The 72,089-nt window shown below is 35.4% G+C and overlaps 1 pseudogene; it reads right to left on the bottom strand.

The window, feature by feature from the left end:
• Positions 1-43,201: 43,201 nt before the first annotated feature.
• Positions 43,202-45,987, bottom strand: LOC112406976 (ubiquitin carboxyl-terminal hydrolase 44-like; annotated as a pseudogene).
• Positions 45,988-72,089: the final 26,102 nt, after the last annotated feature.

Genomic DNA, 72,089 nt, shown 5'->3' with positions numbered 1-72,089 from the left:
AAAGAAAATTATAGGTCAATATCACCGATCATAGATTTTAAAACCTTCAGCAATGTATTAGCAAACAAAATCAAACAATACTTTAAAAGGATTATACACCATGATAAAGTAGGATTTGTCCAAGGGATACAAGGATTTTTCAATATCTGTAAATCAATCAGTGTGATTACACCACATTAACAAACTGAACAGGATAAGCCATATGATCATATCAATTGATGCAGAAAAAGCTTTTGACAGAGTTCAACATCCAGTTATAATAAAAACTCTCCAGAAAGTGGTTATAGAGGGAACATACCTCAACTTAGTTAAGACCATGTATGATAAGCTCACTGCTAATATCATACTCAAGAGTTAAAAGCTGACAGCATTACCTCTAATATCAGGGAGAAGAGAGGGATGTCAATTCTTTCCACTTTTACTCAAAATAATACTAGAAGTACTAGCTACAACAATCAGACAAGAAATGGGGGAAAGAAAAGGATTGAATTTAGAAAGAAAGTAGTAAAACTGTCAGTGCTCTCAAATGACATAATACTCTACATAGAAAATCATAAAGATCTCATGAAAAAAATTTCTGGTGCTCCCTAATGAATCCAGTAAAGTTGCAGGATAAAAAATTAATATATAGAAATGTGTTGTATTTCTATACACTAAGAATAAAGTAACAGCAAGAGAAAGTAAGTAAACAATACACTTTACCATTTTATCAGGAAAAAATACACAGAATAAACCTACATAAGGAGGTAAAAGACCCGTACTCAGAAAACTATAAGACACTGAGTAAAGAAATTGAAGAAGACACAAAACAGATGGAAAAGTATACTGTGTTCCTGAATTGTAGTTTTGATTTGAATTTCTCTGATAATTAGTAATGTTGAACATATTTTCATGTTAATATGACCATATTACTTAAGGCAATCTGCAGAGTCAATGCAATCCCTATCTAAATACCAATAGCATTTTTCACAAAACTATGACAAATAATTTTAAAATTTATATGGAAACACAAAAAGACCCAAATAGTCAAACACCTTGAGAAGAACACCAAAGCTGGACGTATCATGCTCCCTGACTTCAGACTCTACTACAAAGCTAGAGCAACCAAAACAATATGGTACTGGAACAACAAAAGACACATAGATCAATGGAACAGACTGCAGAGCCCAGAAATAAGCCCAGACACCTATGTAGATCAATTAATGTATGACAAATGAGGCAAGAATATACAATGGAGAAAAGATAGTCTCTTCAGCAATTGGTGCTGGTAAAATGAGACAGCTACATGTAAAAGAATGACATTTGAAAATTTTCTAACACCATATACAAAAACAAACTCAAAATGGATTAAAGACCTAAATGTAAGCCCAGAAGCCATAAAAGCCTTAGATGAAAAGATATGCAGAATGCTCTTTGATGTAAATCTTAGCAATAATTTTTGGATATTTCTTCTGTGGCAAAGGAATCAAAATCAAAATAAACAAATGGGACCTATTTAAACTTAAAATCTTTTGCACAGCAAAGGAAGCCATGGACAAAATGAAAAAACAACCTACCGAATGGGAGAAAATAATTGCAAATGGTATGACTGATAAGAGGTTAATATCCAAAATATATAAACAACTCATACAACTCAACATCAAAAGTCATAATCCAATTAAAAATGGGCAGAAGACCTGAATAGACATTTTTCTAAAGAAGACATACAGATGGCCAACAGGCACATGAAAAGATGCTCAAAATTGTTAATTATCAGACGAATGTAAATCAGAACCACAATGAAATATCACCTCACACCTATCAGAATAGCTATCATCAAAAAGACCACAAACAATAAATGTTGGCAAGGATGTGGAGAAAAAAGAACCCTTTTACACTGTCAGTGGGAATAAAATTTGCGCAGCCACTGTGGAAAACAGTATGGAGGTTTCTCAAAAAACTGATAATAAAGCCACCATATAATTCAATGATTCCATTCCTGGGTATGTATTTGAAGAAAATGAAACATTAATTTGAAAGGATATATGAACCCCAGTGTTTATAACAGCATTGTTTACAATAGCCAAGATATAGAAGAGTCTATTAACATATATATGGATAAAGATATGGATACACACACATACACACACATGCAATGGAATACTACTCAGCCATAGAAAAAATTCAAATTTTTCCATTTGCAACAACATGGATGGACTTGGAGTGTATTATGTTTAGTGAAATAAGTTAGACAGAGACACATAATGTATGATATCACTTATATGTATAATTAAAAAAAATAAAATTAATGAATACTGCAAAAGAGAAACAAGCTTACAAATATACAGAACAAACTTGTGGCTACCAGTTAGGGAGGGAAGGATGGGTGACAAGATAGAGGTAAGGGATTAAGAGGTACAAACTACTACATATAAAATAAATAATGTACAAATATGTATGCTACAGCACAGGGAACATAGCCAGTATTTTATAGTAACTATCAGTGGAATATAACCTTTAAAATCTGTGAATCACTATGCTGTGCTTCTGAAACTTATATAGTATTGTTAGTCAACTATACCTCATAGATAAAAGGGAAAAAAGTATTGATATAAAGTTATTAATAGAATTTTATTATGAATTAAAAAGAATCCTAACTCTATTATATTCTGATATTGTTTGCTTATACTTGCTCAAATTTTTTTCTTTTATTAACATCTTTATTGGAGTGTAATTGCTTTACAATGTTGTGTTAGTTTCTGCTGTATAACAAAGTGAATTAGCTATATGTATGTGTGTGTATATATATATATATATATATATATATATATATATATATATTGGTGGTCACAAAGCACGGAACTGATCTCCCTGTGCTATGCAGCTGCTTCCCACTAGCTATTTATTTTACATTTGGTAGTGTATATATGTCAATTGCTACTATCTCACTTTTTCTTGATTGCTATTTACAGCTTTTAGTTTTAGTGTTCGTCTACATTGAGTCTCAGTTTGTTCATTTGCTTCTACTTTCATTACATATTGATTTTATCTTTACATTTTTTTATCTTTACATTTTTTCACCTTAGGTTTATTTTTTTTCCTGTTCTTATGTGAAGTATCTAGTGTATTTTCTTTCAATTTTTTCCTTTTTCCTAATGTATTTATTTAAACTCAAAATGTTCCTCTAAGTTATATATTTATTGTCTCCCACAATTTTACTATATACATAGTTCTCTTGAAAACAGGAAAAAAATATACAACTCATGGTCTTTTTCTCCAGTGGTTTCTAAGAAGATAGTGTAACCAGTACATCAAGTAGAATGCAGCACATTCATAAAATGCAGCAGAAAACATCTTTTTTTTTTTCTCCAAAGCCCTTTTAAACACACTCTCTATGAATAGAGATTGCCATGATTTTTCTGACAATATTTTGAGAAAAATTTTTCTTATTATAGTCCAAAAAATTCAGTTCGGTAAATAATGTATACATCTTTGTGTTCTAATAAACAAATCTAGATTTTTTCAGGATAAGTGAGGGTCTTGGCAAGAAAAGGTTGACACTATGAAACAAGGTAATTGAAGAGACTTAAATGAAGAAATTGTTTACAAAGTTATGGACAGAATTGAGGTAAATCTTCAAATTATTGCAACCTACAGGTTTAGCAACTGTTGTCATAACTACCCCTAGGACTTAATGGGCAATGAGAGGGAGTAATAGTAAGTATAATATGAGACCTCTAGCCGACGAGAGAGCATCCTAATAGAATCTTTGTCTTCTGTTACAGGATCAAAACCCTGCCAATCTTTGACCAACAGGGAGGGGTCCAGAGGAATAAATATGCTGACCTCTTTCTTCTTCTGCTCTGTGATCTCAATAAGGTGCCTCCCATTTAATGATACCAACACAAATCTAGAGGTAAGGGAGGCTGATCAATCCAGTCCAGGTGAAATTACATTGGAGAATGGATCTATAGATGCAAACAGATATGATCTAGCATACTCTATTTAAAATTGTATTTGCTTTCATCTCCTAGCTTAGGCTGGCTGTAGGAGAAAATCTTAATGTAGAAAATGAGAGAAAGGTCAGCATTTTCTATTTCTTTTCAGTTGTACATCTAACCTAGTCTCCACAGCTATGCTAAATACATTTTCCATTCCTTTTGCCCAAGGTATATGTGTATATGTGTCAGAGGGAAAGAGCTAAGGAAAGAAAAGTGGAGTAGGAAAGGCTTTCTTGGCTTCTACTGCCATGGGTTGGTGTTGAAATTCTCTACTTAAGAAGATATTTTATTTTGACTCATTTATGGGTGCTTTGTGGTTCTTTGGAACTCTTCCATCACTGGGACCTCTCAAGCTACAGTTCTCCCTACTCAGGCAGTTCCTTTTGTGGTCTACTCCAGGGACTGTCTCCTATTTCAGCCTCTATGTATACAGCTGTAGCATCTTTCTCCTTGGTCTTCATACCCCTTTACATTAGCTTCTGGAAGAAGAACTCTTTTTCATATGGCCCATATATGGTTCATAGGATATGCAAACCTTAGACATGCTCTTCGTGGTAATGCAGTTACATCCAAACCATTGTTCTCTACTGCTATGGAACATTTTAGCCAAGTCTCTTGCACTTTGACTTCTCAAGAATGAGTTATACACTAGTTGAATGTGTCCCTCAAGCTCTAAAACACTGGCATTGAGCTATCTAAGTTTCCTCTTGAAGTTGTTTCACTGGCCTTGATGTAAGGAGAAAATTGCTCCTTCTCCACTTCCCCATGGGAGATGGTGGGACTCTGTACTTCTAATTCCCAACTTTATCAATTATTCTCTCCAAATTATTTTACAGACTAAGATTTGGAATTGAGTGAAGGGTTGCAAACCACCTGATTTGTAACCACCTCCTTTGTAAGTCAGGCTTAATTGGCTGAGCTACTTGCTTTGGAACGTAAGATAGGTTATTTGCCACTTATTGTCTTAGTGCCTCATCCATAACTAAAACAGCAAGTCCCATTATAATGTCTTATAAGCATAGCATGTCATGTAAGAGACCTACTGCCACTGTCTACCTCTAACCTTATCTTTTAATATACTCCCACTTGTACAATTTGTTTAATTCACACTCATCTAATGCAATTTCTGGAATGTGCTCTGTTCTCTCAGGCCTAAATGAATTTTTATATGTTGTTTCCTCCTCTTAGATCACCAGTGTTTCCGCTTTTTCTTCAAATCACCCTGTCTACCCTAACTGAAGCTACGTGGTCACATTTTTTTTTCCTCTAGTAGCCATTCAGATGTTCCTTTTCATAGGATGCCTCTTTTATAACCTTCAGTCTGATGTAGTCATGAATAGTCTACGCTCTCACAGTAATTTATTTTACTCTATTGTAACTTTTAAAAATTTGGATTGAAATTATTGGTTTTCTTATGGGGTCTGCATCACTATATTTTGTGTCCTGCCAGGTTAGTAAAAGAATCTACTTATTACTGAATCTCAGAGGTCTAACAGAGTCCATGAACTACAATAAATGTTTAATAAATTCATTCCTTGAATGACTGAATGAGCTGGAATAGTCATAACAATGACTTAAAACATATTATGACAAAACATATATGTGAGCATAAATAAATATATGTATAAAGAATACAATGGTTGAGAAATATATATGAAGAAACTAATATAAACGTGAGAATGGATAAAAGTTAAGGAAAGTATTTTAGTCATGTGATCTTGGTGATTCATTTTTGCTCTATTTCCATATTTCTAAAATAAGAATTTTGAAGTACATTGCTGGCTTTCAAATAGTCTTGCTTTTCAAATTTTATTTAACTTTAAAATACTATTTATATTTTTATTTTCCATGGAACACTTTCTTCAAACTAAACCATATTAAGAAGCCTAATAAGAGGATTGATCTTTAACAGTCATTTGAAAACTCAAGTTTGTAGTTTGAGTGGTTATGTTTTGTAATATATGTTTGACATTCATACAGCAATATACAGGGAAAGAATGAAGAGCTTCTCTATTTAAAGTTGAGAGGGAGAATATGGTGAAGCCTCTAGCACAGTGGTCCCCAACATTTTTGGCACCAGGAACTGGTTTCGTGAAAGACAATTTTTCCACGGACTGGGGAGGGGAGATGGTTTTGGGATGATTCAAGTGCATTACATTTATTGTGCACTTTATTTCTATTATTATTATATCATAATATATAATGAAATAATTATACAACCCACCATATGGCAGAATCAGTGGGAACCCTGAGCTTGTTTTCCTGCAGTTAGATGGTCCCATATGGGGGTGATGGGAGACAGTGACATGTGAAGTGTGTTGCTTACGTCCAGTCTACTCCATAATCACGTTTTGGTTGCTGTCACTGCAGAAAACCCTGCTTCACAAAAAAATAGAATTTTGGAAATGGAAGCAGGCTTTTCAGTGCTTTTGTGACAAACTCAGGATGTTTAGCCTTGACTTTAGTCCAGAACAGATGGAGATTTGAAGTTGTCTCAAACATACTTTTTAAGATCACCGTCATTTGTGATCTCAAGCAGTTGATCCTCTTCTAGCACAGACAAAGTCAATTCACCTGGCTTATTCACAAATGGGTCGCGGACCCATACCTTCCCAGTTTGGGGGTCTTGTGTGGTTGGGAAGTAATGCTCAAGCTCTTTTGAAAGCTGAGATAGGTGATCATGCACCAGCTGGGAGAAGGAAGGTCCTGGCTCAGTCTCTTTCAAAATCTCTGCTATGTTTTAAACATGTCAAAATTCCCAATGTTCACTCGTTGCTCTCATAATTCCAGTTTGGCTTTGAATGCAGCCATTTTGCTGACTTAAACACAGTTGTCGTTCTCCCTTGAAGTGACAGATTGAGTTCATTGAGCAGGTTGAATATGTCACACAAGTAAGCAAATTTTACGACCCATTCTGTGTCACTGAAATGAGCTGCCAGTGGTGACTGTTTTTCTAAAAGAAATCTCTGGAGCGGCTCTCATAACTCAAAAGCTCTGGCCAGTGAGCTACCCTTAGAAAGCCATCTCACTTCTGTGTATAAGAGAAGATGTGTGTGCTCTGCACCCATGTCCTCACAGAGTTGCATGAACAGACGTGAGTTAAGGTCATGTACTTTTATGTGATTGATAATTTTTATCACACCCTGAAAAACGTTGTTAAGTTCAGGTGACATTTTTTGGCTAGCCAGCATTTCTCTATGGATGACACAGTGCATAGAATCACATTCAGAAGTGACCTTTTTGACTCGAATAGTGAAACCAGAAAGCCGTACAGTCATGACAGCTGCTCCGTCCGTGCATATAACAACACAAAATGACCAATTCAGTTTTCCTTATTTGTAATCATTCAAAGCCTTGAAAATTCTGCAGCTGTGGTGCTGATTGGCAACAAAAGTGCACATAACATATCCTCATGCACATCCTCCTTATAAATATATTGCACAAAAACAAGCATTTTTGCCTTGTCGTCAACTTCAGTAGACTCGTCAACCTGGATTGCACACCATGGTGACTCATTAATCCTCTCTAACAATTTGCCTCAATATCCTCTGCTGTTTCATCAATTCGTCTAGTTATGGTGCTAGCTGAAAGAGAAACATGTGCCACCTTTTGAACTGCATCCTCCCCTAAAAGTTCACAACAAACGTCCTTAGCAGCAGGCAGGATCAACTCTTCAACAATAGTAAAGGGCTTCTTAGCTTTAGCAATGTGGTTAGCCAATAAGAATGATGCTCTCAGTGCAGACACATTTGATGAAGTGGTGGCTTTCAATAATTGCTTCTGTTCTTCTTGTTCATGTTTTTTCTTTTTTTTTTCTTTTGAAAAACTCCAAAGGCTTGTCTTTTAAAGCAGGGTGCTTTGTCTCCATGTGGCAAAGCAGTTTTAAAGGTTTCATGGCTTCATTGGATAGCCGCTCACTACATATTATACAAAGTGGGCTTGGAGAATGTGAATCACTTGTTGCAATGAACCCGTAATTTAAGTAGGACCCTTGGCACTGTCTTTTATTATTTTTTTATTTTTTTTAATTAATTAATTTATTTATATTTATTTTTGGCTGTGTTGGGTCCTCGTTTCTGTGTGAGGGCTTTCTCTAGTTGTGGCAAGCAGGGGCCACTCTTCATCGTGGTGCGCGGACTTTTCACTGTCGCAGCCTCTCTTATTGCGGGGCACAGGCTCCAGACGTGCAGGCTCAGTAGTTGTGGCTCACGGGCTTAGTTGCTCTGCAGCATGTGGGATCTTCCCAGACCAGGGCTCGAACCCGTGTTCCCTGCATTGGCAGGCATATTCTCAACCACTGTGCCACGAGGGAAACCCAGCATTGTCTTTTAAGTGCAGCTTTCTTTTTGTTGTCAGTCTTAGAGTCTTCAGCTGTCTCATCATTGGGTCTTTCCCCCTTTTCAAAGAAGCTCTCCAGTGATGGTTTTTTTTTACTCATTTTGGCTGGGGTTAGCTTGTGGGCTTACCAAAACTGTGACTGATGCAAGTGCACAATGCCGGAAATAGGTGCGGATGAAAATGGTAAATAAAATAATGAGCAGGCGATGAGCAGACTAAAATAAGTGTTGGAGTCTAACTTAAAACCTGTCACTAGATGCAGCTGTACAATTAAAGTACATCAACTCACTTGCTACTATAAAGCCTACCACCAGATGCAGCTTAATTGTCACTTGCCACTCACTGATAGGGTTTTGATATGTCTGCAAGCAATTGATTTATTATGGTCTCTGTGCCATCAAACCTCTCTGCTAATGATAATCTGTATTTGCAGCTGCTCCCCAGTGCTAGCATCACTGCCTTGACTTCACCTCAGATAATCAGGCATTAGATTCTCATAAGGAGCACACAACCTAGATCCCTCACATATGCAGTTCACAGTAGGGTTTGCACTCCTATGAGAATCTAATGCTGCCACTGATATGACAGGTGGAGCTCAGACGGTAATGCTAGTGATGATGGGGAGTGGCTGTAAATACAGATGAAGCTTCGCTCACTCATCTGCCACTCACCTCCTGTTGTGCGGCCCGATTCCTAACAGGCCACAGACCAGTACCATTCTGTGGCCCAGGGGTTGGGGACCCCTACTCTAGGATACTCCTAACTTTTGAGAATTATCTGAAGAATTGTGTAATTTCACCATAAAATTCTTAAATCTTCTGATTCCACCAGGGAAGAAGTGATTATTTTTTATTTTTCTTTTTTAGTATAAAAGTAAACATTTATTTAATATGATAAAAAAACTTATAGCAAATCAATTTTTATAAAAAGTGACAAGTAGGGCTTCCATGGTGGCGCAGTGGTTGGGAGTCCGCCTGCCAATGCAGGGGACACGAGTTCAGGCCCTGGTCTGGGAAGATCCCACATGCTGCAGAGCAACTATGCCCGTGTGCCAAAACGACTGAGCCTGTGCTCTGGAGCCCGCGAGTCACAACTACTGAAGCCCGTGCTCCTAGAGCCCATGCTCCACAACAAGAGAAGCCACCACCATGAGAAGCCCGCGCACCGCAACTAGAGAAAGCCCACTCACAGCAACAAAGACCTAACGCAGCCAAAAATAAATGAATAAATAAATAAATTTTAAAAAAAAGTGACAAGTAATTATATGCAATAAAATATAATATTACCCCAAAAGTGGTCTGATCTTTGTCTTTGGTTACTAGAAAGTGATCTAGGTTCTGTAATGCCTGATAGGAAAGTAATTTTTTTTTTTTTTTTTTTTTTTTTTTTTGCTTGGGGACTTTGGCCACCAGTCTATCAATGTAATTTATGATGGGGACTTTGGGCTGCTGACTAAAAACCTTTCCCCATATTGATATATATGTGAAATATGTACAATGTGATCTCTAAGAGTCATTTGAAAATTTGAGTTTTGAATTTAAGACAGTAGTCATGGCTGATAATATATGTTTGACAATCATGCAATTATACACAGAGGTTACAACTGAAGAAACAAGACTGAGAGAGACTAACTCAGGTAAGGAGCATAAAGTAAGGATAGCAAACATAGAATCCTGAGAAGTGCTTAAGTATTAGTTAAACAAGCAGGCAGAAATCCAGATTAACTTAGTGAAAATTCAGGTGTCACTACTTAAAATATGTATGTATTTGGCCACACTATTTAACCTCTGTGTAACTCAGTTTCCATATCAGTTTATTGGCATAATATTAGAAGCATTCTCATAGGACACTTAGTAAATGATCAGTACAGTTTAATTGTTATCAGTATCACTATTATTACTATTATCATTCAAAGAGAAGAAAAAGTTAATTAATTAGAAGCTCTAGCTTTGTCCATAGGTGAACTTCAGAAGTTAACTTCACTATTCTCTCAAAGTAAACATATGGTATTTGTCTTTCTCTTTCTGACTTACTTCACTCTCTATGACAGATTCTAGGTCCATCCACCTCACTACAAATAACTCAGTTTCATTTCTTTTTATGGCTGAATAATATTCCATTGTATATATGTGCCACATCTTCTTTATCCATTCATCTGTCAATGGACACTTAGGTTGTTTCCATGTCCTGGCTATTATAAATAGTGCTGCAACGAACATTGTGGTACATGACTCTTTTTGAATTATGGTTTTCTCAGGGTATATGTCCAGTAGTGTTATTGCTGGGTCATATGATAATTCTAATTTTAGTTTTTTAAGGAACGTCCATACTGTTCTGCATAGTGGCTGTATCAATTTAAATTCCCACCTGAATGTTATAAGGCTTATTTAAGTATAAGATTATGGTTGTGGGAGCTTCTGTAATCATTATTTGATATTAACAGCTTTTCTTGATATCAGGGATAATTTATTCTCAACATTTTGATTGCATTCATGACCACAAATATTAAAAGAAAAAGAGCTTGTATCTAATTCACTGATGGCTGGAGTTGACTATAATCCCCCATCAAATGTGCATTCTATCAGTCCTCTTCCTCCTTCGAGTTTCTTCTTCAAACAATAGCTCCACCTGGTTCCCTACAATCTCCACAGGCATCATGTGCTGGAGGTGTCCAAGTAGTAGAACTCTGGTCCAAGAGGTTGGGAATTTTCTCCTAGAGGACTGACAGTACTATAATCCTGCTGCAGGTGGGAATATCTGACCCAGACCAACTATGTTCCCTGAGTTCTTATTGTCAGATTCCCTCTGTCCTCTCTTCTAGTCCAGTGAGTTTTCAGTCTACAATAGTGTGTTTACTCATCATATATTTTTCCAATTATATTATTTAGGAAATGAATTTTAAACCATGAGTCCTTCAGTATTTCATCTTTTGAAAATCACTGCCGTGAACTGTTGAAAATTAAAAACCTATTTTACCAAACTCTCTGTAATAAATGGGATCTTTCTGTTCCCTTTGTATTTCTCCTTCAATATCTCTCTCCTGAGAATCTGGAGATTGAATGCACTAGTTGCCTGAGCTGCATGAATGGCCACTGGTATAAGTAAATTACATGGGGAGAAAGAGAAAAATGAACTCACAGTTAGTATTTAAAATTTATATTCTGACTCATTTTACCTCTAAATGGCTTCTTTATCCTCCACCAAGGAGAATGGTTTTCAAAGTCCTCCTCAAAAATACAGATAATATTTTAGAATTATTTTTCTATTGTCTTCACACAGTGTTAGGAATTAAATAGTTGCTCAAAAATATTTTTAAGTTTCTTTATGTTGGCATAGGTCCAGAACTTCACTATGGTCTTTAATGAAAACCTTAATTTTATTAATTCATTCAATATTCCACAGATATTTATTGAGATATTTCTATGTTCCAGCCACTGATAAGTTCTAGGGATGAAAACACAGAAACATAAATGTCACACTGTTGTGCCCTTAAAAAGATAACAGTCTAGTAATGAAGATAGCCAAGGAAACAGAAAATAACAGCAGCTATATAAACTCGACAAGAGCTGTCATTATTTTGTTTCACTAATGTGTCCCCAACACCTAACATAGTATCTGCTATAGAGAAGTTGTTCCATAAACTTTTATTGACTATTTTGTGGATAAGTACTATAAAAGAGCAACAGTTCTCACTAATGAGTTGTGATTAGGTTTGAGGTTATTGCACAAATAAAATGTAACCAGTTACTGCTAAACTATCAATATTTGCAAAATGTTTTATTTTTTAATGATAGAGTTTAGGTTTATTGGTAATATAATTCTCACTCATTTATATTTCAAAGTGCTTAGAAAGGCTGGGGTAGTATAAATTCTGTTAAGTAAGACTGTCTTTGAATCCTGCTTCTAATTCTTATTAAAAATGTGATTTTAGCTAAGTTACCTATTTTCTCTGAGTTTTACATTCTTCATCTGTAAAATAGGGATAATAATAGTCCTACTTCATAGATGTGTTGCATGGATTAAATGCTGAATATACACAAAGTGCTCAGAACAGCCCTAACGTGTAGTGCTATATAAACATGAACTGTTCTTATTACCATATAAGTTTTTTTTTCTGCAAGTGAGAAACAAAGATGGTGGAGTCCAGACTAGCTTGTTGACAGTTGCATATTATTCTGGGCATGGGCCCATAAGAATGTTTGTGCTATGAGAACTGCCTTTTGATCATAGCAGAAAAACAGATGAGAACAACAATGACAGAATAGGTACAGGATATCTTGAGAGCCTGTAGGAGCAGTATCTCAGGCCTGCATATTCTCAATAGCTGAGGAGTATAAATTACACAGGCTAATTTATTTATTTTAGGACAGTTATCTCTTAGTCATTAGGCTTGCTGGCTGATTTCTAGTGTCTTCACCCAACAGCCTTTCTTTTCGTCTGAGTTAAGATAATCTATTGTAATGTCCGAGTTAAAATAATATATTCCCTAGAAAGAAGTTAGATACTTAGAGGTTATTTTTTTTCTTCACTCTCCTAGTTCTTTTATCCTGTGCTCTTAAGGCAGTTCTGACGATGTCATTCTTCAGCCTAGGAAGTGAATTTTTTAAACTTAAAAATCCTGATAAAATATTTTTAAAATCTTACATTCCTTCCAACTCTTTACAGTTTTGTCACTTGGAGGCATGCCGATATTATGCATTACTATAGAGACATTTTTTCCTCCTGTTATCTAGGTATAACCGATGCAGGAACCAAAAGAAAAGGCCCACCTGAACAATGATGGAAGGAAAGAGAATTGCTATCTTCTAGTCATCAGCCAGTGATTCGTTTTTATGGTTAAGCTAACCGCAATCTGTCTGGCTTCAAGTCTTATTGACATTCCTCCTTGTACTGTGGATCAGCGAATTTCCTGGCTCCTGCTGAAGAGCTTTGTTAACTTGTGCAAGACTAAGTTTGAATATTCAAGATGCTATAAGTCTGTTTCCAGAAATTTACAGGCAGTTGTAACTGAAAAACTTTCATAACAGGTAATGTCGGGTGCTTCATATTTACTATTCATATAAATTTCACCTAAGCAGACATTGACTTTATTTCAATAACCTGATCTCTTTACAAAATATTCTAAATAAGCAAAAATAAATATTAACAATGTTTTGTTGGTTTGTTTCTTTTACAAGTTTGTATAGCATATTAAAAGAAGATGTCCCATAATCCATAACCTGGAAAGATATGTTATTATTTTTCTAGATCTCAGAAATATGAATATTAAGATTAGTTCTTCATGTCTGGTTTTCTATGCAACACTCTCACTTAGACATTTCTATCATTTATAAAAATCCGCTGCAAGCAGGAGTGCACACACATACACACACATACACATAAACAAGCTCTTCACATTATTTCCAGCTGTTCTGGAGCTAGTAGAGTTTTACTCTTAGAAAATGTGTTCAATAAAAAAGTAATATTTTACTATCTAAAGCTTGCCTAAATGTCTTCTCGTGATGTCTGCTATGTTCCTTTCTATATTTAGGTCTGTGCTTTGTCTGTGCTTGAATCTAATTCTGTTTTCATCTTTATTTTTAAGAATGTTTAAAAATAGAGGTTAAATAAAAGAGAGACAATTTGCAGCTTCAGTACAGTAAGAGCATTGAGGTTCTTAGTACATCAATCAGTAGTCAATCACTATAGGGTCGTAATAGGGACCACAAGGTGATTTCACATACGTTCTTTCTTACTTTCAAAGTTGGTTTCTCAAATTTCCATATTATCACAAAGGTATTTTTTCTCCAAGTGAATACATATTATATGTCTATATGTTTAGATTGTTAGATAACTTCTGTGTATGTGTATATATATATATATATATATATATATATATATAATCTGTAAAACATGGAAATTAACATCCACTGAGGTACATTTTTAGCAACACAGAACATAGATGATTGACAGAACAAAGCATATGGAAATGAAGAAGAATAAAACACACATTTATATCTAAGAAAAAAAATATTTGCCTGAAGGGAAAATATTAATTAGTTTGTCTACATGCAAGATAAAAGTCTGGAAGACATATCCATCAAAAGGCAGCAGAATAAACAGCAAAATGGAAATTATTTGTAAATTGACAGTAAACTTGGCAAACATTAAGGAGGTAAACAAGTTATTTGGCATGCAAAGCACTTTGAAATCACAGCCTCTGTCAGGAGGCATCTGTGCATAGATTCACTTATTTGACAGAAATTAACATTTCACAGAAATCTTTGTTGCATGCTAAAGATTTCTTCACCCTCCTTAATTATTTTAATTGCTGCTTCAGAATGTTCCATATAAACACTCAAAAGATGTTAAAAATGTACAAAGTTCAATCTAATTTCATCAATAATATACAGTTACTGCACTCTGGAATTAACTAAAATACGTACCAAAAGGCAAGTTGTTTAAGTAAATGTACCAGGCTTATTTTTCTGGGATGAAACGTAAGAGCCACATAACTCAAATAAAGATCCTTTATAGTACTAGGAAAACTAAAATTGCTTTTTAAGGAAAAGAAAATACCTCACCCACTTTTATCTATCCTAAAAAGAATTCAAAACACCCAAGGGTCCAAAAGTTTACAGACTAAAATATTTTTCACTAACTTCAAAATTTTATAACTATTCAAACAATCTAATAAATGTGATATAGTGTAAATAGTATTATCACAGGTATTCAGAAGTCCTATCTCTGACACTTACCAGTTGTCAGTTAATTTCTCTGGTTCTCAGTATCTTCATCAATAAAGAGTTAGAGATTGAATCAATCTTTTCTGAAGTCTCTTCTAATCTTCAATTTAGAGGTTATGGGTTATTTGAAATTTTAATATTAATTCTCAAAATATCTTATGTTTGATTCAAATGAAAATTGTCTCAATCAAAAGTAATATTCCTTTCTTTTCTAAATTTATTTATTCTTTATGAGAGATATTTGTGAACAAAAGTCCAAGGGTCTTTCAAATTCAGGGAATTTTTACCTTTTAGAAAACTGGAGCTCAATGGACTTGAACTTAAGTGTTATATTTAAAATAGTTCACTATTATGTTCCAGACCCTTTGTTAAGTACTTCATTTTTATTATCTCAGTTTTCTCACTTGATTATTAAAACAGCATATGAAATAAGAGGGCAGTCTGGTAGTAGAATCAGAATCAAAACCAAGTTCCTTGATTCAAAGTCTATAGTGTCTCCACACTACTATATTCATAAATTAAGTAGGCAGTTGCCTGTTTAAAGTATATTTCAAGGGAATCTCCTGACCTGCTATTATACATTAGATACATTCCTATGTCTTAATAACACAGAATCTCCTTCTAAGAGATTCCTATTACCAGCCACAAAAATTAACTAACAAAATGATCCCTGAGTGCTTGTTTATAGCAAATATTTAAGTTCTCAGCAGCAAAATCAATCAATTAGTTGTTTTTCATAAAGCTAGATATAATTTGTTGGAAGTATTCTTCATTATTCTAAATTATTCTTCCTATTATTTTGGTGTTAAAGGATATTTCTCTTATGAAATAATGGTCAGTGTGGAAGATAATATACTCTATGTAGTCTGGCAGAAGCAGTTTGGCATGATAGTTGAAAAGTGGAGCTTTGGCTTCAATCTATCTTGGTTGTAAGACACTCATTTCACTTCTAATTCTACAACCTTGTGCAAGTGATTAAACCTCTCTAAAACTTACTTTTCTCAACTCTACAACTTAGCTAATAATGGTATCCATTTCATAAGACTATTGTGATAATAATTTGAGTTAATGCCTATGTAGTGCCTTGTACAAGTTAATGGTATGAAAAATATTAGCAGTTACTTGTATGGTAGAATGTGATTATATATGTGTGAGTATGTGCACACACAAGTGTGCATGTAGGTTTTTAAAAATATCTTTACCTGTTAAAATAATGTACTTTAACCGAGACTCAACTGCTTGCTTAATCTAAAATCAGACATCCTGCATAGCAACAATGCAAAACAAGCAATCAGATGAAACTGGGACAAGCAGAACTAAGACAAATGGGCTTATACAAAATAACTATTTTGTGTGTTTACCTTTATAATCCTCACTGTAACTTTAATCAAGTGGAACACAACTCAGTTGTATGGTCGAATCTGTGTGTCCCCGGATGCAGTCCTCATACTTTCCTGAATAAAATTCATTATTTTGTATTTGTTTTTTGGTTCAGAAGTTTTATAAACTGACATTTCTTGGCATAGTTAGCACGACCCATAGCAACTGACCTGGATCCCTGGACTTCCCTGGACTTCTCTGGCTGGTACCTCCAAGAGACCCTTGTTCTCTAACACCTCTCTTAGCTGACTGAAAACTTTAGCAGTAAGTCATCTGGATTCTGAAACCCACAGCTTGGTAGTTCAGACTGGAAGAAATATAATTCAGGAGACTGAAATTCAGCTTTCTTATTCTGGCTTGAGATTCATGTTCAAGATTTTTTTCCATCTAGAGTTTAGGGTTTCAGGTCTTGGTGAGTACTCACAATAATAGGAAGTTCTTTAGCAAAAATTCAAAGAAAGGTGATCCTCCCAACTTCCGTCAGTTTTATGTTTAACACCTATGGACCCTCATCCTTCAACTACTGGTCTAAATAGGTCTCTTTAACCTGGGGTGATTTAAAACTGCACTGGGCAAAATGGGGATCATTTAAAATTCTTAAACTATTTTGTGTGCTCAGTTGGAGAGGGCTTACAAAACCAGACAAAATGAATGGGAAGCATACTTCACTTGGTATTTAGAGGCTTCTATACATAAAGCTGACAAACTTGCTTTGCTCCAAACTGTTAACCAACAATCATCTGAGACCTTTTCTCTCATTGAAGGAATCTACTCCAGACCAACCTAAACCTCCTCCTCCTGCTCAAGCTTCCAAACCAACCTGCACTCTCTGCCCCTTTATCCCTCCCTTTCTTTCCTATTTCTTCTTCTTTGGAGGCCCATTGTTTAGAGCTACCACCTCCTGTGCTAACAGTTCCATTTAAATAAAACCCAACAGGTGAGGAGAGCCTGTGGTAACCTACACTCCTTGGACAAAATCAGAACAAATAACAATAACTACGGAGTTTCCTGATGCCACTTCTCACCCTATCTCCTTTTTATTTCATCTAGTCATACAAACTTAGGAAACTGGATATTCTGATTTATACCAATGTATTCACAACTTAGTAGGGGAAAGAAGGGCAAAGGAATGGATAGATAATGTAAACTGAGAAAACTGATCAATGATTTTGATTTAGAAAATCAGCTGAGGATGAAAACAAGGTGAATGATTTAGCAAAAAACTTTCATTAGGTTATTCCACAAATTTTCCCTAAGATTATAGATTGGAAAAGAAATCAATTAATTACCCAGAAACCAGACAAATCCATTTTAAATTTCCTTGAAAAATTCGAGAAAACCTTAAACAATACTCAGGTATGAAAGATATTAACTATCAAAACTCATCTTTGTTCAATTACTCTTTTCTAAACTGATTAGATGAGGAATTAGCCACCTTGGTAAAATGACATCAGCTCAATCGGGCTCCTATTGATTCCCAGGATTTAGTAAATCTAGCTGAACAAATTTCAAAAACTATTAAAAGAACAAAATAAGAAGAAGGCCTTCCAAATAATGAATTAACAATTACAGAAGCTTGGGACTAAAAGGCAGAAAGCTCAAACCATATAAGCCAGCCCCACAGGGAATCCATTTCTAATACAAAACAAAAATAAAACCAGAAAGAAACAACAAAAAACAACAACAAGTAATTACAAAGATTATTAGACAAAGAACCCAACCAATCTTTCTTGGGAGAACTAACAATCTAAGCAACACATACCACAATGGAGGACTCCAAGAGAACTTTAGGGGAATTTTTGTTTTTCTTCTTACCCCAATTCTACTGCCAATAGCCTAGCAATATGATGGTTGTATCACCTCGATGGAACAACTTTTGTGCCTCCAAGCAGACCTGAGAGAAATGCCCCTACCTAATACTGAGTTGATATAGTTTACAGATGGCTTATATTTAAGGAATTCTGAAGGGATTTTTCAAGCAAGATACACCTATGCTTCCCTCACTGAAATAATTGAATCAGGTCTGCTGCCTAGTACAAGAGGCTGAATTATATGCTCTTGAATGCACTTCTATTTTGGCAGAAGGGAAAACAGTTAACATATATCCAGAAAGCAAGTATGCATTCAGGGTGGCCCATGACTCTGTGATGTTATGGAAACAAAGAAATTTTTTTTTTTACTTTCTAAAGCCGAAAGATTAAAAAAAAAAAAGAAACAGTGATTATGTAATTACTCTGCTGGATTCTATTCGGCAACCCCAAACTCAAGCTATCATAAACGTCACTAGTCATTCCAAGAAAATCATGGAGGAAAGCAAAAGGAATCCTTTGGCCAATTCAGCAGCAAAGGCCACGGTGCCAGCCATTCAGTTATAGTGACCATGTCCCTCATTCTGAATAAATCTGACCTAAAATTGACTCTAAGATTTCCTAAAGGAGGTCCAAATGTCAGTGGGACAAAATTGATGTAATTGGGTTAAAAAGGGCTACATTTATGACCAGAATATAAATCTATGTTTCAGGACCCACAATAAGCTGGTATTCCCTGGTTCTTTACAGAAATTTATGCCAGAGCTTATACATAATCTTACTCACTGGGGCCTAGACAAGATGGTCCAATGGAGAAAACATTATTTCTGGAAACTCTTCACAAATGTAGCACAGTAAGTGTATCAAAATCGTTCTACTTGTCCAAAGTATAACTGAAGTAAACAAACACAGACCACACCTGGGAATTTCCCAATGCTTTCAGGTCCCTTTGAAGTATGGCAAATAGAGTTTATTCATTTTCCTCCATCAAAAGGTTATAAATATGTGATAGTAATGATTTGCCAGTTCTCCCATTAGGTAGAAGCTTTTCTTGCTGCCAAGCTACAGTCATGACAGTGGACAAAACACTCCTAGAGAAAATCATTCCAACTTGGAGAATTTCAAAAGAACTACATAGTGATGTGGGAACTCAATTTACAGGACAAGTATTGAAGAATGTATATAGCATTTGGCCAGTAATATGACATTTCGATTGTACACACTATCCTCATTTTCGGGTTTAGTGAAATGCACAAATGGAACCATTAAGGCACAATTAACAAAGTTTATAGAGTCTTTTAACCTGTCAGGGCCTAAAACTACTTTAATTTGCTTACCTTAAGAACTTCCCTCATAGGTAAACATGGACTGTCTCCTTTTGAAATAATCACTGGGTAACACATGTGCCTAGATGAAGGAATGTATGAACCTACTATGTTGAAATAAAATCTCTTAACATAAGTCAAGATATTATTAAGGCCCTAGCACATAATACTAACCTTGTTTCAGACTCCTTCCACAGCATGCTCCTGGGAGAGGAAGATATTCAACATTGTATTCTAAAACCATGTAACTCTGTATACTGGAAGAGACATCAGAAAGATTTTCTCCAAACAAGATGAAAGGAACCCTAGCAGGTATTACTGATAAATCTTTGTGATACAAAATTAAAAGACATTGATTCTTGGATCTATATATCTCATTTTTAAAAAAGGCTCCAACATCTACAGTGGAGTGGATTGCTTCCACAATATCAGATATCTGATTGAAGTTGACTCGATGACAGCTCAACACCTTGAATCAGCCAACAGCTAATGTAAACAGCTTTCCCAAGACCCCAGACCAGGCCTGTATAATATGAATAATCCTTAAATTTACTATTTAGTGTTCATCATAATCATCATTTAATTGCACCTCAAGGTGGAATAGGTTCTGTTACTAATACTACTTTTATACTTAGATAAATGCATCACACCAGGTCCAACTTGAAACTGGTAAACTCATAAAGCTGGCAGAGAATCTCTTAAAGGTTGGTCTAATTCTCCTCTGGATGGGATCAATTTTAAATTTCCTAACCTCTTTAGTTGGCTCCAACCTAAAATCGGGACCCTACTTCATTCAAGACTCCAAATTATACTTGTAATAATTGTTGTAATGCTCACACTCTTTCTCTTGTTTAAGCTACTCTTATTAATCATAGCAAAATGTGTCAGCGAATGTACAACCAAGATCATGATCACTTAAGATATGACGAATATAGACTACAACAATCAGAGCCAGATGGCCAGAGAATATGATTGTTCTATCCATACCCTGATAAATATGGAATCCACGTATGACCTTCTTTACTGTGTCTCAGTGCAAATTTCAAAGGACATTGCAATCTTTTGAACATGAGCACCTTTTTTGTTTCTCTCTGATTACTATGAGATTCAGCTCATTAGATGATGCTTAATTACCTTGATTGGCTGTATCAATCCTGGTACCATAAAGTCCCACTGAAGGACAAGATGGAACTGGGCAGGGTGAACCCTCCACCCACCCCCAGCTAGGGATAGATCAAAGCGAAAATAAAATTTCTTTAAATATTTAGATCATCAAAGTTGCAAAACAAGTCAATCAAAAGGGGGAAATGATATGAAAGGAAGGAATATTTAAGAGGATTTTTATGTGAATGGCCTTTTAAGATGGATTCACAGTTTTAGGGGAACTAAAACTGTAACTAAGTCCAGGTAGACATCTGCGCACTGAATTCTCACACACAGTTTTCACAGAAAAAAACACAGAATATAATTTATCCAAGACTCAACTGCTTGCTTAAACTAAAATCAGGTATCCTGTATAGAAATCATGCAAACCAACCAAGCAGACAAAACTGGAACAAGAGAGACTAAGACAAATGGGCTTATATAGAATAACAATCTTGTAGGTTTTGCCTTAATAAGCTTTACTGTAACTTTCATCTGGTGGAACACAACTCAATTGTATGATTGAGTTTTTGTCCCCTGGCTACAGTCGTCACACTCTCCTGAATAAAAATCATTTCTTTGTCATTTTGTTGTTCAGAAGCTTTATAAGTGGACATGTTACTAAAGCTAGGTATTTTAATAGCATGGAAATGACATCCACAGCAAATCTTTGAATATTTTTGGAGGTAAATATTATGATTGGCCACATAATACCAATGGAAAATCAAAAAATATAAACTGTGATTTTATTTTTTATTTGACTTTAAATTGAGAATGCAATTATTAAGATGTTTAAGGGGAAAAAGTAAATATATTCACCTTATTAAAATATACTTAGTGGCTTCATTCATTGTAGTCTTGTGTCACTTCTGTCACTGATCTTTAAGATTAAGGATACCAGAGTCGCTGAGTGAGCCGGAGCCCCCGAATCAGCAGTTCCTTTAACCCCGTCCTGTCTGAGCAAAAAACAGACGCCCTCCAGCGACCTACACGCAGAGGCAGTGCCAAATCCAAAGCTGAGCTCCTGTGAGCTGTGAGAACAAAGAAGAGAAAGGGAAATCTCCCAGCAGCCACAGAAGCAGCGGATTAAAGCTCCACAATCAACTTGATATACCCTGCATCTGTGGAATACCTAAATAGACAAGGAATGATCCCAAATTGAAGAGGGGGAATTTAGGAGCGAGATCTATGACTTTTTTCCCTTTTCCTCTTTTTGTGAATGTGTACGTGTATGCTTCTGTGTGAGATCTTGTCTGTATACTCTTGCTTCCACCATTTGTCCTAGGGCTCTATCCATCCATGTTTTTTTTAAAAAATTTTTTTTCTTAATGAGTAATTTTCAGTGTAATAACTTTATTATACTCTACCTTCATTCTTTCTTTCTTTCTTTCCTTCCTTCCTGCCCTCCTTTAGGCAACGAATCACCCCAAATTGAGGAGGTGGTCTCTGAGAGCAAGATTTATGATTTTTCGTCCTTTACCTCTTTTTGTGAACGTGTATGTGTATGCTTCTGTGTAAGATTTTCTCTGTATAGCTTTGCTTCCAACATTTGTCCTAAGGTTCTTTCCGTCCCTTTTTTTTTTTTTTAAAAAAAAAAAAAAAAAAAAGGATACCAGAGTCATTAAAATGAAAATTTGTGAAAGAGCTCATTCCAATAGAGTCTAAACAAAGTAGGAAATAACGTGTGACTCTAGATTAAAACCTTACAAAATTCGAACTTGGACAATTCTGTAAGGATTTGTTCCATTTAATTAAAAATTAAACAAAACAATCACAATGCATGCTCCTTTAATATATGTGTGATCAGAATTAAAATGCTTGGTGTTGATATAAAATTGGGGTGTTATAGATGGTAAATTATTTATTTATAAGTATTTTTATAAGAAATTTAAGCATGATGATTGATGTACTGACAATATCTTAAGAAATTTTTTTTTCATATTAGGAAAAAGAAGAAGGAATCTAGTGGGGACTTGGGTAAGTAAATTTACCTCTGTAGGCCTGAGGTGCCTTCCAGTTCAGGGGAACTGTATGAAATAATACTCTTGAATTTAGTAGTATAGCTCAAGATCAAAATTTTAAAAGAGTAAAGCAGCAGAGCTGTTTACTCCAAGGACTTGGGTAATAAGCAAATAGTGTTCCTAATTTTCTTATCACTAACCATTTTCTAAACCAAGAACAAAGAGTAAATATCACTCAGTGAGTTTCATCATGTTAATAACAAGAATCAAGCTAATCTTCTGAGTGTCCTGTACTGCTCCTGAGTACTCCTGTTCTCTAGTCACTAAACCATACTTTCTCTATTTCATCTCCTTGATCCCTGGTCCAAACAATAGTTTTTCGCCTCTCTCTCCTTCAATCAGTCTAAAATATAATTGGGACATTGTAAACTCCTAAAATATTTAAGTATATCCATTTTTAAAACCATAGTACTTTGTGCTTCCTGGAAGGCAAATTTCATGCTGCCTTATAGTTCTCATACAGATTTCAAAGCATGCTTTTTCTTTCTAATTAAATGTCAACACCTCTTTGTTTCAAATGGCTTCTTTTGAACAATAAGTTACAGAACTTACTGCTAATTAGGAATGGTTGCAAAATGAATAAATTCTGGGAATGTAATGTACTGCATGGTGACTATGGTTAATAATGTTGTAGATTTGAAAGTTGATAAGAGAGTATATCTAAGAATTCTCGCCACAGGAAAGAAAACTATTACTAATTGTGTGCGGTGATAGAGGTTACCTACACAATGAGGTGACAATTTCAAAATAGATAAAAATATCAAATCATTTTGTTGTACTCCTGAAACTAATATAATGTTAATTATATCTCAGTGAGACAGCAACAAATACTTTCAAAAAATAAACAAAAAGGGATTAAAAGAATTATACATAAGTATTATGGACATATGCTAACAAATTTAGTAACCTACATAAAATGGACAAGTTAATAGAAAAACACAAATTACTGAAACTGGCTCAAGAAGAAAGATAAAATATATACAAAGCTCTAACAAGTAAAGAGATTGAATTAATGATCAAAACTTCTTACAAATAAAATCCCAGTACCAGATGACATCACTGGTGAATTCTACCCAATGTTTAAGGAATAATTAACAGAAAGGAGTGACATAATCAAACAGTGAAAAAGGTGTTTCTACCATCTTTCCTCCAAAGAAAACTGATTTTGACAAACATCTATGGATAAGAGAGCCTTTGTGGAAACCTGGGAGTCAAGTGGAGAAGTTCCAGCACACGAATGGAACGAAAAAACAATCTGAAATTGGATTCATTTAAGTGGGTAAGAGGAAAAGTTCTTGTTGGTGAGAATGTAAATTGACACAGCCACTATGGAGAACAATACAGAGGTTCCATAAAAAACTAAAAATAGAACTATCATATGGCCCAGCAATCCCAGCACTGGGCATATACCCTGAGAAAACCATAATTCAAAAGGACACATGTACCCCAATGTTCATTGCAGCACTATTTACAATAGGCAGGACATGAAAGCAACCTAAGTGTCCATCGAGAGATGAATGGGTAAAGAAGATGTGGCACATATATACAATGGAATATTATTCAGCCATAAAAGGAAACAAAATTGAGTTATCTGCAGTGAGGTGGATGGACCTAGAGTCTGTCATACAGAGTGAAGTAAGTCAGAAAGAGAAAAACAAATATCATATGCTAACACATATACATGGAATCTAAAATTAGAAAAAAATGGTTCTGATGAACCTAGGGGCAGAATGCAGAGAATGGACTTGAGGACACGGGGAAGGGGAAGGCGAAGATGGGATGAAGTGAGAGAGTAGCATTGACATATACACACTACCAAATGTAAAATAGATAGCTAGCGGGAAGCAGCTGTATAGCACAGGGAGACCAGTTCAGTGTTTTGTGACCACCTAGAGGGGTGGGATAGGGAAGAAGGGAGGGAGAAACAAGAGGGAGGGCATATGGGGATATATTTACACATATAGCTGATTCACTTTGTTATACAGCAGAAACTAACACAACATTATAAAGCAATTATGCTCCAATAAAGATGTTAAAAAGACAAGAAAAAGAGGAACTGTTCTACTTTACCTGCATATCCCTCCACTAAGGCAGCAGAGCTCAGTGCCAAGAGAGATATTTTTCTTGACTTCTACCACGAGGAATGTAAGAAAATATGAGTGAGTGTCAGGCTTCTTCAGCAATGCAGGACACTCTCAAGTGATCCAGTGTTTTTTATTTTTTATTTATATATTTTTTCCCCATCCGGAACACTGAGGTGCTGCTGCTTGATTGGGGTGGGAAGCAACTGAGAGGAGAGCATCCAGGGATCTCAGAAGGTGTCAATGGGACACATGATTTGAAAACTATGTAGTGAATAAGACCAGGAAGCTTGCAAATGAACTGCAGGAGGATGCCTTGCCTGTGAATTCTCCAACTGACCCGTGGGAATCCCCAATGATCTTCACAACTTTACCATATGGCCAGCTCCATATATACACCTCCAAGGGTAGTGAAAGTGAGGCTTTGTAGACAACTGGTGAGCTTGCACAGAAAACTGGTCCAATTCTGGGGGATTTTTCACTGCCCTAGGGAAAGAAAAGGGGAGGATGCCAATTCTTATCCTAATTTGTAGACTCAAAAGAAGGTATACAACCTTATGAATCCCCACCTCCCAATAGAAAACAAGAAGGGTGGAATAGGTGTGTCCATAGAAAAGTTCTGAGAAAGCCTCAGAATTCCTAATAGGGTTGATGGAATTTATTACTCTCTAGAAGCAAGCCTGTAAGAATGGAGGAGGTGACTGCTTCTTCAAATGCAAAGACACCAAAATAAGACTTCAATGAATGTGAAAAATCAAAAGAAGAAAAAAAAAATAAAACATGTTACCATAAAAGGAACACAACAGTTGTCCAGTAAACAAACCCAAAGAAATGGAAATCTGTGATGTAACCAATAAAAAATTTCAAAACAGTTGTTTTAAGAAATTTCATTGAGCTACAAGAAAATACAGAAAATCTATTTAATGAAATCAGGAAAGCAATACACAGACAAAATGAGAAGTTTAAAAGAGAGCTGGAAATCTTAAAAAAGAACCAAACAGAAATTCTGGAGCTGAAGAGTACAATGAGTGAAGTAAAATATGCAAAAGAGAACATCAATAGCAGATTTAATCTTTTAAAAAAAGAAAGGATCCATGAAGTAGAAGATAGGTCATATAAATGATCTAGGCAGAGTGTTACCATGTCTTCTCCAGATTTTTGAACAGCAGTACCATAGAAATATTGCTCCCACAAGATTCTTAGGCAAGTAATAATTTTTATTGAAAGGATAGCTGTGCACAAGGGAGACAGAAGACGAAAGGGTGCCAACTCTTTGAGGATTTTCAAGGAAGGGGTTTTAAAGGCAGTATGAGGGAGAGGGTTGCAGGGTGCCTTATCAGCTTGTGCTCAATTCTCAGATTGGTTGGCATCAAAGTGAAGGTTTGAGCATCATCAACCTTCTGGTTTCTACAGGTCTGGGGTCTATGTGTTTGCAATCAGTTTTCAACTGGTGGGGTCTGTTTCCTGAAAAACAAACGAACAACAACAAAAAAACCTCAACAACTTAGGAGTGTGTGTCAGGCCTTTATATCTTTCAGGGAGCTGGGAGTTTGGTAATTCTGCTATGTGGTGGATTTATAGTCCCACTTTTGTCCTTCGGAAACTATGTACATACACCTGTGGAAGAGAGATAACCTTTTACTCCTGTGGGCCTCTGGTTATAGTCTCAAAGACGCAGACTTTCAGGTGCCTTGTTTTACTGGGTTTTTAGGCCTGTTTGCTCAAGGTTATTCTCCAGTCCTTTTCCAAGATGGCTACACTCGTTTTCCTGTCTCATTTCCCCTCAGAATTCATGCCGCCTTATTCTTAAGGGGTTGATGAAGAGCAAGGGTCCATCTTCAGAAATTGCTTCAAAGCTGACTCAGGGCTGTTGTCCCTTCCTGATGGGAGGCATAATAGTCTCTAACTACCTGGCTTGAGTTAGGAGAGTGCTGGACCCTATTATAGAGTGTTTGAAATCTGCTGGGAGTTTTTCTACAGACCAGGCCATGATAGCAACTTTTGCAATGTGTTTACCCACAACTAAGAAGAAAGATGATTATGAGAGTCACTATGGTCAGGATGATAAGCTCCAATCCCAGTAACATGCACTCCTGGGTGGGAAATATGCAACCAAGTCACCAAAGTGCCCTTTGCAAACATTGTCATATTCCTTAATCAAGCAAATTGTATGTTTTCCCCCTTGGTCTACTGTAAGCTCGACCTTGTGGTATTTCAAAACAGATGTGTTCAGTACTTGTTCCATTTCTTGGTCTAATAACTTTAACTGTTCTTCTGACTACTGAGCCTCCATTAGACTGATTTCAAAATATGGAGATTAACTGGTTTCTAAGAACAGCTTGTCTTCCATATACAAGTTGTTAAAAGACTTATTCACTTGCAACAAATAAATTATTTCAGTGTGCTGAGTGCTACATCAGATTCTTATTCTGTTGACATTAAAATTTTTGTTTTTACAAGTAAAGTCAGATAGTACCACTTTTTCATTGAGCTTATCTTGCCAGCAGAACTTTCCCTTTCCCATATACTGTATATTCTTCTGTACAGAGTCTTTACTATGGGTCAGGTTAGAGTGTCCCCTGAGTCCCACTTAGTTTGAGGGCACAACCAAATATTGTTTTTCATGGTGCAACTTAGCATTGAGACTGGCAACCAAGTTTGGTATTCAGTCATTTTATCTAAGAGAGCCCAATATTTCCCTATGAGTGTATGCATTGTTTTGAAATATATTCCCTGTTTCAACCAACTGTAGTACTTGGCATAGCTGTTTTTGACTAATTCTGAGAACTGAGGCAGTCAGGGCATACAGATGAAGGTTACAGTTGCCACTTATCCCATAGCTGTGGGGGATGAGCATCCTTGCCTTCTGCCCCAAGTATGGTGGACCACTGTTTTGATGGCACTTCTTGTTCTATAGTTACATTGAGGCCATAAGGTTGCCATTGGCAGCTGCTAACTGATATTGTTTTGAGAACAGCTGGTGGTGACCTTAAGTCTGATACAATTCAGAAATTCAAGTTCTCAATAATGTAAGAATATGGAATGTGCCTGAAATCACATCCACAATGATCATCTGGCTCTATTTTGGATGCCTGAACCACAGTTACTCTATTTTGAGTTTTATATGTATTTTTTCCAATAATGTTTAAAGCAGATATACAGTGTATATTTGACAAGTCACAAAACAGGCTGTCCTAGTTAACCAGAATAACTTTTCCATACTTTGATATGTGAAAATTTACTATGTCATTTCTGCTTTTTGTTTGCAAATCTTTGAATAGGAAGCATTGATGAGCAAAATATTTGTCCCCCGGTGCCAGTGTGGTTGTTGCCTGTTCTGGGTCCATCACGTGTAATATATATATTTGCCTAATTATCCATGTTGGGGAAAAACAAATTAGACATAACAAGCAAGTACAGAGGTATGCCAATGGGGACACATTTTATAGGCTATACATTGTATCAATTATACCAAATTGTCACACAAACACTGTACATGTTCTTCAAGTAGTAGACTTACAGCAAGCAGTGATACATGTCATGGGTAGTTATACTCTGTGGCAACTTCACTAGAAAATTTTCTTTTCATTCTGAACAGTATGGTCAGAAGTATGGCTAGAAGTAAAATGATAACTTTCAGTTGGAACTGTTTAATTTCTTACCCAGTTCAGCAGTATGCTTTGAACATTATCAGAAACCTGTACTTGTTAAAAAGTCTTTACGAATCTTCTTAAAGATAAAGTATTTTTACAAAACATTAGCGTGAAATAATAGCTGTCTATGAATGACAAAAGACTTAAAAGACATGGCTAAAGATCTGATTACATGCAACTGAAAAAGAAGTTTAATTAACTTGTTGTGGCATATAGCATTTTAAGAAAATAACTAGAATTATGACTGATAACATTATACAGGACATATTCAAATTTAAGGAACATTGTATAATTTCTAGAACACCTACATTAATGACATTTACCCATACAATATAACCTAAGAATATCTATCATTATTTGACAACGTTTTCCATGTATTTAATTTATCAAATAATCCTAATTAATAATATTTCTCTCTAAGGTGCATCAAGTGCCCTTTGAAATATCCCAAAGTTAGTTAGAGATCCAAAGAACTTCATCTAAACTTGATCCTTGGGAAGTTTATCAGAAATATTAAAAATTTCAAAACACCTAGTCAAATACTATCTTAGCTCACTGTGAAATAATACTTATTTAACCTAAGTTACAAAAAAAGACTTTGGAGGGAAATACAGAAAATTACAATAGATCACTAGAGATGACTTTAAAACGTAAAGAAACTTACAGTCTGTTATAAAAAGCAATTCAGCATTCCAGTAAAAACTTTGTTCTCTTAACAGAGAGAGAAAACCAAACTCGAGTCTTGTGCAAGCTTAATTTTAATAACAAAATTAATTTACTTAATTAAATTTAATCTAATCTTAGACAGTTTTGACCATGCACAAAACTTTCTCAAGATTCTTTTTTAATAAACTTACATCACTTTCTTTATCCACATTAGTTTGTACCTTATTTTTCCCATCCGGAAACAACCAGCTCTAGGACAAAATTATTCTCTCTCACTCTTTTTTTTTTCCCTAAAGCAAAGGTATCTCCATTCTTCATAAATTCTATCATTGACAATATATATCCCACTTCTATGACATAAATCACAGCAAGATCCTTTTTGACACACCACCTAGAGAAATGGAAATAAAAACAAAAATAAACAAATGGGACCTAATGAAACTTAAAAGCTTTTGCATAGCAAAGGAAACCATAAAAAAGACCAAAAGACAGCACTCAGAATGGGAGAAAATATTTGCAAATGAAGCAACTGACAAAGGATTAATCTCCAAGATTTACAAGGAGCTCATGCAGCTCAATAACAATAAAACAAACAACCCAATCCAAAAATGGGCAGAAGACCTAAATAGACATTTCTCCAAAGCAGATATACAGACTGCCAACAAACACATGAAAGACTGCTCAACATCATTAATCATTAGAGAAATGCAAATCAAAACTACAATGAGATATCATCTCACACCGGTCAGAATGACCATGATCAAAAAATCTAGAAACAATAAATGCTGGAGAGGGTGTGGAGAAAAGGGAACACTATTGCACTGCTGGTGGGAATGTAAATTGATACAGCCACTATGGAAAACTGTATGGAGGTTCCTTAGGAAACTACAAATAGAACTACCATACGACCCAGCAATCCCACTACTGGGCATATACCCTGAGAAAACCATAATTCAAAAAGAGTCATGTACCAAAATGTTCGTTGTAGCTCTATTTACAATAGCCAGGAGATGGAAGCAACCTAAGTGTCCATCATTGGATGAATGGATAAAGAAGATGTGGCACATATATACAATGGAATATTACTCAGCCATAAAAAGAAATGAAAATGAGTTATTTGTAGTGAGGTGGATGGACCTAGAGTCTGTCATATAGAGTGAAGTAAGTCAGAAAGAGAAAAACAAATACCGTATGCTAACACATATATATATATAGAATCTAAGGGGGAAAAAAAGATCATGAGGAACCTAAGGTTAAGATGGTAATAAAGACACAGACCTACTAGAGAATGGACTTGAGGATATGGGGAGGGGGAAGGGTAAGCTGTGGCAAAGTGAGAGAGTGGCACGGACATATATACACTACGAAACGTAGGGTGGATAGGTAGTGGGAAGCAGCCACATGGCACAGGGAGATCAGCTCGGTGATTTGTGACCACCTAGAGGGGTGGGATAGGGAGTGCATGAGGGAAGGAGACACAAGAGGGAGGAGATATGGCAACATATGTATATGTATAACTGATTCACTTTGTTATAAAGCAGAAACTAAGACACCATTGTAAAGCAATTATACTCCAATAAAGATGTTAAAAATAAAATAAATAAAATGCTTCCCTTATTATATTGGTGTTTAATGACATATATTATCATTTTTAACCCTTAAAAAAGCCTTAATATCTAGTGAAAACTAACAAGCAGTCAATATGAACTGTTTGTCATACCAGTATTTCCTGTTTAGCAAACTTAAGAACATAGTTCATGACCTCTAAAAAAATACATTTTTCATTGAATAATTTATCTTTTTAATGTGGCACATATGTCTAATAAACCCAAACATCTTTAGCTTTTCTCTCATAAGAAGGGAAACGTAGGTGGAATCAGACTTTTCTAGCAGCCAATTTTCCAGGATTTTGTCTCATTTAAAAAATGATTTAGACCTTCAATGAATTCTCATTATTTAACTTAATTTAGCAAACTCTAAATTTTCAAGTTACTAAGAATCTAAAAAATCTAAAACGTAATTATTCCCAAGTAGTTCACCTAAAATATTTTATTGCATTTTTCTATATTTGATTACTTATGAAAATATCATCATACCAAGTTAATTTTCTTGCTGACAAATTTTGCCAAAGATATAATATGAAATTATTGTCTTTAAGTAAACCTAGATACAATGGAAGTACTATACTTAATATTGATGACTCTAAAGACATGTCTGTATTAATTAAAAACTTAACGTAACTTAAATACCAGATATTAAGTTAATACCGAATATTCCCCAAATCACATGAACCAGAAATTTATTTTGGTTGGTTTCTGTTGATTTTTAGAAATGTTTGATTAGTAAGTGCTTACTTTTATTTAAGCCAATTAAATAGAGTTCACTCACAAGTTGATTTTGTTAATACTATCCAAAGATAAAGACATATATTCATTATGTACACATAAACATACATATTTCCAGAAAAAGGTCTTATAACTTCATTTTAAAACTTATTTATGAATCAGGAATTTTATTACAAAACTTATTAATTTATAATTTTATCCTATTTCCCTCTATATAAGAAAACACTTATAATTGCATAATAGTACCATAGTTTAAAGATACATTAAGAGACAACTTTTCCCTAAATCTAGGGAGTATTATGGCCACGTCATATTACAAAGGAAAATCATCTTTTATATTTCATTGGCTTGTGACTGAAAGTGGTCCAGTTCTGGAGAATTCACCCCAAGGAGTTGCATTTGAGAAATAAATTTGTTTTCCATGTCCAGACCACTTACATTACACATGCAAACATACATACAAAAAACAAAATTTAATTCCTGCAGGACAAAAACAAAGGGATAAGTCCAACAATTCCCTTAACTTTTTCAAACATGTCCCTCTTTTAAACAAAAAGCAACATGCAAATGGAAAAATAGGGAATCATGACTGTGTGTCGTGGCAATTCACCTGGCAAATGCAAAATCACAAATAGCAGTTGGAATAAGTTAAATTTACTTACTTGAGTTTAAAAAGCCTCTCCCCCCATCCTTTTTCACTTTTGTACTTGAGTTTAAAAAAGGCCTCTTTCCCTTTTTTTCCTTTGTTTTGAAATTTTATTAGTTAACCCAATGCTGAAGTCTCAGGCAATGTGGGCTGTGTGTGTATTTTCAAGGCCATGGTAAGAGTCATAACTTCAAGTTTTCTCCTAGGCATATTTTTGTTCTCTCAGGGTCTGAAAAAAATATTTTATCAAGCCAGCTTTTTCTAACTGCATATGTAAAAAGAACAAGTTCTAAATTTTTTTTCTTTTTCCCCTCTGGAGTCTAAATAATATTGTGGCCATGCAATGTTAAAAAATCTTCCTTTATATTTCTTTATAGGAGTATAACTAAAGATCTTTCAGATTTTGTAAAATACGTCCTAGGGAACAACTACAAAATGGAATAGAGCTCTCATTTCCAGTTGTTCTTTCACAAACCTGCTATTGCCAGAAACATACAGATCAGAGCTAGATAAACCACTTCTTAATGGCCTCTCAGGGTTGCTGCTCCCCACCATGAGAATGGAAGATTTCCTACCTACTGTTTCAGACAGGGGTTACAGATGAGCCTCGATCTTAACAGAGGATGTTCCCAGTCACCACTCAGATGGTGCCAGATGGCCAAGGGATTCCACAGCCCAGAAGGGAAAATCCAATTAAAGTGGCAATCTGCTCAAAACCAGGTGACCAAGTTCTGCAACTTTCCCCCTAAAAAGGAAAATTGCCCGTCAAGGCAGCCCAGTAGAGAAGTATACCCTTGTGTCACTACAAGTGAGAATCCACCACTTACCAGAGACATCTCACAGATCAGAGCAAACCAGACCAGAATAGGACCAGAGCCCCGTTTCCTTCACTACAGAATTTAAAGTGCTGTGGGTTAGTGATGCCCAGTCACTTGTCAGCACTCGGGACAGTCCCTGAGACAAAAATGCTCAGGCAACTGCTGGACAGAATCTGAGAGCTGCCTTTGGCAAGAGGCCAATGCCCTATGGGAAAGATGCCCAATTAACACAGAGTCCAGGGTTGAATGTATTCCTCTATATTTCCTGTCTCAACATATGGAGGCCTGAAAGTGGTCCCAAATTACTCTCCAATAGAGTTGCTCTAACAAACCCTAGGCCACTAAAGACTGCAAAGAGAGTACTCCTTTATCAGATCTTGAATTCCTTTCAATTTTTCAACAATATACACTTTAGCCTAGGTCCAATCTCTGCTTACTACCATGTTATATCACTCAATCATCTTATAACATTCACACAGATGCCCAATTAAATGGACAAAGAGAAAAATCAGAAGAATCCATGGCTCAGAAATTGTGTTTTCCAAGGTAGAGAGTAACCATAAATAACATTGAGCTGAGAGAGGGCTGCAGCCTCTGTGGCTCCATCAACTTATGTCACAAAAGTCCTTTCCTCCTCAAAACCAACACCACTCAGAAAAATACCATTGAGATTCAAAGAGGTAACTAAAGCAAGCATAATCCCCCAGGGTTCACCACAACAACAGAGGCATGCAAAAGGAAATCAATTCCCAGCCACACCCAATACAAAGGGATCAGTCTAGGATTTTCAGGTTTTGGAAGAGCAAACCAGACATCAACAGAACAGAAGGAGGATGTTTCCTTCTCAAGAGAAAGGGAGATAGAGAGAAAGGGAGATATAAAGGGAAAAGTTATGCTTTCCCATTGTAGATGAACAAAAACTGAAAGCCCCAACAGGGACTTACTAGCTTCAAGGATGATGAAACAGAAGAGCTTCAGGTGGCTGCTTGTCCTATGCTATGAAAATAACCCTTCTCGTCCAAGAATCCTGGAGTCTGGGACACCCCCACCTCCAAGCAAAAGGGGTGTCCCAGCACAGCTGTCCCTACTGACTGGCTTGCCAAGAAATGTTACCAGGCCTTCTCCAGATTTTTGAACAGCAATACCATAGAAATAAATATTGCTCCCACAAGATTTTTAGGCAAACAATAATTTTTATTGAAAGGATAACTTGTACACAAGGGAGAGAGAACATGAAAGGGTGCCAACTCCTTGAAGACTTTCAGGTAAGTATTTTAAGGGCAGTGTGAGGGAGAGGGCTACAGGGTGTCTGACCAGCTTGTGCTCAATTCTCAGACTGGTTGGCATCAAAGTGAAGTTTTGAATATCATCAACCTTCTGGTTTAAACAGTTCTGATGTCTATGTGCTTGCAGTCAGGAGTTTTCATCTGCTGTGCGTCTGCTCCCTGCAAAAGAAGAAAAACAAAGCAAAGCAAAACATAGGAGTGTGTGTCAGGTCTTCATCTATATCTCAGGGAACTGGGAGTTTGGTGATTCTGCTATGTGGTGGATTTATAGTCCCACTTTTGTCCTTTTGAAACTATGTACATAAACCAAAGGAAGGAGATAATGTTTTACCCCTTTGGATCTCTGGTATTGTCTCAAACACCCAAGATTTCACGTGCTTTGTTTTGCTGAGTTTGTTAAGCTTGTTTGTTCAAGGTCACTCCCCGGTCCTTTTCTAAGATGGCTACACTCTTGTCTTTCTGTCTCAAGAGGACAACAAAGAAAACATAAAGAAAAAGCGTGAAGAAAACCTTTGTGAACTGTGGGATACCACTAAAGGAAACAGTATACATATTACTGTAGTTTCAGAAGGAGAAGAAAGAGGGAAAGGAGCAGAAAGCTTATTAAAAGAAATAATAGCTGAGAACATCCCGAGTCTGAGTGGAGATATTGTCATCCAAGTTCATGAATGAAGCTCCTAGATTTCCTAAAATAATTAACTCAAAATGATATTCTCCACCCAAGTATGGTGGCCATTGCAGCACTGGCAGCAACATGAAACTGGTGACAACTCATATATCCTTCAGTGGGGACTGTACGGATGAAGGATGTACTTCCATTTGACTGGGCACTGTACAGAAGTTAGAACAAAGGGGCTGGATTTACATGTACTGACAAGAATAAATCTCAGAAATAAAGTTGGGTGAAAAAGCAAGTTTCTGGAAGATATGTATGCGTGAAGTCATTTCTGTAACTCATAAAAACAAAAATCGGTACAATGTTGTATGAATATGTGAGAAAGAATGGGAGTGCAGGGAAAGACAACAATTTGTATGTGAGAAATACATATGCTTCTAAAAAGTACAGGATGCAAAGGGGACTGCAACAGTATCTGTAACCTTCTATTAAAAAAAAATAAAGAAAACAATATAGGAACATGAAAAAAATAAAGGAAATATGGCAAAATATTAATTCCTAAATTGTGGGTACATTACTGTCATATTTTTCTCTGTGCATTTATTTCAAAATAAAAAGAATGGTTTGAAAACCTCATTAAAATGCTTAAAGAACAACAAAAATGTATTATAAAACACATATTATAATAAAACTATGTAAGTTAAAAAAGAGAAATAAACAAGGGTCTTCATATAGAAGAGAACCCTCATAAGGCTATTAGTATATTTCTTAGCAGAAACTTTGAAGGTCAGGAGAGAGTAAAACGATATATTCAAAGTGATAAAAGAAAGCAAAAAAAAAAAAAAAAAAACCAAAAACCTGCCAACCAAGAATACCTGGCAAAATTGTCCTTCAGTAATGAGGGAGAGATAAAGACTTTCCCAGACAAACCAAAGCTGAAGGAGTTCATCACTACTAGACCTGTCTCTTAAGAAATGCTAAAAGGAGTTCTTTAAGCTGAAATGAAACGGTGCTAATTAGTTACATGAAATCAAACACACAGGTAAGTTTTAAGTTATAAAGTCAAATTCAGAAAACTTTAATATTGTGATATTGTGGGGTGTTAATCTTTTTCACTCTAGAATAAAGATTAAAGGACATAAGAATTACAAATAACTATAGCTACAATAATTTGTTAATGGGTATAAAATATAATGACAGTTTAATTGTGGCACCAAAAACAAAATATATGAGGGAGGAGTAAAAGGATATACTTTTTTAATGTGATTGAAGTTATTTTGTTATCATCTAAAAATTGAATATTATACCAGTAAGAAGTTTTATGTAAACCTTATGGTAACCACAAAGCAAAAACACACAGTAGAAAAAAATAAGAATGTTTGTAAATTTTAGTTTTTCTGACATCAACAGTGAGTAGTTTCCTTTTCTCCAGTGTGTAGTATGAAACTTAATGATGGAGAAATTCTTGTGAAAATATGCCCACAGGTATTTGCCATGTCATTTCAACTGATCTTACTATATATGTGAGCTCCATACATCCCACCATGAATAATGACTGAGACCCCTGACAGAATGATTTGGTTTGCTTGTTTACATGATCTTTTCCCCAAATGACACACTTTGTTTACATTGATCAAATGAAACTGAATTCACTTCACTTTGCAGCTGTGTACATATAGATGCAAATGAGTCATACAGAACGGTAAACCAATTAGATAGGAAAGGACTTCTTGTCAATTAAATATTTGCTATAATTGAAATATTTTGTCAAAATTTAAAAAAATGAATACAGGAAGATTAAATATATGTCCATAAAAAATGAATGGCAGGAAGATAAAATATATGTTCTGGGAGTTAATGTGACATAAAGAATATAATTAAAAGTTGTGTCATCTATCACTTTACTAATAAAAAAACTTGAAAAATCAATATTTCTTACATCCCCCAGTACACATTTTTAGTTTATTAACCCAGGCTGGTACCAGAGCTAAAGAGAATCAGTGCCCAAAGAGTATAATACCTACGTAAATAGTTTTGGATAGCAAATATAGTTGTTTTCTTTTTATCTTGACCACATGAATCTTTAATGAGGTATAATTTTATTAACAGTTGAAGTAGCAACTTGTATAGGTATTTAATAGATGAATTATTTTAAACCTTAGCCGTTTAATACACAAATTGTATTTTTGGCACGAATAATTTCCTTGTTCAGTGATAAATTCTCATTGCACTTCAAGATCAGCTTCCCCAAATGACTTGTTCTCTAAAATTTAAGGAAAATTTCCTAATACACGTCTTTTTCAACCTAATACTTATAAAGCTGTCATCTTTATTTGTATGCAGTTTGACTAGACCAAATAAAGAACAATTATAAAAACTTAATACATTTTGGGAAAAGGAAGTTCCATTAACCAAAGTAATGTCTATTCTGAGCCCTGTAACACACAAAGCCTCAGGAATATTAGTAAGTGTGATCAATGAGTAATTAGATGATACCTTGACATTTTACTTTGTAGTAGTTTAACTCCCTTCAGGGGGCAAACATAACTTCCAATATACAAATCTGAAAGAAATGCCTTGTTTTTGGTAAGACTATTAGTGAAGAAAGTCTAATATTCTGTCTAATAAGAATTTGTATAGAAAATAGCAACAAAAGATAAATAAGAAACATATAAAATGATGCCACCTAAAATTCTTCAGTAGAAGACTGCACAAATTCATGATGTGAGCCAATTAAGACATCAACATATAAAAGAGGCAACACCAGTCTGAGGTAAGCACTAAAAGTTTAAAACTCCCAGGTAGAGGTTTCAAAGAAGATGTCAGAGGAGTAGGATGTGGAGATCACCTTCCTCCCCACAGATACATCAGAAATATATCTACACGTGGAACAGTTCCTACAGAACACCTACTGAATACTGGCAGAAGTCCTCAGACCTCCCAAAAGGCAAGAAACTCCCCACGTAACTGGATAGGGCAAAAGAAAAAAGAATAAACAGAGACGAAAGAATAGAGGCAGGACATGCACCAGCAGGAGGGAGATTTGAAGGAGGGAAGGTTTCAACACACTAAGAATCCCCTTCGCAGGTGGAGACTGTGGGGGTTGGAGGGGGAAAGCTTCGGAGCCACGGAGGAGAGCGCAGCAAAAGGGATGCGGAGGGCAAAGCAGAGATATTCCTGCACAGAGGATGGGTGTCGACCAGTACTCACCAGCCCAAGAGGTTTGTCTGCTCACCCGCCGGGGCACGCGGGGCTGAGAGCTGAGGCTCGGACTTTGGTCTGATCGCAGGGAGAGGACTGGGGTTTGCGGCTTGAACACAACCTGAAGGGTTTAGTGCACCACTGCTAGAAGGGAGAGAGTACAGGAGAAGTCTGGAGCTGTCAAAGAGGCAAGAGACTTTTTCTTCCCTCTTTGTTTCCTGGTGCGCCAGGAGAGGGGATTAAGCAAGCTGCTTAAAAGAGCTCCAGAGAAGGGCAGGAGCCGCAGCTAACAGTGTGGAATGCAGAGACGGGCATGAGACGCTAAGGCTGCTGCCGCCACCACCAAGAAGCCTGTGTGCAAGCACAAGTCACTATCCCCACCTCTCCTCATGGCAGCTTCTTCAGTCCGCCACTGCAAGGGTCCCAGGATCCAGAGACAAGTTCCCCAGGAGAACACACACCAAGCCTCAGGCTGGTGCAATGTCACACAGGCCTCTGCCACCGCAGGCTCACCCCACATCTGTACCCCTCCCTCTGCTGGATTGAGTGAGCCAGTTCCCCCAAATCAGCGGCTCCTTTAACCCCGTCCTCTCTGAGCGAAGAACAGATGTCCTTCAGTGACCTACATGCAGAGGCGGTGCCATATACAAAGCTGAACCCCGGGAGCTGTGCAAAAAAAAGAAGAGAAAGGGAAATCTCTCACGGCAGCCTCAGGAACAGCAGATTAAATCTCCACAAGCAACTTGTACCCTGCATTTGTGGAATACCTGAATAGACAACAAATCATCAAAAAATTGAGGAGGTGGACTTTGAGAGAAAGATTTATAATTTTTTCCCCTTTTCTGCTATTTGTGAGTGTGTATGTGTATGCTGCTGTGTGAGATTTTGTCTGTATAGCTTTGCTTTCACCATTTGTCCTAGCGTTCAATCCATCCGTTTTATTTTTGTTTTTTTCCTTAAATTTTTTTTTCTTAATAATTATTTTTTTATTTTAATAACTTCAATTTATTTTACCTGACTTTATTTTATTTTCCTTTATCTTCTTTCTTTCTTTCTACATTTTCTACCTTTTATTCTGAGCAGTGTGGATGAAAGGTTCTTGGTGCTACAGCCAGGAGTCAGTGCTTTGCCTTTGAGGTGGGAGAGCCAACGTCAGGACACTGGTCCACAAGAGCACTCCTAGCTCCATGTAATATTAGGTGGCAAAAATCTCCCAGAGATCTCCATCTCAACACCTACACTCAGCTTCACTCAAAGACCAGCAAGCTACAGTGCTGGACACCCTATGCCAACCAACTAGCAAGATAGGAACACAACCACACCCATTAGTATAGAGTCTGCATAAAATCATAATAAGTCCACAGATACCCCAAAACACACCACCAGATGTGGACCTGCCCACCAGAAAGGCAAGATCCAGCCTTATCCACCAGAACACAGGCACTAGTCCCCTCCACCAGGAAGGCTACACAACCCACTGAAACAACTTTAGCCACTGGGGACAGACACCAAAAACAACGGGAACTATGAACCAGGAGCCTGCCAAAAGGAGACTCCAAACACAGTAAGGTAAGCAAAATGAGAAGACAGAAAAACACACAGCAGATGAAGGAGCAAGATAAAAACCCAGCAGACCTAACAAATGAAGAGGAAATAGGCAGTCTACCTGAAAAAGAATTCAGAATAATGATAGTAAAGATGATACAAAATCTTGGAAATAGAATAGAGAAAACACAAGAAACATTTCACAAGGACCTAGAAGAACTAAAGATGAAACAAGCAATGATGAACAACACAATAAATGAAATTAAAAATACTCTAGAAGGGATCAATAGCAGAATAATTCAGGCAGAAGAATGGATAAGTGACCTGGAAGATAAAGTAGTGGAAATAACTACTGCAAAGAAGAATAAAGAAAAATGAATGAAAAGAACTGAGGACAGTCTCAGAGACCTCTGGGACAACATGAAACACACCAACATTCAAATTATAGGGGTTCCAGAAGAAGAGAAAAAGAAAGGGACTGAGAAAATATTTAAATAGATTATTGTTGAAAACTTCCCTAATTTGGGAAAAGAAATAGTTAATCAAGTCCAGGAAGCACAGTGAGTCCCATACAGGATATATCCAAGAAAAACTCGCCAAGACACATATTAATCAAACTGTCCAAAGTTAAATGCAATGAAAACAAATTAAAAGCAGCAAGAGAAAAACAACAAATAAAAAAACAAGGGAATCCCCATAAGGTTGACAGTTGATCGTTCAGCAGAAACTCTGCAGGCCAGAAGGGACTGGCAGGACATATTTAATGTGATGAAGGGGAAAACCCTACAACCAAGATTACTCTAATCAGCAAGGATCCCATTCAGATTTGATGGAGACATTAAAACCTTTACAGACAAGCAAACGCTGAGAGAGTTCAGCATCACCAAACCAGCTTTACAGCAAATGCTAAAGGAAATTCTCTAGGCAAGAAACACAAGAGAAGGAAAAGACCTATAATAACAAACGCAAAACAATTTAGACAATGGAGAAAGGAACATACATATCGATAATTACCTTAAATGTAAATGGACTAAATGCTCCCACCAAAAGACACAGATTGGCTGAATGGATACAAAAACAAGACCCATGTATGTGCTGTCTACAAGAGACCAGCTTCAGACCTAGAGACACATACAGACTGAAAGTAAGGGGATGGAAAAAGAAATTCCACACAAATGGAAACCAAAAGAAAGCTGGAGTAGCAATTCTCATATCAGACAAAATAGACTTTAAAATAAAGACTATTAAGAGACAAAGAGGGTCACTACATAATGATCAAGCAATCGATCCAAGAAGAAGATATAACAATTGTAAATATTTATGCACCCAACATAGGAGCACCTCAATACATAAGGCAAATACTAACAGCCATAAAAGGGGAAATCAACAGTAACAAATTCATAGTAGGGGACTTTAACACCCCACTTTCACCAATGGACAGATCATCCAAAATGAAATTAAATAAGGAAACACAAACTTTAAATGATACATTAAACAAGATGGAATTAATTGATATTTATAGGACACTCCATCCAAAAACAACAGAATACACATTTTTCTCAAGTGCTCATGGAACATTTTCCAGGATAGATCATATCCTGGGTCACAAATCAAGCCTTGGTAACTTTAAGAAAATTGAAATTGTATCAAGTATCAAGTTTTGTTTCTGCAATTTGTATGGGAACACAGAAGACCCCAAATAGCTAAGGCAATCTTGAGTACGAAAAATGGAGCTTGTGGAATCAGGTTCCCTGACTTCAGACTATACTACAAAGCTACAGTAATCAAGACAGTATGGTACTGACTCAAAAACAGAAAGATAGATCCGTGGAAAAGGATAGAAAGTCCAGAGATAAACCCACGCACATATGGTCACCTTATTTTTGATAAAGGAGGCAGGAATATACATTGGAGAAAGGAGAACCTCTTCAATAAGTGGTGCTGGGAAAACTGGACAGGTACATGTAAAAGTATGAGATTAGATCACTCCCTAACACCATATGCAAAAATAAGCTCAAAATGGATTAAAGACCTAAATGTAAGGCCAGAAACTATCAAACTCTTAGAGGAAAACATAGGCAGAACACTCTATGACATAAATCACAGCAAGATCCTTTTTGACCCACCACCTAGGGAAATGGAAATAAAAACAAAAATAAACAAATGGGACCTAATGAAACTTCAAAGCGTTTGCACAGCAAAGGAAACCATAAACAAGACCAAAAGACAACCCTCAGAATGGGAGAAAATATAGGCAAATGAAGCAACTGACAAAGGATTAATCTCCAAAATTTACAAGCAGCTCATGCAGCTCAATAACAAAACAACAAACAACCCAATCCAAAAATGGGCAGAAGACCTAAATAGACATTTCTCCAAAGGAGATATACAGACTGCCAACAAACACATGAAAGAATGCTCAACATCATTAATCATTAGAGAAATGCAAATCAAAACTACAATGAGATATCATCTCACACTGGTCACAATGGCCATCTTCCAAAAATCTAGAAACAATTAAATCTGGAGGGGGTGTGGGAACACTATTGCACTGTTGGTGGGAATGTAAATTTACACAGCCACTGTGAAGAACAGTATGGAGTTCCTTAAAAAACTACAAATAGAACTACCATACGACCCATTAATCCCACTACTGAGTATATACCCTGAGGAAACCATAGTTCAAAAAGAGTCATGTACCAAAAGGTTCATTGCAGCTCTGTTTACAATACCCAGGACATGGAAGCCACCTAAGTGTCCATCAACAGATGAAAGGTTAAAGAAGATGTGACACATATATACAATGGAATGTTACTTAGCCCAAAAAAAGGAAATTGAGTTATTTTTAGTGAGGTGGATTGACCTGGAGTCTGTCATGCAATGTGAAGTTAGTCAGAAGGAGAATAACAAATACTGTTTGCTAGCACATATATATGGAATCTAAGAAAAAAAATGTCATGAAGAGCCTAGGGTTAGGACAGGAATAAAGACACAGACCTACTATAGAATGGAGTTGAGGATATGGGGAGGGGGAAGGGTAAACTGTGACAAAGGGAGAGAGTGGCATGGACATATTTTCACTACCAAATGTAGGATGCATAACTAGTGGGAAGTAGCCACATGGCACACGGAGATCAGCTAGGTGGTTTGTGACCACCTAGAGTGGTAGGATAGGGAGGTTCAGAGGGAGGGAGACGCAAAGGGTAAGAGATATGAGAACTTATGTATATGTATAACGGATTCACTTTGTTATAAAGCAGAAAGTAACACACCTTTGTAAAGCAATTATACTCCAATAAAGATGTTAAAAAAGAGATAAATAAAAACTCCCAAGTATTTGAAAAATATTTAGTTACCTACTGTCATTGATATACATATAATTATGCTAATTTGTCTCTGTAAAAAAGAGATTTATTGTAGTTAGATACAAAATGTGTAAACATAGTGTGCACTGATTAGTAAGAAAAACAATGAAGCTCAAAGTTTTTAAGTCAGCCCTCTTAAAACACACACACATACACACACACACAGACACACACACACACACACACACACACACACACATATATATATATATACATACATACATATAAATCGCAAGAAGAAAGACCCACTGTCTTTGGATCAGCTAAGGATTTCATTAGAAGAGGTATCAATTTCTTTGGGATGTTGGCTACCAGACAGGTGTTTAGAATGTCCATTCTCAGTAACTCGCTGGGTATAAAACAAAATATAGGGCTTCCCTGGTGGCGCAGTGGTTGAGAGTCCGCCTTCCAATTCAGGGGACACAGGTTCGTGCCCTGGTCCGGGAAGATCCCACATGCCGCGGAGCGGCTGGCACGTGAGCCATGGCCACTGAGCCTGCGCGTCCGGAGCCTGTGCCCCGCAATGGGAGAGGCCACAACAGTGAGAGGCCCGCGTACCACAAAATATATATATATATATATAAGCTTGGGCCTTGCATATTTCATCCATAGTGCACATGTTTAGCTTGGAATCATTGCAGTGTACTCAGAACCCTCCTTCGGAATTATAACACTAGGCAGTGTACTATCCTGAGCCAAATCCTTTCCCATGGTGCATTACTACAGCAGGTACGTAATGAATAAAACATTCTGGTCTGTGAGGTTTCAGAGATTCCCTGCAGCAATATGGCTCCATGTTTAAGATTTCTTCAAAGCCAACATGAACACCAATCTTCTCTCAATTATTGTGTCCTGATCACCTGAATTCTTTGAGATGTAATATGAGAACCTGAGGTAGGTGGAATATCATAAGCTGTTTGGGGGCTTCTGTGAGTATAACTGGTTTGAGGAAAACCTTCTATGCTTTTAATTACACTGGTCACATATATAGATTTTTCCTTCTGAAGCTTCAGCTTTTGTGAATTTGGTCAACATTTTAGTAACCAGACACGGCTGAGAAGTAGTATCTTTTCCATTGTATTGGTATCTTTCTGGAAATTCCAGTGACAATTTCCAGAAAAGTGCTATGACATTTGATTTGTTGTCACATGTGAGACATGTAACCTGAGTAACAAGTTATCTATGAAAAATGTTATTCACAAACTGTTTGATAAGTTTCCGTTGAGAAGTGGGGATATGAGATGGTATCCTGGTATCAGTTGTCTCTAGTTCATGCTGTATTTTATCCAAAAGCTCACAAATTAATTCTCGAGCATCTTGTTAGGTATAACCACGAAAATCAGGTATTAATATTCATATTGAGTGTAGCATAGCAAATGGTGTGACCAAGGCCCACTTTCCAGACCACATAACTTGGAAAAAAGTATGAAATTCATGACAGAGAGAAGTGTATTATGAACTTGGCTTCCTTGGCTGAATAAGTTCTATCTTTCTACTCTTTGATGCTCCACCACTTAGTCCTGATGATAAACTTGGATGTCTGGAGCAAACAAAGCCTGTTTCTTTTTCTTGGCATTCATTCATTTGGTATACTGTATCTGTGACTGGAGGATGCCTTCAAGATGATCTTGTTTTATCACTAGCTGTCACAGCCAGCCATCGGTTCAGATCAACTTGGAAAAATATTGTCAAAAAGTAAGTAAATGACTCAATACTTGAAGAACATAATTCATATAGCAAGTATTTCCAAAATTTCTCAATCCTGTTACACGAAGAGTTATTACTGGTGTTCATTTAATGGAGGAATCACTGGCATTTTAAAAAATTTTATTTTATTTATTTATTTTTTTATCCAGCAGGTTCTTGTTAGTTATCTATTCTATACATATTAGTGTGTATATGTCAATCCCAATCTCCCAATTCATCCCACCACCACCTCCTCCACGTTGGTGTCCATACGTTTGTTCTCTACACCTGTGTCTCTATTTATTTCTTGCAAACTGGTTCATCTGTACCATTTTTCTAGTTTCTACATATATACATTAATATATAATATTTGTTTTTCTCTTTCTGACTTACTTCACTCTGTATGACAGTCTTTAGGTCCATCCACGTCTCTACAAATGACCCAATTTCATTCCTTTTTGTAGCTGAGCAATATTCCATTGTATATATGTACCATATCTTCTTCATCCATTCATCCACCGGTGAGCATCCAGGATGCTTCCATGACCTTGCTATTGTAAATAGTGCTGCAATGAGCATTGGGGTACATGTCACCGGAATTTTTAATTTTACATCTTCTGAGGTATATAGTACTTCATCCTTTGCTGATGATGCTAAGGTTTGAAGTGGTACTTGAACAGGAACAATTTCTATTGTGGGGGACTGACCTAGACCTTGCAAATGTAAACTCTTTCTTGGAGACATACTTTCCAATCCTGCTTTAACTTGATACTCTAATTCTTGCAGTCACTTTTTCACTTCTCTTTTGGCTATTTTCTCCTGAAATTGTTCTTCTTGCATTTTTCATCCAATGCGTGACTGTTCAAAGCAAGTTCGAAATATTTTACCCATTAGTATCCTTCTCCTGTGCCAAAGAGCAGTATACATCTGATATTCGTTTTGAAGCAGAGTACATGCTGTCCTGTAGGAAATAAGAATCATCACTTGTACCCATAGACTGTAAAATACTTCCACTACCAGTGTTGCAGTGATAATTTTGACTTTTGATTGCACTTAATGTACTTCATAATAACTTCAAGTCTCCAGTTGCATTATCATTAAGAACATAATCATTACAAAGGTAACAAAAAAACACATTTCATTCACCTCCAATGCAACAGGATGACTGTTTTCTAGAAAGTGCTTGAGTGCAGGTTCTTCAATATATCTTCCACAGGTAACACAGGAACTGCTAACATAAGCACAAATCAACTCAGTTGTATTGCAGTCCACACAATGACATTTCTGAGGGTTGAGGATGGAATGGTCTTGAACAAGTCTCAACTGCCCAATGTGTTTGCACTTATCCATTGTTAGCATTTAGTCTAGCTGGGAAACACATAATCCAAAGAAATCTCTGTTCACAACACCTGAAGCCTCTGGAAAGATCCCGAGCCAGAGTGGCCATCTTAGCACTCTTCAGCATGAAGCTGCAGCCGACTCTGCCCCCGTCCCCCCACTTTGGAGTGCCGGGAGAGGGCAGGCTGCTCTGCTATGTGACTGTGGACGGATAGGTTGTCCACCTGAGACTGGGAACCCACTCTGGGCCCCAACTCCAAGTCGGTGCAGCATTAGCTTTTATATGAGTCTAAACGCACATGTTGTCACTTTTACATGAAAGCCAATGGCTTATCAACTATTTATAAGCTTTCATATATATGCTGAAGAGGAAGCAGTTCATTCTTTACCTGTGGCAGTACAATACCTTTGTTATAAACACCAAATGATTTATTTTTAAAAACTCATTTCTGAAGTTATTTTTCCCGTGGAACATGTATGAATATTTGGACATTTTAGATTTAGGAAATGCTTTCATAAAATTTGGAAAAAAAAATAATAAAATGGATGCATATGTACCCTCCTTACTTTGGTTACTCCAACGTGACTTGCCTTACTCCCCTTTCTAATCTCTATCAGCTCTACTTACTCAGAGTAGCATTTTATACATGGGGTTATGTTATAAACGCATTCCTTAAGTTAAAAATAACATTAAATGTATACATATATCCCCTCCCTCTTGGACCTCCCTCTCACCTCCCACCCCCCCCACACACACAACAAAAAACATTAAAAATGTTTAAAATAACATTTGGTCAAAATTGCTCTTGAATTTTTAATGCTTCTTTTACATTGCCCATAGAAACACTGGGACAAATATTATTTTGGTATCCAATCCTGGAGAGTAACATATATGTGACTACATATACTTTATAAAGTATTAGATAGCAATTATTGTACATAAGAGGAAATACATATGTGTGTATAATTTAACAGTATTTTATTTAAATTAAATGATCATTTAAAGTTGAATTCATAGAAGTTAAATATAAGTATGATGGAATTCTAGATATACTCTCCTACAACTTTATTTTTTATTTTTTGTGGTACGTGGGCCTCTCACTGCTGTGGCCTCTCCCGTTGCAGAGCACAGGCTCTGGATGCGAAGGTCCAGCGGCCATGGCTAACGGGCCCAGCCACTCTGAGACATGTGGGATCTTCCCGGACCGGGGCACGAACCCGCGTCCCCCACATCGGCAGGCGGAATCCCAACCACTGCATCACCAGGGAAGCCCAACAACTATTATTTTTTAATTCAAGCTACAGACCAAGAGCTACAAATCTAGTCTTAGACTGTAGAGGTAAATGAGGCAGAAAAGGAGTGGAGAAAGAGGTCATAATGCATTCACTAATTTCCTTTGTACGAATTATTTACCAGTACCTCAACTAGAGGATACATTTTTATAAATGTGCATGTTGGGGAGGAAGATGGTTACTTCTTTGTTTCTCCTCACATTGCCTAGCACCATGCTGGACACTCACCGGGTCCTCAGTAAAGAAGTGGTTGGTTTATGCCTGTCTGCCACTGGCACAAAGTGCATTACAGTTGCATTTATACACAGAATGACCGGTGAGACAATATATATCCTATGTGGAGCCAAGCAGCAGGACAAGGTTACAGCAAGCTGTTAGTACACTGACAGGAGAAGTGAAGGTGATCATGAATGCCTGGGAGTGCTTGAGCAATATGCCAATAGTTAGTCTGTGAGGGGAAAGTAGTGTCAGTGGACTCAGAGGCAGGTCAGAGTCAAATATTGAGTCAACACAGCCAGAGAGATTAAGTCTGAGCAAAAGCAAACACAAGAATCAGAGACAGGGAGGGTATATGCAGTGCAGGAATGAGGGGAATCAACTATACTCCAATAAAAATTAAAAGAAAAGAAAGAAACAAAGGGTTAAAATGAACATTTCTTTAATGCACCATTTCAGGTCAGACAGCTCCACATCAACCAAACATATGAAGTCAAGCACACATTGTGATATACTGTATATTTGAATGAAGATATTAGTATGGAGAGATTAAACACTTCCTGCACTATGCACTGCTTTATCATTAATTGAAATTTCTCACTTATGCTCTGCAGAATTATGTGTTTTTACATTGATTTTATTGATTATTTTCTCTTGAACCTAATGAACATCTTTGCAAATGAAGGCACTGTTGATGCTGCTATAAAATTGTCCCCCTGTGGAAAAAATTTCCTACGGGTACAGTCATATGGTAAATTTATATTTAGTCATTTGATAAACTGCCAAACTGTTTTACAAAATGGCTGCTTCATTGCACATTTCCACATACTATGTAAAAGAATTTTAATTTCTCCACAACCTCATAAACACTTCTTGCTGTTTCTCATTTTGTTTATAATCATGTTCTAGTGGGTATGAAGTGGTGTACATTTGTAATTCCCTAATGAGTAAAGATATGTTTCTTTTTATGTGCTTATTGGGTATTCAAATGTTATCATCAATGGAAAACTATTAAAATGTTTGATCAGTTTTGAAAAAAAAAGAAAGCAGTATGATACTGGAACAAAAACAGAAATATAGGTCAATGCAACAGGATAGAAAACACAGGAAAAAACCCCACACACTTATCGTCATTTAATTTACAACAAAGGAAGCAAGACTATGCAGGGGAGAAAAAACATTCTCTTTAATAAGCGGTGGTGGGGAAACTGGACAACTACATGTAAAAAATGAAATTAGATCATTCTTTAATACCATACACAAAAATAAAATCAAAATGGATTAAAGACATAAATGTAAGACTGGATACTATAAAACTCTTAGAGGAAAACATAGGCAGAACACTTTTTGACATCAATGGCAGCAATATCTTTTTCGATCCCTCTCCTAGAATAAGGAAATAGAAACAAAAATAAACAAATGGGACCTAATCAAACTCAAAGGCTTTTACACAGCAAAGGAAACCATAAATAAGCAAAAAGACAATCCGTAGAATGGAAGAAAATATTTGCAAATGATACGACTGACAAGGGGTTAGTTTCCAAAATTTACCAACAGCTCATGGGTTCAATATCAAAACAACAACAAAAAAAATCAAAAAAATAGGCAGAAGACCTAAATAGACATTTCTCCAAAGAAGACATACAGCTGGCCAAAAAGCACAAGAAAAGTTGTTCAACATCACTGATTATTAGAGAAATGCAAATCAAACCTACAATGAGATATCACCTCCAACCAGTCAGAATGCCATCAGCAAAATTTCTACAAACAATAAATGCTGGAAAGAGTGTGGAGAAAAGGGAAATCTCCTACAGTGGTGGAGGAATGTAAATTTACACTGTTGGAATGTAAATTGGTATAGCCACTATGGATAACAGTGTGGAGGTTCCTTAAGAATCTAAAAATACAGCTAACATATGATCCAACAATCCCTCTCCTGGGTATATATACAAAGGAAAACATAGTTTGAAAGTATGCATGCACCCCAACGTTCACTGCAGTGCTTTTTACAATAGGCATGGAAGAATCTATATGTCCGTTGATGGAGGAATTTATAAAGAATATGTTATACGTATCAAATATTATTCAACAATTATAAAAGAATGAAAGGAGCTTCCTTGGTGTCACAGTGGTTAAGAATCCACCTGGCAATGCAGGAGACATGGGTTCAAACCCTGGTCTGACAAGATCCCACATGCAATGGAACAACTAAGCCCCTGCACCACAGCTACTGAGCCTGCACTCTAGGGACTGCAAGCCACAACTACTGAGCCTGAGTGCCACAACTATTGAAGCCCGCTCGCCTAGAGCCTGTGCTCCACAACAAGAGGAACCACCACAATGAGAAGCCTGCACACCACAATGAAGAGTAGCCCCCACTCACTGCAACTAGAAAAGCCCATGCACAGCAACAAAGACCCAATGCAGCCAAACATAAATACATACATACATACATACATACATTTATTTAAAAAAAAAGAGAATGAAATAATGCCATTTCAAGCAACATGGATGGCTCTGGAAATTATCATACTAAGTGAAGTAAGTCAGACAGAGAAAGACAAATATCATATGATATTGCTTATATGCAGAATCTTAAATAAAGATATAAATGAACTTATATACAAAACAGAAACAGACTCACAGACTTACAGAAGGAACTTATGGTTACCGGGGGAAAGTTGTGGGGGAGTCATAGATTGGGAGTTTGAGATTGACATGTACACACTGCTATATTTAAAATAGATAAGCAACAAGTACCTACTGTATAGCACAGGGAACTCTGCTTAATAGTCTGTAATAACCTAAATGGGAAAATAATAGGTACATGTACATGTGTAACTGAATCACTTTTCTGTTCACGTGAAACTAACACAACACTGCTAGTCAACTGTACTCCAATAAATAAAATAAAAATTTAAAAATTGGATTGAAGACCTAATATATTTATTAGGTCATAATATATTTAGACCTGAGATCATAAGTCTTAGAAGGGAACATAGGCAGAACACACTTTGACATAAATTGCAGCAATATTTTTATGTATCTGTCTCAAGATGAAAGAAACAAAAGCAAAAATGAACAAATGGGAACTAATTAAACTTAAAACTTTTGCACAGCAAAGGAAACAAACACAGACAAAATGAAAAAAGTAAAATCCTTCTGAATGGGAGAAAATATTTGCAAATGATATGACTGATGGGAAGTTTCCTTAATTAATTTTTATTGGAGTATATTTGATTTACAATGTTGTGTTAGTTTCTGCTATACATCAAAGTGAATCACTTATACATCCACTCTCTTTTAGATTCTTTTCCCATATAGCTCATTACTGAGTATTGAGTAGAGTTCTCTGTGCTATACAATAGGTCCTAATGAGAGATTAATATCCATAATATATAAAAAGCTCATGCAACTCAATATCAAAAAATATAAAGCCATATTTTAAAATGGGCTGAAGACTTGAATAGACTATTTTCCAAAGAAGATATAGAGAGGGCCAATGAGCATATGAAAATATGCTCAACATTGCTAATCATCAGAGAAATGCAAGTCAAAAACCACAAGGAGAACTAGCGTAGGAACTAACAAGTCCCTGCTGTGTATATAACTGAAGGAAATGAGAACACTAATTTGAAAAGAAACACGTACCCTGATTTTATTAGCAGCTCTTTTACTATAGCTAAAATATGGATATATCTTAAGTATCCATCAACAGATGATTGGATAAAGGAAATGCAGTATATATACACAATGGAATATTACTCAGTAATAAAAAGAATGAAATTTTGGCATAATCAACACGGTGGATGAACATATCAAGTAGTATGCTTAGTTAAATAAGACAGAGAAAAATAAATACTCTATTTTATCACTTGTATGTGGAATCTAAAAAAGAAAGAAAGAAAGAAAGAAATGAAATGAATGTATATAACAAAACAAAAACAGACTCACAGATAAAGAGAACAAACTAGTGATTACCAGTTGGAGAAGAGAAGGAGAGAGAGGTGAAATTAGAGTATGGTGTTAAGAGACCCAAAGTACTATGTACAAAACAAGCAACAAAGATATATTGTATAGCAAAGCAAATATAGCTATTATTTTGTAATAGTTTTATATGGATTATAATCTGTAAAAATAGTGAATCACTATGTTGTACACCTGAAACTAATATAATATTGTAAATCAACCACACTTCAATAAAAAGTAACTGTTATGAAGATTTCATTTTCTGTGGAACAATTATATATGGTATTGTGTTTTTAATTTCTGTTTCGGCATGTTTGTAATTATATAGAAATGTGATTGATTTGTGTGTGCATGTGTGTGTGTGTGTGTGTGTTTGTGTGTGTGTGTGTGTGTTGATCTTGTATACTGCAAACTTGAGCTCATTTAGTAAATGAAATCTTTTTCAGACTATGCCTCTGGTCACCATATAGCTGAAATATACAATGCTCAGGAAAAAGCCTGAGGTCCTTGGGGGTTACTTAATTTTGAAGTGGACACAAGGCCATTGTTTGCTTATTAATTCTTTTAGACCTTCAGCAAAGAGCTGGGAGATGTTGCCACAGAAGAGGTTCTTTATCTGTTTTAAAAAATCTGTGATATCTGTTTTAACTAGCCTACTTTTATGTAAAACAGATCAAGTTTAAGGATGGAGAAATGATTTGAGGTCAGCATTTCATAGGGAAATTGATATTAATTCAGGGGTGACTTGTTAAGAAATCCCTCATTTACTAGCTCACAGAAAATTAAGTGTTTTGGGGGTTTAGAACCGAAATTTAAGTTGTAAATGATCTCAGAAATTATAGAATGTGTAGAAGCCACTTTCGAGAAAATGTGTGGCCAAAATGGTCCTTTCCAGCAACCAACCCAAAATAGCACAAGACGAAAGCTTCTCCTTTATATATTTCTTCTTATGCCCTTTTCCCTCAGAAGAGTACTTCATTTTATTTTTCCAGGTCCCTAATTTTGATTCAGAACCACATCTTTGTTTAAGGGTTTATGTAGATAAACCACGATTTTGTCAATCTCGATTTTGTCTAAGAAGTAAGATCAACTTCTAATTTTCAATGTTAAATCCCACTCTCTGCTTTCTCCTGCAGTATTCTCAAGATGACTGCACCAAGTTATGTCCTACTCTGGGTCAGACATTCTCAGTAAACCGAGTAAGTAACTGTCCCTGCACTTGCTTCATGTTATGGTGTTAAATGCTGGAGAGAACAGAAGGGAGTCCCAGATTGTCATTGTCATTGTCTCTGGCTTTTTCTACACAGTTCTGTGAAGCATCTGGAGTCCTCCTGGTATAGCCAAAGACTCCTGTGTTCAGCCTTTGACTCGAGCATGGTCACATTTCCATAACCATTTGAAGGAGATCTGAAGGCTTCTCCACGCAGCAAGATCTAACACTGCAAGCGTAAATGAAATTGGTACCTATGTCACTAATTGGTAAATAATAAGCTGAAGCCAGAAGAAAAACTCAGATGCCTTGGGAGAGACAGACAGGAAATGTACATCAACAGAACAGGCCTGCATGGCACAGGAGAGAAGAGTGGGGTCTGAGGGGAACTTACAATATGACCTCACCTAAAGTCACCAAATTTAAAAACAAATTTTAAGGTGTTGAATAGGACTAGGGAAAAATAAAAACAAACACCTGCCATCTAAATGTGTTTGCAAGACCACTAGAATAAAACCTCTAGGTGGTGGTTCAAACTGCATAGGGGCAAAAGATACTTAAAATTTCAGATATTGTCTGTATGGAGGTCTGCACAGATAACCAAATCTCAGACCAGTGAGCTGGTGAATAACTACTAGTTAGCCTCAGGAAAGATGGCTTAATGACTCCTCTTACTTTGGATGGTACCCTAACTTCTGATACTACATTAGATGCTGAATTCAAAGGATTACCTTATAATTCAAGCAGATATTTATTAAAACTACTTTTCTGAGAAACATATTTATGTACATTATAAACAAGAACACTTCTTAACATTAAACAATTTGAACTTAAAAAATATGTAAAATGTTCAAGAAATGTAAACAGGAGTTTTCATCTCGCTTTCCTTATGGTTATGTAAGCACCTTAAATATCAACACAGATCACAGACAAGCCCATTTACATTCACAGGAATTCTCAATCCCATTTACCATCACATCAAAAAAGAATAAAATACCTAGGAATAAACTTACCTAAGGAGGCAAAAGACCTGTACTCCAAAAACTATAATATGTTGATGTAAGAAATCCAAGATGACACAAACAAGAATTCTCTAAATAAGAAAAAAAATCAAAAATTGTTTCCAAAATTAAAATGTTACTTTTTGGCAGCTGAAGTAATATTTGTAACTAGAAATACTGAAGGATAATATGTATTACATATAGGTAAATTGTCCACAGAGTTGAAGCTTTTTTTTTCTTAAGAAGCAACTTTAAAATGTTCATAATCTAATATTTCCAGTAGACACTTTTCTACAGGTTTCTGAGTTTTCTGTTTGAAGATAGGGACATGAAATTAGACTTTCTTGATGACTCACATTCACATTAGAAACATATGTAATTCTCCAGCATTTCTTGTAATGTTTTCTTTTTTTTTTTTTTATGAGTGGGGGACGGGAGAGATCTAGTTGCCTAGGAGCATACTTCCATCTGTGTTAGCTATTCATGAAGAGGATGTGTTCAGGGATTTACTTTTTTAGCTTTCTATTTTATATTAGAAACTGAAATTAAAAACACAATGCCACACACAATTGTTCTGCAGAAAATTAAATACTTAGGTATACACTCAACAAAGCATCTATAGGATTTGTATGCTTAATGAAATCAAGGAAGACCTAAATAAGTGGAGAGGCATACCGTGTTCATGAATTGGAAGATTCAACATAACAATGATGCAGTTCTTCTCCAATTGATCTATATGTTGAGCGCAGTTCCTATGATAAACCTCCTGGGATGTTCATAGACATAGGCCAGCTTATTCTAAAATGTAAATGGACAAGCACAGACCTTAAAATGACTAAATCCTGAAAAAAGAATACAATGAAATGAATTACTTGTCTGATATGCAGTCTTAGTATATAGCCTGGTCATCAAGAAATAATGTTATTGGTGGAGGGATCAGCTCATAGAGCAATGGAACAAAAATAGACTCACACAAATATAGAAGAAACATACCTCAACATAATAAAGCACATATATGACAAACTCACAGCTAACTTTATACTCAATGAAGAAAAATTGAAAACTGTTCCACTAAGATGAGGAACAAGATAAGGGTGCCCACCCTTTCCAATCTTATTCAACGTACTACTGGAAGCCTAGCTAGAGCTATCAGGAAAGACAAAGAAATAAAATGTATCCAAATAAGAAAGGTGAGATTAAAATTGTTATTTGCTTATATGATTTTAGGTATAGAAAATAACAAAGGCTAAAAAAAGCTGTTGGAACTAATCAACACATTTAGTAAAGTTGCAGGATATAAAATCAACGTACAAAAAAAATCAATGTACAGAAAACAGTTGCATTTCTATACACTAATATTTAAACATCAGAAGAAGAAATAAAGAAAATGATCCTATTCAAAGATGCAAGAGGGGGCTTGCCTGGTGCGCAGTGGTTGAGAGTCTGCCTGCTGATGCAGGGGACGCAGGTTCGTGCCCCGGTCCGGGAGGATCCCACGTGCCATGGAGCGGCTGGGCCCGTGTGCTGTGGCTGCTGAGCCTGCGTGTCCGGAGCCTGTGCTCTGTGGTGGGAGAGGCCATAACAGTGAGGGGCCCTCGTACCGCAAAAATAAAAAGAATAAAAAAAGATGCAAGAGGGAAGAGATATAGGGATATATGTATATGTATAACTGATTCATTTTGTTATAAAGCAGAAACTAACATAGCATTGTAAAGCAATTATACTCCAATAAAGATGTTAAAAAAAAAAGACTCTTACATCCAGAATAAGTTAGGAATTACTACATTTGAAAGTTTTCATTGCATACCTTGGGGATTTTGGTCTTGTGTGAATTAAATAAAAAATGTACATTTTCATATTAAAAAATAACATTAAAAACAATAAAATACCTGGAAATAAATATAAACAAGTAATTGAAAGGTATGTACAATGCAAAATACAAGACTATGTTAAAATAAATTGAAGAAGACACACCAATTGGAAAGACATCCCATGTTCATGGATTTAAAGAATTAATATTGTTAAAATACCCATATGACACAAAACCATCTATGGATTCAATGCAATCCCTATCAAAATTCCAATGGCATTCTTCACAGAAGTAGGAGAAACAACCTTAAAATTTCTATGGACCCACAAATCACCTCAAGTAGGCAAAGCAATCCTGAGAAAAAAGAACAAAGCAGGAGTAATCACATTTCCTGATTTCAAACCATACTACAAAACTATAATAATTTAAATAATATAGTACTGGCATAAAAATAGTCATGTAGAACAGTGGAACAGAATAGAGAAATGAAAATTAAGTCCCCCCCATATACAGTCAATTGCTATTTGATAAAGGAGCCAGGAATATCCAGGGGAAAGTGTAGTATCTTCAACAAATTGTATTGAGAAAACTTGATAACCACATGTAGAAAAATGAAACTGGACCCATATCTTACACCACTCACAACAATACATTCAAAATGGATCAAAGCCTTAAACATAAAACCTGAAATCATAAAACTCATAGAAGAAAACATAGGAAAGGAACCTCTTGACACTGATCTTGTCAAAGATTTTTTTGGATATGACAATATAAGCACAAATATCGAAATAAAAACATCAGTAATTGGGACTACATCAAAGCTAAAAGCTTCTGCACAGCAGAAGAGACAATCAAAAAAATGCAAAAGCATTCTACAGAAAAGGAGAAAATTTTAGAGACCACATATTGTTAATGGGCTAATATTCAAAACATATAAAGAACTCCTAAACTTTAATAACAACCGTCCCGTAAATCCAATTTAAAATGGGCAGAGGAGCTAGACTTTTTTCCAAAGAAGACATCCAAATGGCCAAAAGGTATATGATAAGGTGCTGAGCATTACCATTCATTAAAGAAATGCAACTCAAAACGAGTATGAGGTATCACTTCACACCTGTAAGACGGGCGACATCAAGAAAACAAGAGATAATAAGTGTGGAGGAGGATGCGGTGAAAAGCTAACGCTTGTGCACTGTTGGTGAGATTGTAAACTGGTTCAGCCACTATGAGGAACAGTATGGAGATTCCTCAAAAATTAAAAATATATCTACCATATGATCCAACAATCCTACTGCTGGGTACATATAAGCAAAGGAAATGAGAACAGGTTACCGAAGAGACATATGTGATTCCATGATTTTTGCAGCATTATTCACAGTAGCCAAGGTATTGGAACAACCTAATTGTCTATCAATAAATGAATGAACAAGGAAAATGTGGTTTATACATACAGTGAAAACTGTTCAGCCATGAGAAAAAGGGATATTCTGCTACTTACAAGAACATGGATAGAACTTGGGGACATTATACTGAGATAAGTCAGACAGTGAAAGACAAATACCATATGATATCTCTTATATGTGAAAGTAAAGAAATTGTAATTGTACAGTTAGTAAAATGATGTTTACCAATGTCTGGGGGTGGTGGAATGGAATAGATATGCTTAAGGCTACATACTTGCAATTAGTAGATAAATAAGTCCTGGAGACCTAATACACAGTACAATGATTATAGACAACAAAGCTATATTATAAACAGTTTCATAGATCTTAATTTTTCTCAATACTAGAAGAAATTATAACTTTCTGACATGATAGAGTTAGCAAACATCACAATGGCAATTATATTGCAATATAAATATATCAAATCAATATATTGTACACAGTAAACTTATACAATATTGTATGTCAAATATATCACAAAACGTAGCAAGAAGGGGGCAAATTAATATTTATTTCAGTAAATATGATTTTTAAAAACTAAAATGAAGTACTGAAAAAAATTTTTTTTCCTTTTTAAAACATAAAGGTCCCTCTTTTTAAACAGTTTTACTTTTAAAAATTTAACACATTTTACATTCACATTCACAGATGCAGGATAAATGGGGTCTTCCAATGTTCCATGAATTAAATATTTTCAAGATAAATAAGGTAATTGGTCTGATTTACTTGAGAGTCATGTACTTTTTAAATGAGCCTGACTTATGCAATGAGATGACTAAAATTGCTGTTCTATTAAAAGTAATTTCTGGATACGGCTATTTTTCCAATTGTGATGTTTCTTTAGTGCCTCTTTCCTTGATCATATATAAACTTTGATTGCATTTCTCTGAACCTGAAACACAACAATTTTTTGATTTCCCATAAAATATAGATCCATTTTTCCTCCTTGACATAACCGCAGAATTTAAGGTAAATGTATAAATAAATACATTAATTAAAACATGGAAAGATATCTTGATCCTAAGAGCATTGTTTTCAATCATTAAACACACAGAAGTAGCAAATTGCATAGAAAAAAATAGGAATTAAGCAGAAGTTTTTGTAAAATGTTAGATTCTTTTCTACTCACATCAGCCACAAATGGCATCAAGCAAGGTACTTTTCAGACAGATATTTTGAGCACTACTTACCAAGATAGGTGTTGAAGAACTGCTGAATAAGTCAGCGGCCCTCAAGGTCCAAAGTTATGAATATAGCAGTTAAGTGGGCTCACCCTGGATTTTATAAGCCAATAGGTATAGTAAAATTGGAAAGGGAATATATTTATAACTTACAATTAGCAAAGTCTCCATTTAAAATATCTCTGACATTTCTTTAAATATAAATGTGAGGGTGTAAAATTAAAACATATTTTAAAAGAAATTATTTCTCTATTCAGTCCAGTGGAAAATAAACCTGTCTCATTTTTTTTCTTTTTATATATAAAATAATAGTTTAATTGCCTACAGTTCAATATTGCTGATTTTTAAAAATCTTTATACTTTGGAAAACTTTTACTCATATACACACCTATAGTAATTTTGAAAGAGCAAACAAAATGAAAAAGGGACATTCTGTTTTTATGCGAATCCACTCAGCTTTATAGGAAATCTATCCTAGCTCTGTGATTTGAGGATCTGCACAAACACACAAAAAAAAAATCAAGTGGAGATATGATAAAAACTAAAAGACTGACAAGAACATGCAAAAAAATTAATCACTGGAAACTGTGAACTCATTGTCATCAAAAAATTAGATGGCAGAAGAAAACAATGGCATTTAGCTGACAAAAGCAACTATGGCAGGATGGCTTTAAAATCCCTAATTTCTTATGTCACAAAAAGAATCGAAATTAAACACCTCTTGGGAATGTTTGTTTTATAAGTCCCAAGGCAGCATATATGAGTTAAAAAAATCAGTTATAGTATTCATTGACCAAAACATCACATATTTATTTATTTAACAATCTTCTGTCCCTTACAAGGTAACTTGTAGGTATATATGTGCAATGTCACTACTAATCATAAAGGGGAAAGGGTCCAAAAGAGCAAATTGATTTTTATACATGTTTGTATAACTACAGTGAGTTTAAATGTAAGGATCAAACTCTATGTGATCGTCTCTATGTATGTATGTGTATATATGTATGTGTATACTCATGTACACACATACAGACAGACAGACAGACAGAGGAAGGGAGAACACGTAGAGTTTTGTTTTCTGAGACTTATGACAGTTCAATATATATTTTTTAAAACAGCTGTAAATGAAAGCTGAGTATTCATTTCTGCACCTGAGTTTAATTTGCTTTCTTCATTGGTTTCGTAGAGAGGGTGTTCTCTTATAAATGGATCACCCATATGGCTTTGGTTTAACTAGACTATGAGGTGATTACTGTAGAATGAGTGTCCTGCCTCTTTGAAATTCTAGCCCACTTCCCTGGTGTTTGGAGAGGTGTTAAACTTCCTGAGGAATCTCACATCATTAACTTATATGTGTATATGTGATAATGTGTGATTGTGTGTGTGTGTACGTGTGTGTGTGTTTGTAATATGTATTTATGCTGTGGGGGGTAGGAGAAAGACAGTAGAAACAGAAAAGTTTGTATTTCGCATATTCCATCTTTTATGTGGCTTGTATTATCTAAATATTCTATATGAAAATAGCCCCAGAGGTGTTTTCTGTACTCCTAGGACAAAATTACTATTTATATCATCTTCATCATCATCATTACCATTATTACTGTACCTAACATTTATTAAGTAACTAATTATGTGTCAAGTGCTGTAACTGACTATTTTCTTTAATACAAAAACACGCTAATGAGTGAAATACTATTACAGTCTTCACTTTACAGATGAGGAAATAGATTAGACTTAGGATGGCTAGGCAACTTATTCTAAGCCATACAGCTAATAATTTGTGGAACTAGGATTCATACTCAGGTCTGTCTCACAGGAGAGCCCGTACTCATACCTCTTCTCCTATACATTGCAATCAGTTTTACATATGCAGAAGACAATGAGATATTCTTATCTATGTCAGTATGATAGTTAAATAAATATTTAGCAGTTAAATAAATATTGAATAAATGGCAGACTGAAAAAAATTGGCTTCTTAATGGGGAAATTTTACTGAATTATTTGCCAGTCATCTTTTTGGGTGAAGGAGGTTAATGTGAGAAAATAGAGCTACTGTTCTCAAGTAAGTCTTAGGAAATTTTGAAAGCTGTATTAATGCACTGAGTGCATACTTTCTAAAATGCTTTATCAAATTTCAGTTGGAGTAACTTACACCTTAGCAAAAAATGTACAATATATGTTTGATGCTATTTCTCAATAACTGTGCTTCCCTGTGTCATCGCGTATGCCATCAACTACTTTTATGTGCATTTGAATACATAAATCGTGTTTTTTATACTATTCAGGACAATCTCAGGGAATAGGAACTTATTTGGATATTTCCTTTAAAAAAATAGAAACCTGAAGGAGCTGAAATGGCAGCTTAATTTCTCTAGAATGTTTGAATATATATATATTGTATTCCACAGGCCTCTCACTGTTGTGGCCTCTCCCGTTGTGGAGCACAGGCTCCGGATATGCAGGTTCAGTGGCAATGGCTCATGGGCCCAGCCACTCTGCAGCATGTGGGATCTTCCCGGACCAGGGCACGAACCCGTGTCCCCTGCGTTGGCAGGCGGACTCTCAACCACTCCACTACCAGGGAAGCCCCTGTTTGAATATTTTTAAATTGATTTTTTGGCAAGAGTTGTTTAATTGCTTACATGTAACTGCCCTTCATTAATCAGTAATTTAATATATGTCTTGTGGTTTTAGCTATCAAAAGTATAGATCTGTGAATCACATATTTCTAGCCCTGATTTCTGCCCTGGGTTTCAAGTTGTTGCCTGAATCTATGCACATGAGTATCCTAGTGATGCCTCAAACCTAATAAATCTTAAACTGAACCACTTATTTATCCTCTCTCAAACTTGATTTTCCATTTCTATTTCAAATTTTAGTTAATGACACCATCATTCTGTCCACGTTCCTCAGCTCCACATCATGTACATCATCAGGCTGTATAAATTTTTCATCCTAAATGTCCAAAAATTATTATCCTCCTCTTAGTCCAAATTACCACTGCCTTATCTAGCCATCAACTACTCTAGACATTTTCAACACCTTCCTAACTCGTCTCCTTTGCCTTCATTCTTGCCATCCTTAAACTCCTCTTCCTTTAGTGCAGTCGTAGTAAATCTCTGAAGTCAATGGAAAGCTTTAAGGAGAGTTACTTTTGTCTTTCAATCAGAAATACATTATGCTCTTTCATCTCAGGATCTATGTACACAATGTATCAATGTACCCTCTGCCTAAAATGTTCCACTTTCACACACAAGACTTTCACACATCAGACTGCCAAGGTTCAAACACCGTGTGGCCCTTGGCAAGTTATTTAACTAACATCTTGACATCTCAGCTTCACCAGCATAAAATGAGGATGTAGTAGTACCAAACTCAAAGGATTTTTCTCACACTAGAATATAACATCTATTAATTAAGAATTTTGTCTTGTTAACTGCTATAACAACAGCTCCTACAACAGTGAACAACACTCATTCGGTACTCAATAAACACTTGATAAATAAAATAAATTTATAAATAATTGAAAAATCATTTAGAGCACTGTGTACACATACTAATACTCATAATATATTAATACTAATTTTATGCATAATACATTAGTATTATTATTATATATGATGTACATAAAAGTTCAGATGTCACTGCCTCAGGGAACTGTACCTTAACTCTACCCAAAGATTAGGTTAACACATGAAAGCATGATTTAAAATTCCCCCAAATTTGATGTTAAATATAAAGAGAAAAAGTTGTATAATGTAGTCAGCTCAAAAAAGTAATATTAAATACTTACTATGCACTATGTTGCCAAATTCAAGGAAACAATTTGCGGTAAAATTGTTTCAGAGGATTGACATCAGTAAAATGTCAGTGTAAGCAGCTCCATGCACCCATCTCCCCATAGAAATATTAAAAAATAAACAGAAACTATAAGAAACAACTTGGTCAAAACTATGGAAAACATTCAATAGTTTATAGCAAATAAACAAGCAATGAATCGAGAAAAAGTCAACTTAAAAATGGTAAGGGGTTTCCCTCGTGGCACAGTGGTTGAGAATCTGCCTGCCAATGCAGGGGATACGGATTCAAGCCCTGGTCTGGGAAGATCCCATATGCTATGGAGCAACTGGGCTCGTGAGCCACAGCTACTGAGCCTGCACGTTTGGAGCCTGTGCTCTGCAACAAGAGAGGCCGTGACTGTGAGAGGCCTGTACACTGTGATGAAGAGTGGCCCCCGCTAGCCACATCTAGACAAAGCCCTCACACAGAAAGGAAGACCCAAAACAGTCAAAAATAAATAAATTTATAAAAGAAGAAAAATGGTAAGAAAGCTTCACTAAGCTTTTTTTCTTCTTTTTCAAGCATTTTTACTTGACTTACTTTAACCCCTCTGGCTTGGTAGGAGTCTTAAGGAGAGCAACCTGTACTCAAATTGTGGGAACATGTACTCAAATTGTGGGATCCTAGTCACTAATTCTGGGGGGAGCATAGAATAATTTATTTAAAAAAAATATTGGGTAGGTTTGTTCTAAACAGTCTGGAGGCCACCTGAAAAACTGAAGGAAGACATTCATCTCTCTTTTGCCAAACTCCGAAATCACCTAAATCAGAAAAGTGTTACACGTTGCTCAAAAACATAGTAATATGTACAAACCATCTGCAGACACTTGAGATAGGATTACACTCATGATATACAGTAGCTCACCTAAATACTGGGCAGAAAAAACAGGGAGAAAAATGAAGCAAATTAAAACCATCGTGTATACAGGGAAATATAGAAAGACATGCTAATGCCCAGGTCAACATGGAAGCTCAGAAAAATCTGAGAAGACCTAAAGTTTTCACCTTGGGCTGAACAATTTGCAAGACAAATAGAACACTACAACCTTCAACAATTAAGAAACTAAATGAAACCCAGGGAACAGGAGAATTTGACTTTCAGTGTTACAACACTGTAATATTTAAATGTTCAATTATTAACAAAAAATATATAAGGAATACAAAGAAATAAGAAAACATTTGTTATTTAGAAAATGAAAAAAAAAAAAAAACTAATTGACATAACTCATCCCTGAGGAAACCCAGGCACTGGACTTCCTAGATGAAGATTGTACACCAAGTGTCTTTATCCCTCAAAGAGCTAAAGGCAAACAAGGACAAAGACCTAAAGGAAACCAGGAAAAAAATATGTATGAGCAAAATTAGAATATTAATAAAGGAATACAAATTATAAAAATAAACCAAATAGACATTCCTGAGCTAAAAAATATAGTAATGGATAAAAAAATTGTTACAGGAGTTCAATAGCAGATTTGAGCAGGAAAAATAATTAATATAATAGAAGATATGACAATTAAATTTATACAGCATGAGGAGCAAAACTTTTTTAAAAGTATGAAGAAAGGTGACAGAACCTGTGGAACTCCATCAACAGTCATTGCTGAAAGAAAACAAAGAGAAAGGATTAGAGGGAATATTCAAATAAATAGTGTCCTAAAACTTCTCAAATTTGAAAAGATGCAAAGATAAACATGTAATAATGTCAACAAAGTCCAAGTAAATTAAACTCAAAGAATTTCAGAAGGAAAAACATTATACTTACACTGTTGAAAGCCAAAGGAAAAAATTGTTGAAAGCAGCAAGAGGGAACACTTTATGTACAAGGATCCTCAATGAGATTAATATTCTATTTCCCATCAGAAATCATGGAGTTTAGAAGGTAATGTGATGACATATTTAAAGTGTTTCAAGAAGAAAACTGTAAATCAAAAATTCTATATTAGCAAAACTATTCTAAAAAGTGAACTAATACATCCACAGATAAACAAAATTGAAGGAGTTTGTAACTATTACATGTGACTTACAAGAGGTCTAAATAGAGTCCTTCAGGTTGAAATAAAACAATAGATGGTAGCTGAAAAATGTATAAAGAAAAAAACATACAAGAGATCAATGAAACTAAAAGATGATTCTTTGAAAATATATACAAAATTGATAAATCTTTAGCCAGACTCCTCAAGAAAAAAAAGGAGAGGACTCAAATCAATAAAGTCAGAAATAAAAAAGGAGAAGTTACAACCAACACCACAAAAATACAAAGGACCATAAGAGACTTCTGCAAACAACTATATGTGAATAAAATGGACAAACTAGAAGAAATGGACAAATTCTTAAAAGGGTACCATCTACCAAGACTGAACCAAAAAGAAATAGAAAATTTGAACAGACCAATTGCCAGTAATGAAATTGAATCAGTAACTAAAAATTCAACAAACAAGAGTCCAGAACCAGATGGCTTCAAAAGTGAATTCTACCAAACAGTTTGAGCAGAATTAACACCTATACTTTCAAACGATTCATAAATATTGCATAGGAAGGAACATTTCCAAACTCATTCTATGAGACCAGATTCACCCTGACATCCAAACTAGGCAAAGATATCAGAGAAAACAAAATTATAGGCCAATATAACTGAAGAACATAAATTCAAAAATACTCAACAAAATATTAGCAAACTGAATCCAATGATACATTAAAAGGATAATACATCTTAAGCAAGTGGGATTTATCCCAGGGATGCAAGGATTTTTCAGTATCCACAAATAAATCAGTGTGATGCACCACATCAACAAATTTAATAAAAACCATCTGACCATCTCAATAGATGCCGAAAAAGCCTTTTGACAAAATTCAACACACATTTATGATTAAAAAAAAAAACCCTCCATAAAGTGGACATAGAGGGAAATTACTCAACATAATAAAGGCCATATAGGACAAAGTTACAGCTAACATCATACTCGAAAGTGAAAAGCTGAAAGCATTTCCTCTAAGATCAGGAACAAGACAAAGATGGCCAGTCTTGCTGCTTTTTTTCAACATAGCTGTGGAAGTCCTAGCCATGGCAATCAGAGAAGAATAAAAAAAGAAATCCAACTTGGAAAAGAAGAAGTAAAACTGTCACTGTTTGCGGATGACATAGTACTACACAATGAAAACCCTAAAGATGCTATGAGAAAACTACTAGAGCTTATCAATGAATTTTCTAAAGTTGCAGGATACAAAATTAATACACAGAAATTTGTTGCATTTCTATACACTAACAGCAAACTATCAAGAAGAGAAATTAATGAAACAATGTCATTTACCACTGCATCAAAAATAATAAATTACCTAAGAATAAACCTACCTAAGGAAATAAAAGAACTTTACTCAGAAAACTATAAGACACTGAAGAAATTGAAGAGGATATGAACAGATGAAAAGAGATAATGTGTTCTTAGATAAAAAGAATCAATATTATAAAAATGACCCTAAAACTCAAGACAATCTACAGATTCAAATCAATCCCTACCAAATTACAAATGGCATTTTTCACAGAACTAGAATAAATAATTTTAAATTGTATATGGAAACAACAAAGACTTGAATAGCCAAAATAAACTTGAGAAAGAACAAAGGTAGAAGAATAAAGCTCCCTGTATTCAGACTATACTACTAAGCTACAGGAAACGAAACCTTATGGTTCTGGCACAAAATCAGAAAAATAGATCAATGGAACAGGATAGAAAATCAAGAAATAAACCCACACACTTATGGTCAATTAATCTATGACAAAGTAGGCAAAAATATACAATGGAGGAAAGACAGTCTCTTCAATTAGTGGTGCTGGGAACACTGGGCATCTACATGTAAAAGAATGAAATTTGAACATTCTCTAACCCAAATAAAAATAAATGCAAAATGAATTAAAGACCTAAATATAATACTGGATACCTTAATACTCCTAGAGGAAAACATAAGCAGAATACTCTTACATAAATCACAGTAATATTTTTTTTGGATCTGTCTCCTAGTGTAATGGAAACAAAGCAGAGATAAACAAATGGGAACTGATTAAACTTAAAAGCTTAAAAAACAACCTAAGAATTGGATAAAATATTTGTAAACAATGCAACTGACAAGGGATTAATTTTCAAACTATACAAAAAACTCATACAGCTCAATATCAAACAATCAAAAAATTGGCAGAAGACCTAAATAGAAATTTCTCCAAAGAAGACATATGGATGGCCAAAAAGCACATGAAAAGATGTTAGTGTCACTAATTATTAGAGAAATGCAAATCAAAACTACAGTGAGGTATAACCTCACACTGGTCAGAATGACCATCATCAAAATGTCTACAAATAATAAATGCTCGTGAGGGTGTGGAGAAAAAGGAACCCTCCTACACTGTTGGTGAGAATATAAATTGGTGCTCCCACTATGGAGAAGAGTATTCAGTTCCTTAAAAAAATACTGAAAATAAAGTTACCATGTGATCCTGCAATCCAACATCTGTATACATTCCAAGAAAACTCTAATCTGAAAAGATTCATGAGCCCCAATATTCATAGCAGCAGTATTTACAATAGGCAAGATATAGAAGCCACCTAAATGTCCTTTGACAGAGGAATGAATAAAGAAGAAATGGTATATATATACAATGGAATACTACTCGGCAATAAAAAAGAATGAAATAATGCCAGTTAAAGCAATATGAATGGACCTAGAGATTATCATACAAAGTGAAGTAAGTCAGACAAAGACAAATATATATCACTTGTATATGGAATCTTAAAAAGTGATGTACATAAAGTTATTTACAAAAGTGAAATAGGCACAGACACAGAAAACAAATTTATGGTTATTAAAGGGGGAAGGGGAGGCAAGGGATAAATTAGGGATTTAGGATTAACTGATAAACACTATGATATACAAAATATATAAACAGCAAGCACCTACTGTATAGCAAAGGGAACTATATTTACTATATTGTAATCACCTGAAATGGAAAAGAATCTGAAAAAGAAGATATATATGATGTATGTATACGTATAACCAAATCACTTTGCTGTACACCTGAAACATTGTAAATCAACTATACTTCAAATTTAAAAAAAAATCACCAAAAAAAAGAAAATCAGACAATTTAATCAATACACTGCATAAACAGAATGAAGAGAAAAAATGGTTATCTTGATGCAGAGAAACCTTTTGACAAAATTCAATATAATTTCATAATAAAATTGTTAACTAAATAGAAGGAGAATACATCAATATAATTAAGGACATATATGAGAAACACAGAGCTAACATCACACTCAATTGTGAAAGGCTGAGACATCTTTTTCTAGTATTAGGAAAAAGAAAAGGATGTGCACTTTAGCATCATCTAAGTGTAGTACTTTAAGTCCTTAATAGAGAATTTAGGCAAGAACAAGAAATAAACGTGACTAAATTGCAAAGAAAAAGATAAAATTATATTTATTTGTAGACAACATAATCTTATATGTAGAAAAATCTAAAGATTAAACAATTGTTAGAATAAACAATCTCATCAAATTTGCAGGAAACAAAATCAATATTCACATTAGTTATGCTTCTATATCAAACTGATAAAATATATAGGAATAAATTTAACCAAGGAAGTAAAAGATTTGTAGACTGAAATCTACAAAATGCCTCTGGAAAAAAAATAAAGAAGATACAAATAAACAAAAAGGCCTTCCATGTTCATGGACTGGAAGACAATACTGTTAAGATGTCAATACTACATACAGAATCTATAGATTCAATGCAATCCTTATTACAATCCAATAATATTTTTTGGAAAAAATCTATCCTAAATTTAGGTAGAATTATAAGAAATCTCAAATAGTCAAAATAACCTTGAAAAATAAAAAAATTAGAGGTCTCGGCCTTCCTAATTGCAAAACTTAATACGAAGTAATGATAATCAAATGTCTGATACTTACATTAAAACATATATAGACACCAATGGAGTAGTAAAGAGCAACCCACCACGTGTTCCTGTATATGCCCAAGTGATTTTTGACAAGAGTGTCCATATAAATAAATGAGGAAAGGGCTGTCTTTTTAAACAACAAAAGAGAATAAATCAGTAATCAAAAACTAACCTCACAGGGCTTCCCTGGTGGCGCAGTGCTTGAGAGTCCGCCTGCCGATGCAGGGGACACAGGTTCGTGCCCCGGTCCAGGAAGATCCCACATGCCGTGGAATGGCTGGGCCTGTGAGCCATGGCTGCTGAGCCTGCGCGTCTGGAGCCTGTGCTCTACAGTGGGAGAGGCCACAACAGTGAGAGGCCTGCATACCGAAAAAAAAAAAAAAAAAAAAACTACAAGAACAACAAAAAGCTCCAGAACCACATGGCTTCAGTGGTAAATTTTATCAAATATTTAAAGACTTATCACCAATCTTTCTCAAACTCCTCCAAAAAATAGAAGAGAGACAATTCCTAATTCCATTCATAAGGATAGCATTACACTGATGCCAAAGCCAGACAAGGCATCACAAGAAAAGATATGCCAATATTTTTTTATAAATATAGATGCAAAAATCCCCCACAATATACTAGCAAACATAATCCAACAGCATATTGAAAAGATTATACACCGTGTCCAAGTGGGATTTATCCCAGGAATGCAAGGTTGGTTAATCATAAGAAAATCAATGTAACACAGTACATTAATAGAATGAACAGGAAAAATATGATTATTTCAAATAATAATAAAGGTCATTTGAAAATATCCACACCCTTTCACAATAAATATACTCAGAAAATTAAGGGAAAAAATACTTCCTCAATAGGATAATGGAGATATATGTAAACTCATAACAAACATCAGACTTGATGTTGAATGACTGAAACATTTCTTCTAAGGTCAGGAACCATACAAACATTCCACTTTTACTATTGTTATTCATCACTGTACTGGAAGTTCTAGCCAGAAAAACTGGAAAATAAAAGAAATAAAAGGCATCACCTTTGAAAAGAAAGAAGGAAAATTGTCAGTGCAGATGACATGATCCTACAGAAAGATAATCCCAAAATAATTACTAAAAGGATACTAGAGTGCAGAAATGAATTATGCCTAGAGGAAAGCACAAAATCAATGCAAAAATAAGTTTTATTTCTGTATAGAAATGAGGAATGAAATGTATAAAAAGATTAAGAAAGTAGTTGTATTTACAATTGTATGCAAAATAACAAACTAGCAAGGAATAAATATAGCAACAACCTCAAAAATGTTGAAAGATTTGTGAACTGAAAAGAAATGTTGCTGAAAAAAATATTTAAAACCTATATAAATGGAAAGAGATCCCATGTTCATGAAATGGAAAACCTAATATGGTGAATATGTCAATACTACCCAAAACAATGTATTGATTTACTTAAATATATATGAAAATCTTAATAATTGTTTTGCTAAAATTTGAAAAACTGATCCTAAAATTCCTATGGAATGACAAGCAACCACAGATAGCCAAAACAACTTTGAAAAAGAAAAGAAGTGGAATATTCACAGTCTCCAATATCAAAATTACCTCAAAATGGGACTTCTCTGGTGGCACAGTGGTTAAGAATCCACCTGCCAATGCAGGGAGCATGGGTTCAAATCCCTGCTCCAGGAAGATCTCATATGCCATGGAGAAAATAAGCCCATGTGCCACAACTACTGAGACCGTGTGCTGAAACTACTGAAGTCTCTGTGGCTAGAGCCCGTGCTCTGCAACAAAAAAAGCCACTGTAATGAGAAGCCCATGCACTGCAATGAAGAGTAGCCCCCACTTGCTGCAACTAGAGACAGCCCTCGTGCAGCAATGAAAACCAAATGCAGCCTATATATATATATATATTTTTAATTACCTCAAAGACATTGTAATCAAAACAGTATGGTATTTGCATTTTGCTAGACATATAGAATGGAATAGAAATGAGAATCCATAAATAAAATGATATATCTAATATATAGTTATAAAATATAAAAATCTAGTTTTTCATGGTACATTTTTATTGTCATACAATATACATAAACTACAGTTTTAACCATTTTTAATTGTAAAGTTCAGTAGCATTGAGTACATTCACAATGATGGCCAACCACTATACAACTTCAAAATATTTTATTATTCTGAACTGGAATTCTTTACATATTACACAATAACTACATATTATTATCTCTTCCTTCCAACTCCTGATAACCTCTATTCTCTAAGGTACCCATATAATTATCTTTAGGCCTCTATGACTTTGACTATTATAGATACCTCATATAGGTGAAATAATACAATATTTGTCCTTTAGTGTCTGGGTTATTTCACTTAGCATGATTATATGTTGTATCATGCATCACAATATTATTCCCTTTTTAAAGCTTAAAAGTATTCTATCTATGCATATACCATATTGTGTTTATCCATTCATTCATTGATGGGCATTTGGGTTAATTATATCTTATGGCTCTGACAAACAAAGCTGCTATAAACATGGGTTTGCAATTATTTTGGAGGCCCCACTTTAAATTCTATTGCCTATATAACTTCAAATGGAATTGATGTAAAATATGGTACACTATGCTTTATTTTCTGAGGAATTGTCATACTGTGTTCCACAAAAGCTGCATGTTTTACATTCCCACCACCACTGCATGAGGTTTCTAAGTTCTCCACATCATAACCAGCTCTTGCTATTTTCCTTTATTTTTGTTTTATAATAGCCATACCATAGGTTGTGAAGTGGTATCCTATTGTGGTTTTGATTTACATTTCCTTAATAACTAGTCATGTTCAGCATCTTTTCATGTATTTATTGGCTATTTGTATAACTTCTTTGAGAAATACGTGTCCAGTGCTAGACCATTTAAGAAACCATGTTGGTAGAAAAATCGTAGAGCTCATTAATGATATCAGTAAAGTTGGAAAATACAAAATTAATACACAGAAATCTGTTGCACTTCTATACACTAAAAATGAAAAATCAGAAAGAGAAATTAAGGAAACAATTCCATGTACCATTGCATCAAGAAGAATAAAATACCTAAGAATAAACCTACCTAAGGAGGAAAAAGACCTGTACTGGAAAACTATAAGGCACTGATGAAAGAAACTGAGGATGACACAAGCAGATGGAAAGATATACCATATTCATGGATTGGAATAATCAATATTGTTAAAATGACCATACAACCTAAGGCAAACTACAGATTCAATATAATCCCTATCAAATTGCAAATGGCGTTTTTTTGGGTTTTTTGGTTTTTTTGCAGATCTAGAAAAAAAACATATTAAAACTTGTATGGAACCACAAAAGAGCCCGAACAGCCAAAGAAATCTTAAGAAAGAAAAATGGAGCTGGAAGAATCAGGGTCCCTGACTTCAGACTGTACTACAATGCAACAGTCATGAGAAAAATATGGTAGTGGTACAAAAACAGACATATAGATCAATGGAACAGGATAGAAAGCCCAGAAACAAACCCAGAAAGTAGGCAAGGGTATACAATGGAGAAAAGACAGTCTCTTCAATAAGTGGTTCTGAGAACATTGAACAGCAACATGTAATAAAATGAAATCAGAACTTTCTCTAGCAGCATATAAAAATATAAAAGGGACTAATGACCTAAATGTAAGACATGATACTGTAAAAATCCTAGAGTTTTCTGTACGGAAGAAATTAGCACAACATTGTAAGTCAAATACACTTCAATAAAATCCTAGAAGAAAACATAAGCAGAACAATATTTGACTTAAGTCACAGCAGCATATTTTTGGATACATCTCCTAGAGTATTGGAAATAAAAACAAAAATAAATAAATGGGACCTAATTATATTTAAAATCTTTTTGCACAGCAAATGAAACCATAAACAAAACAAAAAGAAAACATACAGGATCGGAGAAAATATTTGTAAAAGATGCAACTGACAAGGGACTAATCTCTAAAATATAAAAAGAGTTTGTGGATATCAAAAACAAAACCAACAACCCAATAAAAAAAATACGCCCTCTTCAGCATTTTTTATTTGTAGACCTTGTGATGATGGCCTTTCTGATGGAGTGAAAAGTAACCTTTTTATAGTTTTGACTTGCATTTCTCTACTAATTAGCAATATTGAGCATTTTTTCCTGTGCCTGTTGGCTATCAGTATGTCTTCTTT

The sequence above is a fragment of the Neophocaena asiaeorientalis genome, unplaced genomic scaffold (assembly GCF_003031525.2).
Source record: "Neophocaena asiaeorientalis asiaeorientalis breed wild unplaced genomic scaffold, Neophocaena_asiaeorientalis_V1.1 scaffold85, whole genome shotgun sequence".
Taxonomy (NCBI): Eukaryota; Metazoa; Chordata; class Mammalia; order Artiodactyla; family Phocoenidae; genus Neophocaena; species Neophocaena asiaeorientalis.
Note: the sequence above shows the minus strand (reverse complement) of the source record. Positions and strands in the feature narration are given on the sequence as shown.